A 71,271-nucleotide genomic window follows, 5' to 3' on the forward strand; every position below is an offset into this window, starting at 1 on the left:
AGATGAGATGCGGAGATTCGCCCCGGAGACACGGCGCTCGAAAAATCATACAAAAGAAAACAACAAAAAAAATTCAACCGGCACAAGTTTTTGCAGGAGTTTCTGTCTGTCCTTCAGGTCTGTGTGCTGAAAATATTCAATCTAAAGGCGTAGTGCACGTGTGTGTAGATGGACTTCTTCTTCCGTTCGTCGTGGTCGTTGCTGCCGTCCTCGATCTCTCACACAGCAGTCCAACGAAACGCCTCCGTGTCTCCGGGACGCTCTCTCAAAACTACGAAAACAATTTCATCCGAGTGTAATTCCGTCTCGAAAACTGGGGTTCTGCGTGCGACCGGAAACGAGTCCCGCATACACACAGCTACGGCTCCGCCAGGCCCCGCCTGGTGGCCCCGCCCGGTAGCCCCACCCGGTAGCCCCGCCCGGCCCCGGGGAAATTACCCGTAAAGGAACCAAAACAATTCCACATCGTTTTTCCTTTACGGCTAATTTATTTATTTATTTGTAACTTACGCTCACGAATAATCGGTAACGGATAGCAATCATAAAAATAGTGGTGATGATGAATTTTTTTGGATTTTGTCAGAAACTAGTGGCTTTAATGTAATAAGCGCTTTGTGGTGTTTATTGAAAGGTGTCGCAAATATAAAAAAAAAAAAATGAAAAAAAGAATTTTAAAAAATAAACGGATAAATAAAGAAATAAACGAATAAATAAATAAAAGGTGTCACGTCTCTCTCGAAATCGTCGCGTGTTAGAGGAAGCATAAGTATGTGCCTTCAATGTGATCTTTCTTGGTGAGCTTGTTATTCTCGAGAAGCTGAAGCCAGCCGAATTGTGTTTGCACTAAAAAACCAAAACCGCTTTGTCGTGATGTAGGTGAATTAAAGCGAGCTTTGTCGCGTCACTTTAACCGTGTGCATGAGGGTCGATTTTTTAGGGCTAGAGCTCTCATAACGCTGATCTGTAAAACTAGCGCAGCTTACGGGGGAAAAAGTCCTTTTACAACCCCAACCCCATCCCCCTATTACCCCACTCCCACCCCTACCCCCACTCCCACTCCCACCCCTACCCCCACTCCCACTCCCACTACCTTTGGATTTAAAAAAAACCTGAAGAAATCTCTCTGCTTCGTCGTGTGTCGCGTTCGGTTCAGACCATCACATACACATCGCACTCTGGAACACACCCGCGGTTGGGCGCGTGCCGACCATCAGCTCCGTCACACTGTATCGCTAGCATCATACCCTTATATGGTCATGCCCTTATATGGTCATGCCCTTATATGGTCATATCTTTATATGGTCGTCTCCTTAAATTGTTATAGCAGAACGCAACAGAATCACACTTTTACCATCGATATTAAAGCTCACGCATGATGTAAAAACACACACACACACACACACACACAGGATGTCGGCACACGCCTAACACACATATATACAGCATAAAGAATTTTATTTAATTTTTTTTTTATTTACGAGGTCGCCTCGAGACTGTTGGTCATAACGTTTGTTTTTGTGTTCTTTTGTAAATTCTTCCTATTATTATTATTGTTATTATTATTGACTTTGTTAGTGGGATAATAAAAGGCCTCCATGCTTTGAGTCTTATAAATGCACCTTATCGTGGCCGAGTCGAGTCGAGTCGAGTCGAGTCTAATGCGTCTGATCGAGCACCTTACTACGCAGCATGATTTCATTTACCACCGGTCTCGCTCACAACAACAGCATCCACAACGACATCCACAATAACATCAACACCGATAGAAACCTGATTAATATTCAAGCGGAAAGAAAGAAAAAAATTTAAGGGATGTGCCAAAGTTTGGAGGCGATCTCCCTGTTTTTTTTTCTGTTTGGGTTTTTTTTTGTTGTTTTTTTTTTTGTTTTTCGTTAAGCATACTATTCCTTTCATTCTCTTCTTCTTCAGTTATTGCAGCGCTACGTTCATGTAACCTTTCCTATAAACGTGTTTAAGGAAAAAAAAAAAAAAGTTTAAAAAAAGCAAAAAAAAAAAAAAAAAAAGATTTATTTCAGCAGTCAGTATCATTACCTGCCATTTTACAGTAAGCCCTGTATTTCACGTATAATTACCAGTGATGTGTATTTGTTATTATACAGAAAAATAGCTGTAAAAGCTTCATTATGTTACATAATATTGTGACTTTTTTTTTTTCGAAAAAAACTGTGAAGACTTATCTTGCATATACTTTATACAGAAGTATTAAGCCTTAATACAAAAGACTAAAAAAAGGAGTGGAAGAATAACTGATTGTCGCAAAAGTAAGGATGATTTTTTTGTAAATGTTACCAGCACTTTTTTGTAATTTTCACTCTCTTGAGGTATTGTACAAGTTCACGCTGTTTGTGAAGTTTGAATATGAAGGAATAAAAACTAGTACTTTCCTGTACTTCACACACCAGGCTGATACGTCTCGTTCTTCTTCTTCTTCTTCACTGGTCACGGCTTTACCACGTAACACACACACACACACACACACACACACACACTCACAGATTATATTACTGGTTATAATGCATTTATATCTCTCTATAAACCCTGTAAAGTAGATTTCATTTCACTTAACCTCATCAGCACTTCATCCCCTGCGGTGTCTGAATAGTGGATTGTGATTGGCTGGAAGGAGTTCACGTGTGATTTCAGAGCGTTGAACACACGGCTAGTTTGCGTTCTAAATGCTGCTTATAAACACCTGTAACAATAATAACATCCAGTTCCAGTTCAATCCAGAGTCAGAGAGCGATCATACACGTTACCTACTGACCTCACTGAGCTCCATGGAGGAGTTTTACATGGAGAAGAAAACGTTCAATGATTCGAAGCGGATGAATTGTAGCTGTAACGAGATGCAAGATTCAATCTGCAAACATCAATAACGGCTTGAACTCCTCAATGCTGAAAAGTGACCCTGGTCTTGGGTGATAATCCACGACTTGTGTGTGAGACCTTACAACATTATAAAGTTCACCTCAGGCCGTTCTTCACCTCCACATCGTGCAACAACATCCTGTAACATCTTACACCTGCGTTATCACCTGCAGGTTTGAGGTTCGAACACTGACACTGGTGACTCCTTCCCTAAACGATCTCCTCACAGTGAAATTCTGCACACCCTATCGTTAAGTGAGCGATTAATGTACTGGAACATGTATTAATATACACCAGCAGTGTAACACCTTCTACCCGATCAGAACCCAGAGCTCTCGTGTAAAGAGTTTAGTCTCACAGAGGATGAAAGCTCACTCACGTAAATACCTGCTCAGTCGTGCAACCACGTGCAGTATGATGGACAGGGGGTAAAACAGGGGCCACTAGTATTGTACAAAGCAACAGATGGGCTATAGTGGGTGTGTGTTCGCCTACGATACGGCTGAAGAAACAGCGTCTCAGCGTGTAACTCTTAAGCGATGAATATGATAAATATTAGGAATAAATTCCTGCAGACTTTTTAGCTAATTGGTGGCAGCGGCTCGATCTGCAGCGTCCTGACAGAAGGTTACACTCAGGTGTTTTTTATTATCTTTTATTTTAACACTCATTAATGGTTAATTCAGACCCAAAACACACGGCGGAGGAGAACATTAACTCCGCTGAATTACATTTACATACACACACGTCTCTGATCCGTCATTTCCATCTGCACCTCGCTCTCTGAACAGATGGCTGCAGGAGGACGAGAGGAACGACGAGAACAGGTAAGAAGAACCTCTCAGCCTGTGTGTGTGTGTGTGTGTGTGTGTGTGTGTGTGTGTGTGTGTGCGCCCTGGGTACTTTCTGACGATCGCTCGGTGACTGGATGTTTTGCCAGTCCTTTAAAAAGTACACAAATTAAACATCCACACTTTACCACTTAACCGCAAACACAGATTTGGCACGTGCCACGTGTACAGTTCTAAACGTTTTTTCACACTCTGTAGCTGTAGACTATAGTCTCCAGTTTAGCATGGTGGGCTAGCATGTTTGTGATATATTTAAACATGGACACAAAGTTGCAGTTCCCAAAGTCGAGTTTCTTCTTGGGTCGTAGTTTGGCACCAGATTTAGAGAAAAGGGGCGTGGCCTAAATTAGTGATTTACCATTAAATTTACGGTTACTGTTGGCGCCTCAAACATAATTCTTTTCTCATCAAATCATGAAGTGTTTTATACATTTTAATCTACAGCAATCTGTCTGCATCTAAAACATATAATCTGTTAGACCATTAGACCCGAACGACTACATGTGGAACAACCAAAAATCCATATCGATAGTTTTTCCAGGTTCCGGTCCGCTGTCATTACGAGAGCGGCCTCTAGAGGCGAATCACAGATGCCACTTGCTGTTTGTTTTTACACGTTAGACTGCTGCACGGAGAGCGCTATATTATATTTATTATTTATAATTAGTGCTGTCAATTAATTTATTTATGATTAATCACATGATTGCCATGAGTTAACTCACGATAAATCCCAACTCAATCGCACATTTGTGTCTGTTCTCAAAGTATCTTAATTTAATACTTTTTAAGTTTTTTTTATACTCTAATAAACATGGACATGGACAAATATTGATGCTTTATACGAATGTATGTTTATTATCAGTGAAACCAAACTCAACATAGAGCATGAAGACAGGACATGTTTCAACGGTCATAGATGTTTTTTTAAAGAACTTGTTCATGTTTATTAGACACATAAAGAAAAGAACATTGAAATAACAGGTTCCTGCTCTTTCTTTGCACTGAGCCAGTTGCTCACAAAGACAAACCTGTAATTATGGTGTTTTAAATTACATAAATCATCAGGACACCCCGAACAGAACTTTTGCTATGTTTCCACACGGATGGTTTTAATTGCCGAATGTACATAAAAAAACATAAAAACCTCCTCTGTCTTGAACATGTCAGAAAACCTAATGCTCGCTAGAGACTCCTTTGTTTCCTGAACATCACCTCGTCATATCGATTCCATATTTTTACTTCCAAGTGTGTGCTGTACACACCCCTGTGTGGACTAGTGCGATAAAAATAATCCTTTATAAGTCTGATTGCAGTAATAAAAAATAAAAAAATGTGTTCTTTGATTTATTTATTTTTTTCATATGCATTAAAATGAAATCTTTATAATCAGTTTAAATATGATAGAAATCTTGGGTTTGATCAGGTTGTAATCTGAACCGTTGCTGATGTCACTGTTCTAGTAACAAAAACGCTGTAAAATCTATTAATACACACACGTATTGTAATGTATTGTATTTATACAAAAAATGGAACAATAAGGGGTGTGTGTTTATGAGGATTGAGGAGGAACTTCACATCCCCGTCTGCTTATCACTGCCATATAAATAAACCTATGTATTGCTTGACTTCCTGGTTAGTCAGAGCCATAAACAACATCTATAAGATAAGGTGTGATCTGTAAACAGAGGGCCACCTGCAGGAGAATAGAGGTGAAGGTTCATGATCCTGCACTCTGGGACACGTGAGGTGGTTAAATGCAGAATTGGAACAATGAAGGTCTAAAAGAAACTCCTGAATATGCCAAAATATATTCTAAATATATCATGTGACTAAAATTGGTGCACCGACTTTATGTTTATGTCTACTTTATGCTTAAAAATAGGGGAAATAACCATCTACAAGGAAGAGAACAACATCTGATTAATATTCAATTTAGTTTTGTTTATATAGCGCTTTAACAATGGACATTGTCCCGAAGCAACTTTACAAAGAAAAACAGTTTATAAAATTTTATATATCCTCTGATTTTATCTCTAGTGAGTGAGCTGGTGGTGACGGTGGTAAAAAATAAACTCCCTGAGATGGTATGAGGAAGAAACCTTGAGATGAACCAGACTTTAAAGAGAACCTCATCCTCATCCTCAACTTCATTACTGTTCCATCAATGCTGAGGTGCTCAGTTCAGTAACTGGTGCTTAAATGCAGAACTGTTCATGCAAACTGTAGTTCTGAGCCCAGTGTCTTATGTTAAATACAGTATCTCACATAGAATCAGAAATACACAGAAGTTCCTATAATACAATAACAATCAACCAGATATATCATCATTTAATCGATTCCAATCAATTTAGACTAATTTCAAGCTTGATTTCAACCTTCAATATTATATTAAAAATAGAAATCTAGAAGCCTAGAATGAATCCAATGTCCAAAATTAGTTTCATTAATTGGTATTTGGTTTATTGTATGTATTAATGTTTTGTAATAGAAAATACTGGAAACATCTTTTTATATTCAATACACATTATATGGCCAAAAGTTTGTGGACACCTGCCCCTAAGAGGTGATTTTTGAACATCGCATCCCACATGTAGTCTCCATTTGCGGTTATAAAAGTAATAATAATATTGAGTAAAGTCAGATGCTGATGTGGGTGAAGTGCGGAGGCCTGGGGTGCACTTCCGCATACGTCATCATTCCGCGCCGCCGCGTCACTAGCAGTGGGAGGCGGAGTCGCATTAAATGCGCTGGTGTTTATTGAGAAACCCTGTGTTTAACAACGAAAAGATAATGAAAGTAATCGCTGTTATTTAGTTGACGTGATATTCTGTAGTTTTATTATTTTAAAACAGATTCGGCTTGAGAACTTCGTTGTGCGACTTGGCTGCTGCGCACGTGCTGCGTGGTGGAGAAATCCAGCATGGACTCCAGCAAGAGGTGATTCTTCTCTCGTGTGTGTGTGTGTGTGTGTGTGTGTGTGTGTGTGTGAGTGTGAGACAAAAGTGAGTACACCCCACATTTCAGCAACCATTTTAGTGTTAGTATCTTCTCAAGAGATAAAACTATAGAAATGAAAGGTGGATATATTTTAGAGTATCAGTGTGCAGCTGATTTACTGTCCTCTGAAAATAACTCAACATTCAGCCATTAATGTCTAAATAAATAACTAAAGTGAGTCCACCCTCAGTGATAACAGCTGTACGTGGTGTAAACGTGCACAGCTGCATGTTCTATTCATCATGTTCATGTTTTTGACAGAACCATACAAATGTGTGTATCTTGTATTAAAGCAGTTAAAATCTGGTGCTTTGAGTTCAATTCTCTCAAACTGACCACTGGATGTTCAACATGCACCTCATGGTAAAGAGTCTCTGAGGATTTGAGAATTAGAATTGTTGATCCCAACAAAGAGCTGAGGCTGTAAGAAGATCAGTATCACCCTGAACCTGAGGTACAGTACAGTGTTCAGGTTCATACAGATGTTTTCTGAGACAGGTTCCTCTCAGAACAGGGTCCATCTGATAAGTCAAGTCCTCAGACGCTGCTTTAAAAAAGAGACGAATGAGTGCTTCAGCATTGCTTTAGAGTTTGCAGAAGCAGAAGATTCACGTGTCAGTGATCAGACCGTGTTGCACACCACAACAAATCGGTTTGCAGGCCGTCGTGCCAGAAGGAGCCTCTTCTGAAGCTGCTCACAAGAAAACCTATAACAGTTTGCTGAAGTATGGCCAAGTATGTCTCCAGACCTGAACCTGTGGGCCTCAAACGGAAGGTGAAGAAGCAACAAATTAGTCCAGCAGCTCTGTGATGTCATTATGGAGGAGTGGAAGAGGATCCCAGCAACAACCTGTGCAGCTCTGGTGAATTCCACACCCAGGAGGATTAAAGCAGTGCTGGAGAACGATGGTGCTCACACACAATGTTCACACTTCAGACACAGTTTTGACATGTTCACTGGGGTGGACTCACTTTAGTTCTGAGTTATTTAGACAAAAATGTGTGTATGTTGTTATTTTCAGTGGACAATAAATCAGTACTGAAACACAAACTGAACACTGACACTCTAAAATATATACAAGTGTAATTTCTATGGTTTTGTCCCTTGAGAAGATACTAAAATATTTGAAGTGTGAGGGGTGCACTTACTTTTGTAAGATGTTGTATATACACATACACCAGGCTGAGGGTCTCTCTCTCTCTCTCTCTCTCTCTCTCTCTCTCTCTCTCTCTCTCTCTCTCTCTCTCTGTTTAGATTTTAAGGCATGATTAATAAGTTTTACAAATGTACAAAAGAAAGAAAGTAAAAAAATCAAAGCAAATAAAATCCTGAGGTAAATAAACAATGGGAATAAATAAAGAAGAATATGAATGTGTTCTGAGGAATATTGGAAGATTTGTGTTTCCATTAAATGTGAACTCGTGAATATGAACTTTTTTGGCTTAATTTCTATTAAAACGTAATTCACGTCATTACTTTCACAGGAAACGTGTTAAAATGGCTGAAGTTGTGTTTGATGAAGATGATGAGGAGCTTTCACTTGATGAGGAGAACATAATTAGTGCCAGTGAAGACGAGGTAAAACACACACACACACACACACACACACTCGGTTTGAGAGCCGGGTTTAACACGTTTACCTTTACTTGGTTCTGAATGGATCCAGTGACGATCCTAAGACGTTCGAGTTTCTCTCAAACAATGAATCTCTTCTATCTAATGAACAATAATTACTCAGAAGATGACTTTTTTACTTCTTTCTTAAACAATCTCTTTGTTTAATGATTCTTATGTAAATAAGTTTGAAGGTGCCGGAGTTGTTGCCATGGTGAGGAAATTCCAAACCAGGATCTTAATGAAACGAGTAAAACATGATGTTTTTTCTGTTAAATATTCGAACATGCTGCCAATTATAATGATAACGTTTTAGATTTGTGTGTGTGTGTGTGTGTGTGTGTGTGTGTGTGTGCGCGCCCTCAGGAGGAAGTTGATGATGACCGGAAACACACTAAACTTCTGGAGGCCATCAGCTCTCTGGGAGGAAAGAGAAGGTCTGTGTGAGACCCCCTAAGACACACTCTCTCTCACACACACACACACACACTGATGTCTGTGTGCTAATGTAGCTGTTGGTTGCCATAGTAATGCATGGTCATCCTCTCCTCAGGAGGATGCAGGCGGAGAGATCGGAGGCAAGTCTACAGGTCTCTGAGTTCTCGGTAAACGCAGAGGGAGCAGGAGAGAAGGTCCAGCTCTCTGACCTGCTGGGTACGGTGGAGAAAACACCCGGAGCACCGAACAAGACCAAAAAGCAGCTGAGGAACCTGCAGAACCTGAAGGAGACATTGGAGCTCCCACTGAGCCGCCAGCAGACAGAGAAGGTGTGTTTAACATCTACACATACACACCTGTCTGTCTCTCTCTCTCTCTCTCTCTCTCTCTCTCTCTCTCTCTCTCTCTCACATCCCTACAGTTATAAATGTGGCAGCAGGAGTTCAGGAAAATGTAATACATTTAATTGGCTCCTATTCCAAGCTCCGCCTCCTCTGCATTCTCATTGGTCTCCCTCTTGAAAGTCTTGTTAAAAAGGTTTTAGCTGGAAAAGCTTGTAAATCAATGTTTCTCGTGTGTGTTTGTGTACAGATTCAGAGGGGCGTGGCATACGAGCGCAGCAGTACGGAGGTGTCCCGCTGGGAGAGTGTCATCGCACAAAACCAGAAGGCCGAGCAGATCATCTTCCCTCTGAAACAGGAAACAGCCGGACCCAAGCGTGTGGAGCAGGTGGTGGCCGGCTGGAAGGTGTGTGTGTGTGTGTGTGTGTGTTTTTCATATTTTGAACGATGTTCACCACAAAACTAATTAGTTGCATATTTTATCATTTCTGCTCATAAATTATTGGTCACTTACTAAATAATAAAAGTGCAGCACATCGACTAATAATTCTATATGACTCAATCAATTATCTCACTCTCAGGCTCAGACTCCTCTGGAGCAGCAGATCTTCAGTCTCCTGCACAGTAATCATCAGCCGGTTGTTGACCCCGTCTTGACCCCCGTGGAGGAGGCATCTATTAGGGCCATGAGTCTGGAGGAGGTGAGTGTCAATCATTTCTATCAATGTTACATGTGATCTGAAACGGTGTTCCTTCCTCCTGAACGTGTGAATAGGTAACGGTGTCTATGAATCTCACACCTGATTATAATATTGAGTTGAGTGCTGGATGCTGGACGGCGGGTTTTGGATGGCGGCTGGTTGGTCTCAGGTGTCTGGTGATAATGTTGGTTGTTGGAAAAAGTTTTTTGTCTGATACCTGAGGACGGATGGTGGGTTTTTGAGAACTGATGTCTGAGGACGGGGTTGGGTTCTTGAGGACGGGTGTCTGGTTTTTGAGGACGGATGACTGAAGACGGGTGTCTGAGGATGGGTGTCTGGTTTTTGAGGACGGATGACTGAAGACAGGTGTCCTGGTTTCTGAGGACGGGTGTCTGGTGTCTGAGGACAGGTGACTGGTTTTTGAGGATGGGTGTCTGAGGACGGTGTTGGGTCCTTGAGGACGGATAACTGAAGACAGGTGTCTGATGATGGGTGGTGGGTTTCTGAGGTGTCTTTAGTTAAAGTCTGGATGTTTTGTTGAAGGACAGGTGTCGGGTGTTGGAGGTTTGTTAAACGTTCCTTGTGTTGGTTTGCAGGCGAAGATCCGGCGTGCGGAGCTGCAGAAGGCACGAGCGCTGCAGTCTTACTACGAAGCCAAAGCTCGAAGAGAGAAAAAGATCAAAAGCAAGATGTAAGTGGAGTCACAGTGGAGTGATATTTTATATTACAGTGTGTTACAGTTACAATACTATAAAATCCTTTACTCCCTCAGGTACCATAAGGTACAGAAGAAGGCTAAGCGTAAGGATTTCCTGAAGCAGTTTGATGAGATGATGAAGACTGATCCAAATGCAGCTCTGGAGGAGTTGAAGAAGATGGAGATGTCCAGGATGGAGGAGAGGATGTCTCTCAAACACCAGAACAGCGGCAAATGGGCCAAGACCAAAGCCATCATGGCCAAATACGACGACTCGGTAAGAACCAGCGCGTGGGGGAACTCAGGAATTTTAACACCATTATAGCATCTTTTGTTACTCTTGTTTTCATCAAAAAATAAAATATAGTGTCTGTTTATCGTAACATTTAAAAATTATTCCACACAAACACATGTTTTACACTCTCTCACCTTCTCTTTCTCTCCTTCTCTGTGTGGTGTTTCAGGCCCGTAAGGCCATGCAGCAGCAGCTGGAGGTGAACAAGGAGCTGACGCAGAAACTTGTCGTGCCGTCAGACGATGATGAGGAGAAAGAAGACGAAGAGGCGAGCGCTCTCCCTGACTTTGTGAACGAGCCCGAGTCGCCCGGTGGCTCGTGAACCCGTGGATGAAGGGAAAACTGACCAGCGAAAGTCACGAGGTTACAGAGAAACCTGATGCCACGACTGCAGAGGAACCGGTGAGGAACCAGGCACAGGATGAGGATCAGGAGGAGATGGAGGAGGAGAATGAGGAAGAGAAGCTGCTGAGGCACTTTGAGATGAAACGGAAGCTGAGGAAAGACGGGGATGACAATTTGGTTCCTGTCGCACAGCAGGAGGAGGATGGTACGTTCTCACACGCTCTTTTGGGGGGGGAAGCATTCATCTGCATTTTGATACCAGCGTGAGGGCGTTTACACACACGGTTTACTCACCTGATGCTAATTGTTCAAGAAAAATTGGCGCTACTTAATTGTCTCAATTAAACCTTTGTATTCAACTGCGCTGTTGAATTCTGAAATCTGATTGGCCGGGAGGTGACAATTAATTTCCTCAGAGTTGTGTAGGTTTAAACTTGAACGTTATTGTCGTTGCCATAGTAACAGCTCACTCTTGCACTTCTCACACATTGAGGTGTCTATGTAAAGTTTTAAGGAAGGAGCCGCCAGTGTCGTTTTTTTTTTTTTTTTCTCTCTTCCACCCTCCATTGTACTACCAGGAAAGATTACACACACACACACACACACACACACACACACACACACACACACACACACACAGTGTTTATTATTTATATGAACCGGCTCGATCATGTCTGATTATCTACTGGGTTTTTTGTGTTAATGAGCTCATATGCTGTGTGTACACACACACACACACACACACACACACACACACACACACACACACACACACACACAGGTGGTGGTGTCACTACCTGAAGTGTTGTCGATGAACACTGAACACACACTCTAATAAACCACTTCTCATGTATTATCTATCAGCACGGAGTCACTTTTTTTCTAAAATCTCATCTCACCTTACACTCCATTGCGCCGGTCGCTATGGTGACAAATAACTCCTCCCCCTCCACCTGCCCTCCTCCACGCCTTGTTCTGGAACGTGTCCTGGAAGTCTTTTATTTGAAGTGTGTCGAGCATCTTCTTCTGTGATTTGTGCCTGATCTACACAATGGTATCAAAACAGACGGATCTTCATCTAATAGGAAGAGGGTAAAGTCCGCAGGAGCCAAATCTGGCGAGTAGGGAGGCTGTAAACGTGAGATCATGTTGTTTCACGTGTGAGGAGCTCAGTGACAGCGTGCACACGTGGTCAGAACTGCACCAGTTGCACAGCTCCAGATGTTCAGTCTTTCGGCACACTGACTTATGAAGGTCGGTGCTCCCTGTGACTGTGAGTGCAGCTTTGTGCTGCCGTCTGTTGATGTGATACAAAACTAGTTTCGAAATCATTTTAAATCCACACCAAATATATTTCCAGATGCCCCGCCCCAAATCCTGTAATTGTCTTTTTGGCTCGTAAACAGTTCAGAAATAAATGTTTACTGTGTGATCTTTCAGGAGTTCTGGAGAAACCCGTTGGAGACGTACAGGAGGATGAGAAGGAAGAGGAGGAAGAGGAGGAGAATGATGAAGAAGAAGAGCAAGAAGAAATCGTGTCTGAATTTAACACACTGTTTAACAGGTTGATGAAACGGCCCCAGAAGCGCACCGAGCCGCCATCGCGCAAAGTGACCCAAGTACAAGAGGCGGAGCTAATACACGAAGAGGAGGGGCTTCTAGATGAGGGTCTGGTCCACGCTCGGACCGTGGAGGACCTGGAGGACCTGGGTCACGACGGGATTGTGGAAAAGGAAGCGGTGTCGGGTTCATACGCCGCCAGCGTGGACACGGCGTCTGAGCCGCACGGCAAGAAGAAGAGGAAAGAAATCGACCCGAGCGAAGTGCTCACTAAAAACGCCAACGCGATTAAAGTGCCGCTGGCGCCGACACTGGTGGAGGGAGACGAAGGAGAGGAAGAGGAGGTGAGTCGAGGAACGGACACTTGTCTTCTTTTCCACTAAGATTTCCGATTTCATTTCCTCTTTCTCCAAGCACAAAGATATAAAAATTATCATCATTGGAAAAGAGCATCATTACACCCCTCCTTTCCTCTCTCTCTCTCCCTCTCTCCTTCTTTCTCTCTTTCCCTCTCTCTTTATTATGATGCTTTTCAGAGTCCCATCAATTAATTTGTTCTCATTAAGAGGATGTGCACTGTTTGGTTACACGTATTATTAAACAGCCAATCAGAGTCGAGTCTTATGGTCACATGACTAGTTTCAGCACAGACCATAATAGTACATTTTTTTTTTAAATACATTTAAAAAAAGTTATTTAGAAGGGGGCGGAGTTCAAATGCAATAACTATTTAAATACATAAAAAAGCAATTTTGTTTCACATCTGATCCTTTTTATGGATTTATTTGTCATAAAATCTTTATTTTTAGTCTGAACATTTATTTAGATACATAAAGTAACCATTCTGGTACAAAATGGTGTGATTTTAAATAAAAAGTTTATATATTTTTTTTTCTTGCTTATTTTTATTGGATTTTAACTCCGCCCCTTTTTCCAGGACCTCACACCTTCTGCTCTGCTTTTTCCGAACGGGATTAATTCCAGTGTTGTGTAAACTGGATGATCCTGATATCAGATTAATGTGTGTACACTGTAAACCTCAGAGCTTTTATACCAAAACAGTCCAAATAGAGAGAATGGGATTATGGAGGCTGCTTTGGGATTAATTTTTTTTTAACCCAACCCTCTTCTATAATTCATTCATTTTTGTCTTTTTTTCTATTCGTCATTTTTTCAAACTTTGATTTGTTTGTTTATATTGTTTCTGTATATCCTGTTTTTTTTTTGTTTGATCTCCTACAATCTGTCATCTCTCCATCAGTCTTATCTTCTTCTCACATCTCTCTGTTTAGGGCGTGTCTGCTCAGATGTCCATCATTAAGGAAGCCTTCGCAGGAGACGACGTCATCTCCGACTTCCTAAAGGACAAAAAGAAACAGGAAGAGGCGGGGCAACCCAAAGTGGTGGACCTGACCCTGCCCGGATGGGGGGAGTGGGGCGGAGTCGGGCTCAAGCCTTCCCGATATAAACGCAGGAAGTGAGTGTTACAGGAAGTGGAACGTTACTGTATTCACGATTTTTTGAGAATCCTGGAACTGTACAGATACGGTTACCATGGATACGGAAGATTTTATGTTCCAGAGGAACAAAAATCCGTTACGTCCAATGTTGATAAGGAACAAATCGGATTCAAGGCTTCCTGAGAATTAAGTATTGGCACCCCAGCTGCATTGAATCACTATAGAACTTTATACATTATAGTTATATAATCAATTAATTTTATAAATTTACTTATTTCATAAACACCCTTTATATAAACATCAGTGTGTGACAGATACAGGACCTGAATCAGGTTCTTGACTAGGGTAGGAATGGTTCTGGGTCAGGGTACTGATGGTCCTTGTTGAGGGTACGAGTGTTCTGGATCAGGATGCTGATGGCTCCTGGTCCAGGTACTGAGGGTTCTGGATCAGGGAACGAATGATTGTTATTCAGGGTACTGATGGTTCCGGATCAGGATACGGGAAGTTCTGGATGTTGCATTAGTTACAGTCTGGTTGTGTCTTAGATTCCGGCTGAAGCCTCCTCCTGCTGCCCCAGAGAAGACCAGAAGCTTCCGGCGGTGATCATCTCTGAGAAGAGGAACGTGTCCATCGCATTGCATCAGGTAACCTGCAGCTCAGACAGGAAGTGGAGTTACACAGACGAGGAGCGAGTGAATAAATAAATCACATTAACTACATAATGCTCTCTGTTCCTTTTTAATAAACTCTCTGATCGCTCGAAATATCTTTTTATCAGTCCTTAACTCTCTCACTCTCGCTCTCTCTCTCTCTCGCTCACACACTCTTTTTCTGTCTCTATATGTCTCTCTCTCTCCCTGTCTTTCTATCGGTTCCTTGTGCGTTCTCTCTCTGTGACGTTCCCTCACTTTATTTCTGAACATCTATATTGTGTCATGTTTCTCTCTGTCCCTCTTCATCCCTCTCTCTTTCTCTCCTTCTCTCTCTCTCTGTAGGTGAGCCAGCTGCCGTTCCCTTTCCAGCACAGCTCTCAGTTCGAGACGTGTATCCGTTCTCCCGTGGGTCAGACGTGGAACACGCAGAGCACCGTAAAGAAACTCACCGCGCCCAAAGTGGTGACCAGACTGGGCTCCATCATCGAGCCGATAAGGAAGGAGGACTTCCTGAAGGAGGAGAAGAGCGCAGCAGCGCTGAAGAACAAGCCGCAGATCGTCCTGGAGGAAAAGAACAGGACATCCAGGAGGCCAGGGGGCGGAGCCAGGGGAGAACAGAAGAAGAAAAAGAAGAAGAAATAGAAGAGGAAAAGACGAGTGACTTTATTAACTGGAGCGATGGCATGATCTCTGGTCTGGAATGAAGAGGAGCGAGGGATTAGAAGTTGAAGTGGATGGATGATGGAGATCTTGTGTACATTTGTCCTGTTGTGTAATTAAAATACTTCTCGTTATTTTTTCTCTCTGTACACATTCTTTGGCCTGCAGCTGAAACCTAAACATTTCTCTAAATTCCTTTTTACTGTTTCGGGTAAAGGAACTCAGTTCGATTTCAATAATAAGGAAGCATTTGTTATTTCCGGCTCAAACTAGTTCTGTGCTGCAGGTTGATTTTGCAGTTTTGTAAAGAAAACAAAGAGGTTTGATGTGCTCACAGCAGTCACTTTCCCAACTCTCAGACATCCGAGTCCGATTTCTTTATCAGATTTGTCGCTTTGGTACATTTTCTTTTAACAAAAAAAATGCAACACCATAAAACTCAGAAGACCACAGAGGACATCTACTGACTTCAGCCAGTCGAGAAGAGGTGAACATCATTATCAACATCTACAATCATCATATGGGTTCATGATATATATAAAACACTCATTTCAATCTAAACTTAAACTCAAGTTTAACCCATATCCTAAACATTTTTTCAACCATAAATCGATCTGCTGTTTAAACCTTTAAAGATGGAACTGAATTTAAACCTGTTTAACCCCAAATCTACCTCGAGTTTAACTTTAGCCATGTTTAACCCCAAATCCTTCATCTTAACCTTGACTTAAATCTAAGGTCATCCTCAATTCTAATGTAAATTTAAACCAAAAATTTAACCCAAAGTCAAAAATCCTAATCTCCCTTTAGATTAACTTTAATCCTGTATATAACAATAAACCTCATTTTAGTCCTAATTTAACTGTAACTAGTCTCAGTTACACCCAAGAACTAAAAGTGTTAAAACCGTGTTAGTCTCAGTCTCCCAAACGCAGGGTGTGAATTTGATGACATTTAAATCTTTTTATCCACCAGAAAAAAATCCACGAGTTCAAACCTTTCGAGACAAAAAATGTAGTTTGAGGAGTCGAAGACCTCAAGAGGTGCACTTACTTTTGTCCAGAAACAAACGCCTGTGTACACGGTGCATCAAATTCCACAATTTAACCTTCACTCTGACATTTTTTCATATCATCAACAAAGGAACATTGAAGAACGAGTTCATAAGGAAGGAAATATGAGCAATTAAAGCTCCGTTGTGTTTATTGTAAACACCAGACAGAAATTAGAATCATCATCATCATCATTTTCATGTTTTAGACGAATCCTTTTTTGGCCCAAAAGAAGTTCCTTGTTTGTCTGTTATAGATATATGATCATGTGGGGGCATTTCTGGGAAGTGCAGGTTCACCTGAAGCACCATGAATTGTTCATGAAGGCCAGACTCTGCAGGCCTGATGAAAGAAACGAGGGGAGGTGCTCTGTTCAGAGTTTTGATGCCGCTGTGACTCAGCACAAAGTTTCTTGTAAAAGCTGCTCTTTCTTTCTCAGGACTCAATCGTTCTCTCTCTCTCTCTCTCTCTCTCTCTCTCTCTCTCCGCCCGTCTGCTCTGGTCTGGGACACACATCTTTTTGTTCTGTGGGATCAGTTCTTCGTTGACATGCTCCTCGTGCTCTTTGTTGCGTGTTGGCTCCAGGTGTGGACAGGTGTAGCTGGTTATACAGCCGGAGCTCCAGTCGGCAGGTGTGGGGACATGACCCCTGGACATAACGTCACCTCGCAGACGAGCCCCTCACCTTACACCATCAAAGTCAGCAACACCACCTTCAGCACCAACCAGACGATCAAAGGTAACCTCAAACGCTATGATTCGCATTTCTTTTATTCATTTCAGCACCAAAGAATCCTGAGAGACCTTCTGAGGGAAGTAGGAGGAGATTAGGAAATGTGACAGTTTGTGCTGAAAAGGAACTCGAAAAGGTCGAAAAGTGTTTCAAATAGAAGCTTTTTAAAAAAAGGTACCTTTTACTGGTAGTGGATGGACAGACAGACAGATACATAGAACAACTTTAAAAGAACCCCCTGGATGGATGGATGGATGGATGGATGGATGGATGGAAGAACAGTGCCTGATGGCTGAGTTGCTTGGAGAAATAACGTGCACTTCATCTCTAAACCGGATGAAACTGGTTGAGAATTAATGAATGTGTAGATTATGAGCTGATGGGAGAAGGTTGGATGGAGGGAAGGCTAATTAGTTAAGAGTGGAGAGCAATGGGTGGATGGATAAATGTCGGTTAGATAAATGAAATGAAACGAATGAGAAAGCAGAAATGGATGGATAAAATTCTGGATGCGTGGAGAGAAGGTGAGCTGATAGAGATGATGGATGGATATTGAACTATTTTAAATGGAGGGATGGAGTTTGGAGAAGAGGATGGTAGCTATTTAAAGGGAGGAAGGAAGGAAGGATTTGTAGACTAGACTGAATGGCGGCTCTTTATGAGAGAGGTAAAGGAAGAACAGATGAAGCGGAGGGGAGAAAGTCTTCAGGGAAGAGGAAGAAGACGTGTGAATTGAGAAGGAGAATTTGGAGATGGATGGCGGGGTTTGAAAGGGTGCAGATGTTTAAATTGAAGGTGCGATGTTAAAGGTGTAACATGATGCAGCCTATAGAGGCAGTTAGCATTAGCGTTGACGCCCATGAGGAAGAGGAAGAGCTTATAATGCTTCATGAGTGATTTGTGATAACATTAGAGAGGGTAAAGAACTGGATTAGGAAACCTCCAGTGAGCTCGGAGACGGCAGGAGGGTCGGTGGTTTTTTGGAAGTCTTGCTTTAAATATCTCTCGAGTTACTCATCCTCACTTCGCCTCGATCCGTGTCCGAGAAACATACGCAATATTTATTTAATCATTTTTCATGTACAGAAATGGATTTTTGGTTCCATATTCACTCTAAAGATTTGGGTTTGTTATTTGTTTATTTATTGTTAAAGAAAACATAGTAATTACACTGTAATGTGTGAACAAACATCAGTTACATGTGGCACATATATATAATATAATATATAATATATAATATCTATAACCTTATAAAAATATAAACTAAACACAGAATTGACTGATTTAATTTTTGTTGAATTCTTTTATGAGATTTTTCTTTGCGTTTTATTTTGCATTAATAATTATTTACATATATTCATATTTATATTATATATATATATATATATATATATATATATATATATATATATATATATATATATATATATAAAAGAAACAAATAAATATATGTATAAAACGCATAAAAAACATTAAACCTCACTAACGATTTAAATATATAGATATTTAACCCCCAAAAAAATAATAACAATAAAGAAATAGATAGTTAAATAAATAAATAAATAAATAGATGAACCATTTTGTTTTGTTCTGTTTATAACAGCAGATTTCCGAAGCCAGTCGAAAAAACGAGGTGTGTAACACAATTAGCCTAAATATCACGTTGTGAAAGAATTGTGTCTGAAAAATTCAATTAAACAATTTCTTCTTAGAAAACTGAAAAATAAAAGAAATTACAGCGAAAAGTTACAAAATTTATTTATTTATTGTGGCGCTAAGTAAATCGCCTGCCCCCCCTGCTGGCGTAATGCTGCAATTACACGTACTACACATACTGTACACACGTCCACACACACAGACACAGACACACACACACACACACACACACACACACAGAGGATTATGTAGAAGTTTGTAACGTGTCAAAAATGTGTGTGTGTGTGTGTGTCAGTGATGATCCAGGGCCCGGTGTACATTGGTTTGCTCCTGCAGGCCCGATCAGGATCCAACCCAATCGCTGTGGGGACCTGGGGTACTCCTCCATCTAACACCCAGCACTTAGCGGTAAATACACACACACACACACACACACACACACACACACACACACACACACACACACACACACACACACACTAACTATTAAACACATACTTTACATTTACATGCACCATTTATTGAGTGTAACATAATGAATGTTGGAGGTTCAGATCTCAGCTCAGGAATATGACAAAACTAAGTGCACCCCTGCGTACGTCACGTGATCAATGACTCCACGTTTATTTCAATATGTTTCTACAGAGCATGTAAATGTTTCTGTCAATCAACTGTTACCATGGAAACGATAATCAACAGTGGAAATCACAGCTTTGCACTTTATTTCATTAAACAGTCTGTTTGTAATGTGTGTGTTTGTGTTTGTGTGTGTGTGTGTGTATGTGTGTGTTGTGTTTTAGTGCTCAGGAAACAGCCAAAGTGCCATCACACACTCCAACATAAACATTAAGAACAACGAGACGACCTACACATGGATTCCTCCAGATTCAGTAAACTCCGCCTTCATCACGTAAGCGATCGGAAAAGTCGGGAAACATCATCAATAATCAATCGATAATTAATTGATAAACAAAAACGATAAAGACACAAAAGGCTTCTGTACAGTAGAACCTGAGTGTGTAAAAGTGCAAAAGTAAAGTTTATGATTTATTAAATAGTGTTGATATAAATATTATTTATTAGAAATACCAAAATATTATTATTATTATAACATTTGGGTTAATACATTTTTAATTTAATGTGTGTTTTTGTCCTTCAGGGCCACCGTAGTTACAAATAAAACCACTTTCTGGATAAACCTCAAATCTGAGACACTGAACAGAGGTGAGTGTTTTACCTTAAAACTTTATAAAGTTTATAATCAGTAGGAAATTTTTTAATATTTCAAGAGTGTTGTTTCCATCATTTAACTGAAATCCATCAATAAATGTTTCAGTTCTGCGTAAAATCCTGGACCTTCACTTGAGTGTAATATACTGAATATTGGAGGCTCAGAACTCAGAACTAAGTGCTCGTCTCAGTCTCCTTTACATACAGTGTGAATTTGGTGAAAATCGGAGAACGTCAATTATTCCACGAAGACAAAAACATCAACGTTCTCAGATATTCACCGAATTCACAATGTACATGAAGGAAGTCGAGAATATAACAGGGGTGCACTTAGTTTTGTCTCTTCACACCCCTGAGCTGGGATCTGAGCATGTTCGTATTTCAGAACCTGAACCTCAAAATGTAAAATAACTCCTTTTTATGTTCTTCTGCTCTGTGTGCTTGAACCTCTCACGCTTTTCTCAACCTCAGGTGGAGGAAATAATGCAGCAGCTGATCCTAAGGTGGCTGTGACCCCTGTTCTGTTCCTCATGTTGATGTCCACGGTGTTCCAATCGTTCATCGATGCTCCATCAACGACCTCCCGTTAGCCGCGTCCCAGTTAGCGTGCTAATCAGTGTTTAATTGACCAGTGTTCCTCACGTTTATACGCCGTAGCAGGATTCCTGGATCTCTTTTTATCTGCAGTGAAGTATGAAATGAAGCTTTGGAATAAATAAATGTAAGGTTTGATTTAAAAATGTTCACAACCTGAGTGTGACTTTACTGTGTACAACAAAACACTGAACTTCTGTAACCCTGAAATGAAAACTTAATCCTAGTCTAAACGTAGCTTTGGAGTAAACCTGACTCCTACCCTAGTGTAGACTCCTAATCTAACTTTAAACCCAGGACTTCAGTCTGGTTTTAACTGTGAGATGTTGTATGGATTAGAGACAGTGGCATTGAGTAAAAGACAGGAGGTGGAGCTGGAGGTAGCAGAGCTGAAGATGTTGAGATGTTTGTTGGGAGTGACGACGATGGACAGGATTAGAAATTAGTTTATTAGAGGGACAGCGCATGTAGGAAGTTTTGGAGACAAGGTGAGGGAGGTGAGATTGAGACGGTTTGGACATGTGCAGAGGAGACATGGGGTATATCAGTAGAAGAATGCTGAGGATGGAGTCACCAGGAAGGAGGAAAAGAGGAAGACCAAGGAGGAGGTTTATGGATGTGGTGAGGGAAGACATGCAGGTAGTTGGTGTGAAAGAGGCAGATGTAGAGGACAGGGGGTATGAAGACGGATGATCCACTGTGGAGACCCTTTTTGTGGGAGAAGCCGAAAGAAGAAGAAGAAGTTAAACCTGAATTCTATCTCCACTCGCTCAAACAAGTTTAACTCTTATTTAAACTAAAACTAGCTAAACCCAAATTACAACTGTAGTGTAATTGAAATCCTAACCGTAGTTTAATCCTAAATCTAACAAATTTATGTCTAAATCTAACCTTAGTATAAGTCTAAATTAACCCATAACCCGATTTAGACCGAACCCTAGAGCAACCTTGTGGTGAAAATCCTGAACTTCAACTTGTGTGTAATTTAAATCTTATGCCATCACACTCCTGAGATCTGAGCACTTCAGTGTATCAGTGTATAGCGTAGGAGTGAACACAAGTTATAGCAGCTTAGGTTTAGACTCAGTTTAAACTTGAACTTAATTTTACTGTTCTGGTTAAACCAGGTTTCGAGCTAGATTTAACTGTAGCTTCAGTCAGGGTTAAACTACGAATAGAAATCAAATTAAATTATAGTTATAATTAGGGCTAAACTAAGGTTAGAATAAGCTTAAACCTGGGTTAGACTTAGAGTTTAACTTCGCTTCTAGTTAGGGCTATAGGTGGGTACAATAAGATTTAAACAAGGTTTAGATGTAGGGTTTATAATAATAGAATAAAAAGAGAGGCTGCTGCGGGAACATCGGTTATAATTTTACTCCCCACTGATATACTAAAGTGCTCAGGAGTGCGATGAGACAAAACTAAGTGCACCCCAGTGTTAGTCTCCTTCTCCTTTATGTACAGTGTGAATTTGGTGAAAATTTGAGGATGTCGATTTTTATGTCCAAAAAAACAGTAAGGGGTTAATAAGCCTTTTTTTTTTTTTGGCGGAAAAATTTGTGTTCTCTGATTTTCACCGAATTCACAGCAGGCATTAGGAGGACCGAGACAAACACAGGGGTGCACTTAGTTTTGTTTGGTCATGCTCCTGAGCTGAGATCTGAGCTTCTGATTTTCAGTAAACTACACTTAAATTGTGCAGGTTTGGACGCAGGACTGAAACGTTTTACTGATGGATATCAGTTAAAGTATGTAAACACTAAACTTCACACTAAATATTTGTAAATTGTCCTGATAAAAGTAGTATAAAATATAACACTGATCATCAGGTATAAATTTCACCTGGTCGTGTTTCTGATTTAAGGTTTATTCAGAAAGTGGTTTTATTTGTGAAATAAAAAGTAAAATGAGGTTTGATTTAGAGATAAACTAGACCTTAATTTCAGGTTAAGCTTGGATGAGGATCATGGAGTTATATTTGAGTTAACCCTGTTAATAACCATGTTCTAAACCTGGACCTTTTGTTGAGTGTAATATAGTAAACATTGGAGGTTTAGCTCTCAGCTCAGATACATGAAAACCCTTGTGTTAGTCTCGGTCTCCCTCAAGTACAGTGTGGATTTGATCAATATTTTTGTCCATAAAATTATTTTGGGCAGTAGAATCGACATTCTCAGATACACATTAGGAACACCACAACTAACATAGGGGTGCACTTAGTTTTGTCTCGTCATGTTCCTGATCTGAGTTCTGAATTTCTGATTTTCAGTATACTACACTCAATAAAAGATCCAGGTTTGGGAATTAGGGTTAAACCAAGCTTACATTTTGGTTGAACTTGGGTAAGGGTTAAGTTAAACTATGGTTTGAGTTAGACTTAAATGTAGGTTAGAGGCAGGGTTCATATAAGCTTATAAATAAAATACATTATAGTTATAATTAGGGTTAAACTAGGGTTAGAATTACCTTACACCTAGGTTAGAGCCAAGGCCTAACTTAAAATCTAGTTAGGGATAAATGTGGGTACAAATTTAGGGTTAAAAATTAAACTATCAATTCTAATGCAACTGCGTAACAGTAACATCATTTTAATGTAACGAATGTAAGTGTAACATAACTGATGTAACAGTAATGTAACTGATTCTATAGGACGAATGAATAATGGAATTGTACTACCATAATTCTATTTAAACTTTAATGTAACTAGCATAATTCTAATGTAACTAATGTACCCGTAACACCACTGTTTTGTTACCAGTGTAACTGTAACGTAATTATCATGTAAAACTGGACCCACACATTTCAGCTGCCGTGTAATTTTCGAACTCTCCGCAGCTCATTTCTCCCGGAGACTGGTATAATGCTTATACATTTGTAAGGAGTATTTTTATCCTGTAATTGTGGTATTAAAGCGGTAATAGATGATTATTCACAACTCGAAATCGAAGTCTCTAAATCGCGATAACACGACGCCAGCTTTTTCCTTTTCCTCTAATTATCTCCCTGTCAGAAAGCCAGAGGGAAACATTAACACAGATGCCAAAAAAGTTACTGAAACTACTGCTGCATGTGTGTGTGTGTGTGTATGGTTTGCAGTTGTGAATGTTGTGCAGATCATGTGTCTTTTACACACACACACACACACACACACACACACACACACACACACACACATTAACTGAGAGGAGTGAGGCATTTCTGGCATCTCTCACCATTACAGTCTGGGTAAATATTAGCATAGAGTCAGTGCTACATAAAGTAGCAGCTAAATCCAGTGGCTTCACACACACACACACACACACACACACACACACACACACACACACTCCATAAAGTAATGGGACAAAACTTAAACACCACAATCTCACATTTAATCTGGAAATAATATTTATAGTCATGTGATGCTTTGGAAAGTGTAAATCTGCTTGTGAGACGTTTGCACAGAAACATCTGTTAGAAAATGTGCAGTTTGGTTAGTACTTAAATAAACCTTCATGGTCCTCCCCCAGGAGCTGTGCTGTACAGACCTACAGGTGCAGTGTTAGAAAAAGGAAATAAAAAAAGGACGATGCTTATACTTTACATTTTAGACATTTTGCAGATGCCTTTATCCAGAGCGACTTGGTGGAGCTGGGATTTGACCTCATGACCTTCTGAGCCAAGGGCCAATGCTGTAACCACTGAGCTGCTACCTGCTCATACATGTTGGTCATACACACATATATACACATATATTATATAGATCAGTGGTGGGCGGTGCATTTGGTACCTGGGCCTTCAGTAGGCACTTACCCGACTTAATCCACCACTTAATACCACCACGTCGCAATTATAGAAACCATCAATACTGTACAAAAACGTATGGTATAAAGCCCAGCAGTACTGACTCTGAAGGCTCTGGGCAGATTAGATTGACATGGCAGCACATAGAGGCTGAAATCTAATTGGACAAAAAAATCTAACCTCCACATTCACGTACTAGAAGCAGTGCAGCCAAAAGAAACGCTACGAAATAAAGAGAATAAACTGTTGGGAAAACATTATTACAATTTCATGGAACAAATATTAGAATTTAGGTTGTAAATGAAGTTCAGTGCTTCTGATAGTGTTTATACCAGCAGAGAAGGTTTTACTGACCCAGACCGCCCGCCACTGATAAATATATATCTCCCAGCTTGTAAGGAAGCTGGGGTCAGAGGGCAGGGTCAGTCATGATACAGCACCCCCTGAAGCAGACAGTGGGAGATTTAGATGATTTGAAGCACAATCAAGAAAATCAGAGCCTTAACTGTTGAAAGACACCCAAACCCCCCATGAAGAAAACACTTCAATAAACCCTGCAGTATTTTGTAAGAACAATTTCACTTTCATTTGTAAGAGAGAGGAGATTCTCAAAAAGCATTTTTTTCCAATCAGAAGACTGAAAACTTCAGAAACCTGAAGTCTCCACAAGGGGGTGCTCTAACAAAGATATTTTTAAATTTAAATTTTAGTTAATTTAAATAAGTTCTTCAAGCTCTCCAGAAGAACCGATGACCTTTATTAGTTACTTCAAATCTTTTATTTTTTTTCTTCTATCTACACTGAGACTGCGCAGACCGTCAACGAAAGCGTAGCTTTATGAAAACGATCTCCAAAGTGGACACATTTCCGTGCTTTGCTTTTTCAGATGTTTCAGTGTGGATAAGCAACTTTCTGGAAATAATTGAAAACTAAAGTGTGGACATGAAAAAGGTTTTTTTGAATAATTAATCTGGATTCGTTTACACGTAGCCTACGTCACTTGGTAAGGCATGTTAAATTTGCATAGAAAGAAAAGAATCCAGGTGTGTTCCGTACTGAATTGTTACTCCATGTCCCACAGAGACACAGAAAATAAACAAATCACCTGCTGGTGTGAACAACGTGAAACTGCTGCTTTACCCTCATTTCCATGTAACCCTGGTTGTGGTTACAACACAATGCCAAGTGAGCAGCATGAAGGATGAGCATTTCATTAGAATGACTCAGTTCACCTGGAGCAAAGGCGTGTCTGGTGAGACGCAAAGGAAGGAACGCAGTCGGAGAGTATTGAGAACATACTTTTCCCCCCAGCATTGATTACTGTAAAGCAGGATTCACTCAGGGAAACGAGTCCACACCAGAAAAACCAGAACAAGCGCTTCTGTTTTATTACACCCAATCACACAACCTTTAATCTTCTCCAATGGGTCATAAGGTTTCTCTGATGCACCTCAGCTAGGGAAAACCCTCCACTTCTCTTAGAGCTGTTTCTACACGAGTAACAGCTCAGAGAGAAGTCAGTAAGGGATTAGGAGATAGAGAAGAAGGAATTGGACTTTAGACTGGAGCTCTAGGTCTTTCACACACACAGGATTTACAGCAGGACTCCAGACGGTGGTGAGTGTTTGCGTCATCAGTTCCGAGGAGATAACGAGGGGGTTAAATATAGTAGCTGTGAGCAGAGTGTAAATCTGCTACACGCAACCAGAGACTGTGGCACGAGTCCAGACATCAGCATGAGCGTAATGTGGATGAATGGTTCCTACCATTCCACCATCTCCCAGACGAAGCGTCCGGTTCTTAGTAAATCTGGATGCCGGTGCCACATTCACATCTCATTCAAGAGAAATCAAAGCCCCGTAAATACATATTAAACACTGTGTTCAAATACAACTATACCCACTGAAATCTTTCCTGTGACCAATTCTGTTCCAGGAGGAGCTGGATGGAGATATTAAAGACCCAATAAAGGAAATAAACCACTGCATGTTGTGGGTTTACAGGAGATTAAAACAGGGTGGTGTAATTGAGCAGAACTAAACACCATTATAATATAAATATTAATCAATAAAAACACTATTGTAAAACTAATCTCATACATATATGCAAAAAAACTTGCATTAAAACATTTATGCAAAAGCAACTCTTAAACCTGATTGGTCAGGAGGTTTTAAGTAATTTACAGCAAACTGCTCCCTTTGAAACAATAGTCGCCATAGCAACAACAAATATTGGTAGGGTGAAACCAAGTGTAACTATTACCATGGTGGGGTCAATTTTCAAAGGAGTCTCCAGTTTGACATATCATCCAATCAGGTTAATGGATTTAGAAATCAATTGATAGTTTTTTCTAAAACACATGATGTATAAAAAAAAAAAAATGCTCAGATGTTTTTTTTCAGTAGGTTGAATTTATTCAAGCTGTGATTTAAAAACTGACGGAGTGAAGAACAAATTCAGGACTCTCTCACATGTAGGAATGAGGACGAGTTGGTTAGGACCGGGGAGGGGGGGATAACGATAAACCGACTAAGAGAATGGCTCACACACACTCGCGCGCACACACACAGTTTAAATAAACACCATCTCTGTATTAATCAGAACCAGCAGCAGTACTAATTGGGCAGAAGAGTCAGGGTTGTTTTCTTATCATTCTTCTTCAACGTTACGTGTTTTAACCGTTTAAATTTTTCCTATTTTTCCCTCTTTTTGTCGGCAGACTTTGTTATTATATATAAAAAAGAAAATACGGTGACTGGTGAGAAAGGGGGCATTTAGATGACCTTTTTGAGCTCATCGTACAGGACAAGGACGAAGGCACCACCCATGCCACGGAGAACGTTGGACCATGCGCCCTTGAAAAAGGCCTTTGAGCCTTCATCTCGTGCGATCTTCTTCCAGCAGTCAATGGTGCCGGTGTACATGATGTCGGCTGCAAACACAACAACGTTTATGTGCACAACTTGACAAAAATGGGGCTTTGAATATTCATATAGAACCTAATTTCTGGATGAAATTTTTTTATTGTTGACAGCCAATCAGAGGGGAAAATATATAAATATAAAATTATAATTGACTAAAGGCAGGAAGCAACAATAAATGTAGACGTTCAACTGATGTTCTGTACTATTTACACAAATACACCCATATGACAAATACAGCTGAGGTAAAAATCCCTCCTTTTCTGTTAAGCCTCGTAAATAGACAGTGATTTGATGAGCGATTTTACCTCCTTTGCGACCGGACTGCATCATCATGCGACGCCTGACCGTGTCGAAGGGGTAGGAAGTGAGACCGGCGACAGCGGTTACAGTCTGAGCGATCATCCAGCTCACCACGATGTGGGTGTTCTTCGGGTCGGGCATCATACCTGTGTGAAAAAATAATTTAAGAAATAAAGCTTGGTGTTTATTTTTATTCCTAAAATGTTAGACGGAAACCTGCGACTCACCCTTTGCCGTGTCGTAGATGCCGAAATAAGCTGCTCTGTAGATGATGATCCCTTGCACGGACACATTGAAGCCCTGGTACAGCCCCTTCAGCCCGTCTGACTTGAAGACCTTCACCAGGCAGTTCCCCAGGCCGGAGAACTCTCTCTCGGCGCCGGCTTTCCCACGTCAGCGGCCAGACGCGTTCGGGCGAAGTCGAGAGGGTAGACGAAGCAGAGCGAGGTGGCTCCGGCGGCACCCCCGGACGCCAGGTTACCAGCGAAGTAGCGCCAGAACTGCTTGCGCTTGTCCACACCGTCAAGGAAGACCTTCTTGTACTTGTCCTTGAAGGCGAAGTTGAGGGCCTGCGTAGGGAAGTAGCGGATCACGTTGGCCAGGTTGCCTCTCCAGAACGACACAAAGCCCTGCTCCTTGGGGATTCGCACCACGCAGTCCATGATGCCCTTGTACTGCTTGTCAACTGTGATCTGCTTGCTGGCATGTTGGACCTGCAGATAGAACAAACATCACACTTACTGTCTGGATCACCTTTACAAAATGAAGGGGGTTTACACTTTATTTTCAGCTTAAACTGTAACCCAGAAGATATAAAACCATCCAACACCAAGTAAAGACACAAAATAGTGAACAAACGCTTTAGTAAAAACCAGTCTCCTTGAGGCGACCTTACTTGAAAAATCCATCTACCTGGAATTTGGATTTTATTCCGTGGACAGGAAAATACCTGGAATAATTTATAGTAAAGATTTCGACACTTGGAATAAAAGGAGAACGATTACATAACGCCGGGCGCACTTCCGCTTTAATGGCGGCGTCCATGTTGAAAGTTAAGGCGAAAAAAATGGTAAAAATACGTACAAAAAAGATCGTAAATCAGAACACGGGTTTGTTTAAAGGTTTCCATTGAGGGTAGATGCGGAAAATGTTTATATATATTTATATATAGATATAAAACGCTAAAGGTCTTGTTGAAGCCAGCGCACGAGCGCTACAATGTCATGCCCTCTTGAATGGGAGAAGCTAGCCGGCTAATCTGAGGTACTCGGTAGCATGCTAACAATGCTAAAGGGCATCGAAGCAAAGAAAGGTTAGCTTTATTTGCGGTGTAATGAAATAAAACGTAAAAACACGATGGTTATAGTGTGCGAGAGGTGAGAGTGGTAAAGCCGGGTTTAAAGTGAGGCTGAAGCGGCGGTGATGAAACACTGCTGGAGGATCCGGTTACCGAGCCGACAAGATGCCGGGCATACCTGAAGGAGAAGCTTGACTCTCTCGATGGGAGCGACGGCTGTCTTGGAGATAGCGGCGGCAATTCCTCCGGCCAAGAAATCCTTGGCGAACGAAATGGCGGTCTCACTCATCTTTTTCGTTTATTTAGTTATTCCTTTTGTCTTTCTTTTTTTTTTTTTTATTCCCCTTCTGTCCGTCCTTCTTCCCCACCCTAAGATCTGATCTTCTCGGCCGCTCGGTCGAAATGGCCGATTTTTATACAGGCATCAGGGTTTTTTTTTTCCTCCTCGAGCCCGAATCTCGCGAGAGCGCCTTACATACCATTGTGATTGGTTCCGTGTGCTGACGTCATCAAACCATTCACCTCCCCCATCCGTCCTCGTTCCTCAATGACAATAGGAGGAGAAAAAAAACTCTATGCCTACTATACTTGCGCACTACGCAGGGTAGTACGCGTGTCGCGCTGTCGCCATGGTAACGCCCGGCCGCGTACTACTGAGTACCCAAGTAGGCATTATAGAGGAGCCTGAACATTTTGTTCCATTCACGTTCAGGGTTGTTTCTTTTTATTATACACCTATATGACAATGAAAATACAATCAGGACTATGATTGGCTCTTATCAGGCCCAACCTTTTTTTTTCATTGAATCGACATAATTCCCAAGATTAGATGGAAGTCCTGAGACGCCATGTGTTCTAATTTTTTTTATTCCATCCCAGTTTTCTCGTTATCACGACTTGATTTTTTTCCTGATATTCTGCATAAGATCATGTTTTAGATGCAGCTTCGTTCCCTTTTCATACTACACACTTTACTGCACACTATTCACGTTTTGTATACATTTGCACACTTTTTTGATATATGAAATAACTCAGTGTATAATGATAACAATAGTTTATGTTTAAATTCAGACTGCCAATTAAAAACGAAATGACAGTCTACAGTAGGTAACACCCATGTTTTTTATTTGCTATTAACGTTTACCTCATCCACCAACACTATCATCAAACATTTCTGTGCTTTTTATTTTAATGAAATAACAACAGCAATTACCATCCATCTTCATTTAAAAAAATAAATCTAAAGTAACATGTGATCGGGCCTTGGCCTGTTCCTGACCTTCAAACACCTGGTAAATAGACTAATGCCTTCACACATTAATCGCTTGCATTGGATATACTGTCTATGAAAATAATCCAAAATGTTGACATCACAAATAACTCTGTAGGACCTCTATGACGTTTGAATAAACTTTATTCCAGTAACACGGTGAGGATTTCATGACCTCGTGTCTATCACGTGACCTGCATGTCGGCTTCATGTCCTGCCAAGTTTTATATATATATACAGCGCTGAACAAGGGCCGTGAACCGTATGGACATTCTCAGCTGGCGCTAAAGACTAACGCGGGCCAAGAATAGAGTTGAACTCAAGGTCTGTTGTCCTTCAGGAGAACAGCTCAGGACCGAGGCCTGCTGCAGAGGTCAGACCTGAGCTTCAGCTCCCTCTAACACGGCGCACAGGTAAAACCAGCGTCTTAAAAAAAAACTTGACTACCGTCTAGAAGGTCAGATCCGACTGGGTGTATTTTGTACACATTTAAATCCTGAACCAGCCAGTTTGCTCACTCTGAGAACTGAATCAGGAAAGTTACTTTGATTTTGACGTGTCGCTTCAACCACCCTGACCTTGAGACGTCCACATTCTCACAAGGGGAATGAAGAAAAAACAATGACTGGTGCTAATTTTAATAGGTTTGAACTTTAGTCCTGAATATCTGATGATCTGATACAGCTTCAAGAAAATCCACATTAATAGTTAACTAATAGACCAAAAATGCAGAAATGGCATTTAATTTGTCCTGCACACTGGTGTGTGTACAAGTCACAGTTATAATAGATAATATATATTACATTTTATTAATATTTTTATAATTCCAAATTGCAAGTTTGTAAATTTTTTTTGTCAACTTTTCCCCCTTTGTAAATTTTTCAAAATATTTTACAGAATATTTTATTATTATTAATATTATAAGTATTTCCGATATGAATATCCACAAATAAACCTCTTTGCTCTTGTTACTCTGTGACTGGTTGGTTTTCTTGACTGTTTTAACTGTTTTTTTTCTCAGTTAAAAGCTGAAATGATTCTAAATTATTCGTAAGTTATAAAGTGTTCACAGTAAAATGTACTTAAAACGTTTACAAAAAGAAAAAATTAAGAAATTAAAATAATATTTTGAAAATAATAAATCCCAGCACAGTCTCTCTCTTTCACATACTTCAAATGAAAAGCTAATAAATAAATAAAAATTACTTGGGTGTGGTTATTGTAATTAGGGGGAGGAGTTTACAATGTTGCAATACACTAAACTGCCACTAAGGGGCGAAAAATCATTATTTTTAAAAAAACAAATCGGAGTAAATAAAATTAAATGGTTACGTGTTACAATATTTTGTGATAAATTTAAATGAAATTTTTTTAATTAGATTTTTTTTTTCCGGACAATTTCTCAATTAATCTCAGGCTCAATTAAACAAGAATTTAAGCAAACCAGTTTATTGTAAAATAGAAAGAAAAAAAACAATTCTGATTTCTTATAAAGTGTAAAAACTGTAAATTTCCTCTTGAAATTACATAAATGATTAACAAAAGGTACAAAAAAGGTTTGAAACACAGTGTTGACTGTAAAGAAAACACAGAGGTACAGAACTGATGTATAAATAGAAGTGCTGCTGAAACGTCAGAAGAAACAGACGCTCCGTATCCGATCACCAGGCGCACGACATCTCGGACGCAGCATCGCTGTTTCGCCTCCGACGGATCGGAGACCAGCCGAATTCCGATTGGGCGTCATCAGCCAGGTGGCCACGCCCTGAGTGGGAGGGGTTTCGGAAACTCTGCTGTTTCCCTCTGAAGACTCGAGGTCTGGAGTTCATCTGCAAAAACACATTGAATTAAACACCAGGATGAGATTCCTCAAACTTCATAACCTGAAAACAGAAAAGTAAAATATTCCGAGAAATTTTCAGACCTGGACGAAAACGGATGTGTTCATCTGGAGGGTCTCCACACGCTCTGTTAGATGATTTAGCCAGTCCACGTGATCAGTGATGGACTGACGCAGATCTATGCCGTTCTACACAAGGAATAAAGCTAAATGATAAATAATCACAAATATAATTCGCTAGTTTAGTTTATATATTGTCTTGGCCAGATAGGAATAGTGCTTTTAAAAGCGTCTCACCCCAGACAGATTTTCTTTCAGCTCAGCTGCAGCAAGTCGGACATGTTCCAGTTTATCGATCTGCTCCTTCAGGTGATCTTCCAGCTCCTGAATCATCATCAGACCTTCATCTGTCTTCCTCATCTGCTTACCCACCATCCTGCTGGAATACACACACACACACACACACACACACACTATTAACATCAATCAATCAATCAATTAATCAATCAATTTGTCTCTATCTATCCATCTAATTTATATTGATAGATAGCTCAGATGAGTCGGTTCAGAGTCGACTCTGTAAACGACACATCACACACAATAGACTCCAATTTGAGCATTTTTCTGTCTTTTCTTACCAACATATTCACAAGTTCTTCAACTAAAAAAAAACAAACAGTATTTTAACATAAAGTGCAAAAGGATCAAAACAGCTAAATTGATAAATTCTTAATCTTATATTTAACTGAGAATAAGCAGGTCACTGAACATCCCGACTCTTGATTCATTCAGGTAAAGTTTTACACCATAACAAACACAACAACCATTCCTTTAACTCCATTTTCTTTTAACTCACCAAATGTAATGTTTATTACTTTAATTGTAAAAAAAAGAGTTGAGTTATAATGTAAAGAAAAGTCCAGCTGAACAGCGGTGAGGCTGCAGGAGGGGTTTTTCTTCCAGGTTTGTTCCGAAAAATCTTCGGAATGCAGCCAGGTTGCCAGATTTCCCTACGATCCCGCACTCACTATAGAGTGAAAAATGAAACATCTAAATAAATTAATAAGCAGCAGTTTGTTGTGGTTTTAACCATAAAAATGATCATGTAGGTGAAGGGAACAGAGGTGATGGTAGGTATGGTTTTAAGGAGAGGAATGTGGAAGGGCAGATGGTGGTAGATTTTGCTAAAAGGATGGGAATGGCAGTGGTGAACACTTATTTAAGAAGAAGGAGGATCATAGGGTGACTATAAGAGTGGAGGAAGGTGCACACAGGTGGACTATGTTCTATGTAGGAGATGCAACCTGAAGGAGATGGGAGACTGTAAGGTGTTGACGGGGGACAGTGTAGCTAGACAGCATCGGATGGTTGTCTGTAGGATGGTTTTGGAGGTGAAGAAGAAGAGGAGGAGAGTGAAGACTGAAAGCAGAAGAAGATGGTGGAAACTGAAGGAGGAAGAGTGTGAGGTTCAGGGAAGAGGTCAGACAGGAGCTCGGTGGTGGTAAGAGGTGCTGGATGGTTGGGGAACTACTGCAGGAGTGATGAGGGAGGCAGCTAGAAAGGTACTTGGTGTGTGAGGAGGGTTATGGATGTGGTGATGGAAGACATTCAGGTAGTTGGTTTGAAAGAGGAAGATGTAAAGGACAGTAGTATGGAGACGGATGATCCGCTGTGGCGCCCCCTAATGGGAGCAGCCGAAAGAAGAAGATCCGAAGTGCAATTTTGGGAAACATAACCAATCTGGCAACAGAGTCGAGTCGCGGCGCTACAAGAAGTAACGTCAGCGGACCAATCAGGGAGCAGCTCAGTCACAGGCGCTGAACTCTGTTATTTTTGTTCCCTACACATACGAATGAAACGCTTCCCCCTGCACCCTTTATAGTGCACTTTATATCTAGTGAACATCTTTTGGGATAGAGCCCTAATGCGCTACTTTCAGTTTACAAATTATTAATAATTACAAATATTATTACAATGGATTTAAATAGATAAATTACCAGTTTTAGGGCTGTAAAAAAAAATCTGTAGCGATTTAATGAATAAATATAAAAAAAAAAATAAAAATCTGCTATAAAAAACAAACAAAAAAAATAACCGAAAAAAATAATTTAGTAAAAAAACAAAAACAAACCCTAAATATATAAATACAATATTAAATGTACTTAATTTTAATAAATAAAAACTGAAATGAGTGAACTAATAAAGAAAAAAAAAGTCCAATTAATAATTTTATATATTTATATCAAATATAACACCTTCCTGAATGTTTTAAAAAATAAGGGCCGAGTTTGATTTAATTTAAAAGAATATCCATTAAAAACACAGCATCTAAAAAACCAAATATTTCTAAAGTGATTAAAAAGAAAAATATTTACAAACTATTTTTACATTACTAGGAAAAAAAAATCATTTGTATACATTCTTTATTCCTCAAAGTCTCGCATGGACTTCCCTTTATAATCCTCATTATACAGTTGCTTATCGCTGCTTTAAAATAAAGTGACAAACAGGAAAAGCTTCACGGGAACAAAGTCTTTGGAAAAAGCGTTTTGCTTTATTTTATTTTTTTTTCCCTTCTCAACGAGATCATTATACAAGAGGAAAAAAAAAAAAAAAGGAGAGCAATAATGATTCACATCTCTGAAAGCAGAGGATCAACAACACTAAAGGATCAGGAGGCCACTGGAAAGGAGGAGCCGAGCGACCCCGTGTACAATACAACTTAAATACATAAAAGGAAAAGAAAATGCTGTAAAAAGGAAAGACGTGATCCTGTACAGTTACACGAGGCGAATTAAACACCTCAAATTCACTTCTCAAACAGGAAAAGGAGAGGAACAGGAGAGGAAAAAAAAAAAAAAAAAAAGAACCGTCCTGTTTGTGAAATAGGAAGTCTTTTCAGCGTTCCTCACACGTTCCTCAGCAAGCAGGAGGCGCCTCCCGTCGTTTCGTTTTATTTACACCAGCAAAGTTTTTGTAGGTTTTTGTTTTTGTGACAGCCAAAAGCACCTTCCTGCACAGACCATGGTTGTGAAATTCGATGCTCAGCCAATATCGATACCGTGTGTTTCTCCTCCTGCAAATCTTCAAAACAAAACAGTACGGGTGATAAAAACAGAGCGGTGTTCCTCGTGAAGTCCGTAAAATCCCCCAGGAAAAATAAAGGCATTAAACACGGACACCTTCTAACATTTATCGTGTATCAGAACTGGGACGTACGTTGTGATATCAATATCGTGATACATTTATATATTTATCAGTAACAGATCTGGTAATAAAACGTAACATAAAAACGGAACCTTTGATAATCATTTAATAAACCGATTTTCCCGATTCGGTTCATTTTTTGTATAACTAGACCCACTTTAGCCAAAAAAGCTGGTCGTAGTTCACCAAATGGGCAGCCAGAGGGCGCTAAACGCGAGTCCTGTACACATCACGAACATGGGCGTTTTAAAATAGAAGGAAACTTGTGTTTTCTGATAAAGCCCCTCTGTGAGATCGCTCAATCCTCACACTGATACAGGAACAGATATTAGATTAAAAACAAAAAACAAACAAAAACCCCCACAATGTAATGCTAAAGTGCCCTACGTTCTCTCACACACACACACACACACACACACACACACACACACCCGCCTTAGTGTTCCACACAGCTCCTAAAACATCATGAAGTTCTGCATCTCAGACACACACACACACACACACACACACACACACACACACACACACACACACACACACACACTTATTTCAGGATATAAATTTTTCCGAATTAAATTCCGAGCGAGAGGAGGGGAAAAAAAAAAAAAAAAGAAAGCTCTTACAAAGGAAAAATAGAATTAAAAGTATGTTCTCGTATTTAAAACAAAAATCCTCAAATTATGGGGTTGGACAGAATTTTTGTTTTATTTGAGTAAAATGTGCCCTTTCATAACAGAGCAAAAAAAAAAAAAAGGTGCTGCTTATGATAATGTATTTATTAAAAAAAAAAAAAAAAAAATTAAAATTTCATGGTTTCCAGTAAAAAAAATGACACGCTGCACATGTTCATCAATGTCCCCGATGGCGTCGATCGATAACTACGACACGGCCTCGACGGCACGGGAGCGATTTAGATCGAGGGGGGTGGGGGAGGGGTTAGGATGAAAGAACTCATGAGGCTTTTTATCCTTTCTTTTGTTTCTTCTTGAAATGGAAAATAAATAACGAGGATCTTGAAGAGAGTCTGCGCTTAGAAGAGTCCCAAGCGATCATGTCTATGTATTTCCTTTTTTTTAATATATGTATATAATATAGTATACATTTTATATATAGATATTTATAGATATATCTCTCTATACGGTGCTTTAGGAGGAAAAGTGTCCCGCTCTGGTGCTCCTGTGGTTCAGTCTGTGGTCCAGTGACGTATGAAGGACAAATGACAACCAAACTAATAAGGGGAGAGAGAGAGAGAGAGAGAGAGAGAGAGAGAGAGAGAGAGAGAGAGAGAGTGTCCTTGTTTCGAGCTCACGGCATCTGTATGATGAAGTGAAGGTTGTGTGAGCTCCATGATCAGGCCTTGCTCTCCTCCACTTTGATGCTCTGAGGTTTAATAGCGCCGGGGCGGTTCGGTTCCCCAGGTCTGGCGGCAGCCTCCTGCAGTTTGCCAGTAATCACGGATGAGGACACCTTCATATCGGATACAAGCTGCCGAGCCTCACGAATGACCTTCACCTGAACGGGAACAGACATAAGGGAGCGTCAGTGCCGTGAAAACGTATAGGTGAATGAATTGAAAAATATAATAAGTGAATGAACTGCATTTACCTATATTGTTTTTACAGTGGGTGGCTCACCTTCGTGCCCTCCTCTGCACCCTTGTTAGGGGGCTCTGGGTTGGAAGGTGGAGTGGAGTGGGAAGGATCACGGCCCGGGCTTGAGTAAGGGGTAGAGCGCATAATTACAGTCTTGTTTACCTGCATTACAGGTCTCTGGATGGGGTTTGGGAAAGGCCCGCTGGTTGGGGTGCGCATGTGCATCACCATGTTGCCCTGTGGAGGAGCACGAGCACAAAAAAAAATTATATATATATATAAAAAAGAGGGAATAAAACAAATAGTCAGAAATGAGGAATGGTTTAAGTGCACAGGTGTGTGTTGTAAATGAGTTTTAACACCTGTTGAGTGTAATGTCCTGGGAGCGGGGGAGCACCGGGACCAGACGGCTTCCCACTGGGGCTTGCAGAACCTGGTCTGAATGGATCATGAGGCATTAAACCTAAAAATCTATTTATTTATTTTTTTTAAAAATAAAGACACATTTAACATCTGAATCAACATGATTTAAAATTCCATTTAAAACATGCACTGCATTAAAATCTCTGACATTATTATATTATCAAATAATTGCAGGAAGTTTGTAGCTACTGACACTCATACAAATCAACACCAAATCACGCATTAATTAAAACTGCGATTCTAAAACGGTGACATGTTTATCACTTATAAATCACATTTCTTTTTATAACTCTAAACCTTCAAACTGACAGAGCTACAGATTGTTCTTGTGCAAATCACCAAGAAAACTACAGAACAGAACTCAAGTCCATTAACAGAAACACCTTTTAGCCATGTTTCTGTCGCTCAAAACAAATCTCATACTTCTTTATAATGCATTAATAAACTTACCTGTATGAGCCGCCAGGTATCCCAGGTGAGTGGCTGGCTTTATCAGGGAACTGAAAGCCTTTCATCTCCAGCTGAGACGGCTGAAAACCCGCAATGTTTAACGATAAATAAATGAGAAACACACATGCACGCTCGCACACACACACACACACACACCTTAAAGAATTACAAAATAAATAATGGTGAAACACGAGTCACCTCTCGGCTGGCGGTGATGACCGGCTGGGATGCAGAGGGTATGATACGGCGTGGGGCACCGACAGGGAGGTTTTGCCCCTGCTGGAGCTGGATAGACTGTGGAAGGATCAGGTGCTGTTGGGCTGAACCGTAACGCAGCTGAGAGCCAGGCAGAGGCATCGTCACCTACATACACAATATCGTAATTAAAAAAACCTGGACATGGAAAAAAAAATCCTCCTTGGTCTCCTGAACTAAACTGAAAGCTCTACCTGGATGAGCTGCGAGTCCATGAGCTGAGACGTGCCCATTCCTACTGCCTGGTTGTTGTCGTAAACCAGTGCCTGGCTGCCGTTAATGGTCTGGAAGTGCGAGCCTGACTGCGGCTTCACCATGTCTGAGGGCTGCATGCCGGGAAACGCAGAATAAGGCCCTTTGAGAGGGGCTGCTCCAGAAAGCACCATGGCGCTTGGGTGAGACAGACTGGGTTGCATGTACACCTGCGACCTGCAGGTAAAACAAAAAAGACACAAAAAACCCATAAAAATAATAAAGTGACCAGATATTTGCATTTCAAGTGATTTCTGGAATGTGCAGGATGGAGATGTTTATTAAAACACCTCTCGCTTCAATTCTATTATACTTTTTAATGTACCTGAATGTAGGGATGGAGTTAAACATCTCCTGGGACTGAGAGACGGGCAGACCGCCTCGGAGTCCTAGCTGAGCCTGAGCCTGCAGAGACGTGTGAAGGGAGATGGGGATCTGCTGAGCTGCTGCAGCCTGATAAAACACGTGAGAGATAAATGAACTCCTGATGTGTGAAAGAATGATTTCTGTATTACAGACGACTGATTGGGATCTTACCTGCTGGTAGGTTTGTTGCTGAGTCATCGTAGGTGGCACCAGACGGGGCTGGCTTGGAAACACGTGGCCGTCCAGGTACAGAGAGGCGATGTGATTACCTGCAGAGGTGACGTGATGACACATTATTATATGACGCAGCGTGTATTGAAAAGAACGGTTTAAAAAAAAAGTTGGAAAAAACGTGGGCACCTGAATAAATCTGACCTTGCATGGAGACGGATGGAGCGACAGAGGCCACGGGCATGGGGGGCATGGAGACGCCTCCGAAAGAGCTGTAGCTGACGGCACTGGAGGAGCTGCAGGGGGGCTGTGTGACAGACCCGGGCCGCCCGGAGAACCCTGCTCGGGAAGGGACTGCGAGTTCTCCCAGGCTTTACGTGCAGACTCCATCTACACAAACGGCATGGTGGTGGTGATCATCTCAGTCAATAGCAATGAACAAAACAACAGACTGTAAAGAACTAACACTGAAGCGCTGATGAGGGAATCATCCTGTTATGTTAGCTTAATGTGTTTGCTTTAAAGTAAAATAAACACACGGTTACCTTGAGTGTGAGGTCGGTGGTGGGGAAGGAAATGGGATTGAGGTTGATGCCAGGCTGCAGGTGATCTCTGCGCAGCATAGGAATGCCCTGAGCAAGGCCCGGCTGAAAAAAACAAAAACACACACCAAATCAGACACAAAATTAAAGTAAACAATTACCATTAATTCATCAATATACACAAACAGTAAGTATTACAACCACCATGCAGGGTTCCTACACATTTCCATACTTTAACAAACTGCGTAGGAACCCTGGCCATGGGAACAGTACACTACACAAACACTCAGAACACTGGAACTAAAACCATGGTAAATATGACGACACTGTAACCGACATGATGGCGAAAAAAAAAACTAACGTAAGAAATCCTGAAACCCACGTTGCTGGCAAGAGCGTCCTGCAGCTTGGTGACCGGGTTGGACACGGCCACCGGTGCCGATCCTGGAGGAAGGCTAAAGTCTGAGTCTTTGGCACTGACTCCAAACTCGATGGGTGGGACGGGGAGGACGTTTTCAACGTGAATGTCCACTCCGTTAACAGGTGTAATGGGGCCCTCCAGACGCTCCACTCCCTCTGAACCCTTGCGGTTCTTCAGCGAGCGCTCGTTGCCGATGGGTCCGGGTTTGTGCTCTTTGCTCTGCTCGTGCCCTGCGTCCGAATCCTGCGTAAGACGGAATTACAGTAACAAATAAACGAGAGTTAATAGAGGATCAGTGAGTATTAGAGGTTTTCATTTAATTTTAACTGATTGAAGAAAAAATGATAATATTTAAGCACAACCTCTGAATTTGGTTCGCTCCCAGTATATGACACCTGCTTCGTCCATGAGTCTCCAATAGAGGACTGAACTGTAAGAGCTTCAGCGTGAAGAAAAACGAGACCAAAAAAAAAAAAAAAAAAACAAACACAATGAAACTGTGTAAAAACTACAAGTTGCTAAAAATATTCCTACACTAAACTGAAGTGTGTGTGTGTGTGTGTGTGTGTGTAGTGTTTACCTGTGCTGTTGGTCTCCCAGATTTCAGTGCCGAGGTTATTACTCGAGAGCGTATCCTCGGGCTGTTCCATCGAAATCCCACCCTGCTTTTTCGCGAAACGAGGAGGCATTTTTGAAGCGATTGCCCTGTTTTTTACGGTTACCTGTTCACACGGCGAAACCAAACTATTGGTTTTAGTTTTCAACAATAAAATATTTATGCACAAAATCTGACACCGTAATCGAAACTATCGGCAAATCTAAATTTACTGAAACCCACCGTGGCTCCTTGCTCCTTTCTTCTTCGGTCGTCCTCCTGTGGACGGCGCTGTTTTTTAGCGAGGGCGTCTTGGAATCCATCGGGGCTCGGAATGGAGACTCCTGAATCGCTTTCAACTGTGAGACAGAGTTCAGAGTTTAAACACTAGACTAAATAAATAAACTGACACTATTAATGTATAAAAAAATCTAAATAAAGTAGTTGCGCTTACTCGGGTAGCTGTTGAGATCATACTGTGAAAGAGGCTCGGACATGTCTGCCTTCATGCTTCTTGGATTTAGATCTTTATCCAGCTTCTTCCCTGAAGATTCACTATTGCTGGTGGAAAGGCCGTCTTCTGTCTGCTCCACACCGTACACCGGCCCTGCGTCGTCAGGGCTCCTGGATGAATCAAACCCAGAAATAGTATTCCTTTTATTATGTTTCATGAATAAATAATAAAAAAAAAAAAAACACAATGTTGGATTATCTGAACTTACCGTCTGCAGCTGTTCGTCACTCCGTTCTGCCACCTGTCATTACGGTTAGATGAACCACCAGTGGACGGGGCGTCTGAAGAGCGAGGGATCTTCGAGCTTTCCAGAATGTCGCTCTTACGATTCTGTCGGTCCACTAGAGGGCGCTGGCTGGAGAAGCTTCTTTTGGAGAGCTCTCGTTTCTCTGAGCCAGGTTCTCCATGGCCAAGTTCTACGTGCACTTCGCCGCGCTTCACTCTCCAATCGTTCAAGTCGCTGTTTTCCGATCCGGTTTCCCAGTCCTCGCCCTGAGGTACAAATTCCTGCTGCCTGTTTGCAGAATACTGACCAGGCCAATGGTCGTCTCCGGTTTTGGATCGACCCGGCCAAGGATTATTGAAATCGCCGTTGACGTACTCGTCGCTGTTCCACTGCCCTCCGGTTTCTCGTTCCTGGCGCAAACGTCTAAAGCGCGGCGGTTTGTCTTGACGAGGAGGGCGTCGCCTCCTCAGTGGCCGGTTGTCCGGATTGTCATTGTCCAAATGAAAGTCGCCTTCGCGGTCGTCGACTCCATTCTCGGCGAAGGACGGAACGAATTTCGAAGGGTATTTTAGAGAGTCGCCTTCGACGGATTTTCTCGAGAAAGAGTCACTTGTGAAGTTGTAGCCATTCTCCTGCACGGATCCACTCCCGAACTGGCCCCCTCTTCCCCTCCAAGTGGTAAAATCCTTCGATCCGGACCCACGGTTGTACCCGGTGTTCAGGCGAGGAGGAAGAGAACGACCAAAACCTCTCAGTTTGGGTTTATCCCTTGCTTCTCCGCCGATGTTTTGTTCGTTATTGTAGACCTTATTGGACCTCCAGGAATCCCTATCTGCTCTTTTAGCGTCTCCGGAAGCAGAATAAGCCGCGTCTCCGCCTTCGCCATTTTTCTGGCGGCGCCGTTTGGGAGCTCTTCATATTCCGAGGCTTCGCTCAGAGTCTCGCTCATGTTACGCCTTCGAGGTTTGCCTCTTTGCAAGTCTTCGGGTTTGACGAAATCCCGAGCCCCTCGTCCTCGCCCTGATCTTTGGAGATTTCCGGTGTTATACGATCCTCTCGTGTTGTCAATACGCCCTCCTCGGCTGCTGCCACGTGAGTTGAACTCTCTAAATCCTCTTCCGCGGCCTCGCCCGGCTCCTCGGGTTCCAGCGAACGCCTGCTCTTCATCAATAAAGATCCAGTTGTTGCGGCGAGGCGCTGGAGGCTCTCTGCTTTCAGAGTTCTCTCTCATCTGGGAGGAGTTACTCCCATCCCAGTCATTCTCCTTATTAGGTTCTTCACTGGGGTTGTTCAAGTTCTGCTCCACTTTAGGTCGTGGAGGTTGTTTCTCCTCCTGAGAGGTCACAAGAGAGGTCGAGTGCTTGTTGATCATAGGTCGGTTGTCCTTTTTCAGGTCATAGACATTGGTAAGGACTTCCTTCTCAAGTCTGTACGGAACGGTCTTCTCTTCCGGCTCAGCTCTGGGCTTCTCGTTCTCCTTGTCCTCCACTTTCAGAGCTTTGAGCACAGGTTTCTTGATTTGACCCGTCCTCCTGAAGTTTCTTCCACTCGGGTCGGACGGTTGGCTGACCCCGGCGTTAACGCCAGAACCTGGATCGGACCACTGCGCCGCATCTTTCTCTTTCTTTACGGCGTCATCTTTTCTCCAGAACCCGGAGTCGAAACTCTTCTCCTTGCCCTCACACACTTCGTCGCGGGAATCCAGACCGTGCCGGTTCGAGGAAACCTCCTTCTGGTAGTCAGGTTTTAAAAACTCGTTGTGTCCTGGTGGTTGAGGCGCTTCTTCATCTCGCTGTGAACCGAGGGGAACGCTGGAGCCCCGATTCGGTCGGTAGTTCTGATGGGGGAGATCTTCTGGAGGACTTTCGACACGTTCGATCGCTCTCTCCTCATACGAGTCCTGCTGAGAGCATGACCGATCGCTCCTGCAATATATATATATTTTTTTAAAGACTCAAAATCGAGTTTCTTACTGTTTTATGAGTAACAGAAGAATAAAACATCTCGCCTACCTGTCGTCTGCCTGACTCCTCTCTGTGCTCTCATGCTGTCTCTGGTAAGGTGGGGTGAAACTGCGTGCAGGTGGGTAGCCATCTTGGCTCCAAACAGAGTAAGTGTCTGCAGATAGCGCTCTTCTTTCCTGGTGCATGCTGGGATGGCAGCCCTCATCCGAGGCAGATCCAGGGCTGTTGAGGCGATCCTGCTGCGGCTTTATGACACCTGCTAAAGAAAAGTGCTAATTAATTTCGACTAAAAATTTCATACATTTGATTAATGAAATATATTTGGATTGATCACCATACCAGAGGAGTGGACGTTAGAGTAATAATCGACTGTTGAGCGTCCCTGTGTAACACGTGGGTCCATGTACGGGGGCATCATCATCCAACGGGGGTCAAAACCAAGCACGTGAGGAGCGTAATACCCTCTCTGAGTGGAACCAGACCCAGGCTGCTGCCACTGCTGCATTTTATACGCCTGATCCTAAAAATATAAACATTATACATCTCAAAAGTCTGAAGTAAAAACACCTTAAACCAAACACACGCTTGGTGTGGGGGAGGGGGGGGTTCAAAGCCACACAAACGTTTTTTCGACGACAAACTACAAGAGCACTTCAACCCGAAACGTGTGATCTCCCTTTTGAAGGGCTGAGAAATCGCATCCTGAAGAATTACAGGTTTACAACTTTAAAGCTTGTCGTGCCTGAGAGATTTGAGCTGCTTGTCGCTCACCTGCTGCTGCTGCTGCTTTTGGAAACGGGGTGGAACGGCCTTCTGGTGGCGTTGAGCATAGTCCGGACTGCCCTCCTCGCTCCGGTAACCAAAATCATCTCGGTAATCCTGGCTGTGAGACGAGTCAGATTTCTGCTCTGAAACTTCTGAGAGGGGAAAGAGAACAAAGCTAAAAAATAATTCCTTGCTACAAATAGCATGGGGGAAAAACGAGCACAATCGCTGAGAAAATGTAACAGGAAAACTTGCTTCCTGTCCAGGATGCTTGTTTGTGTCGGTCATTTAATATACACTCTACGGACCACCAAAGATCCTGAAGACTAGAGGGTGACCAAGGTCCATACCGATAGTTTTTCAAGGTTGAGTCAGTTGCTGGAGCACGAGAGTGACCTCTAGAGGCAAATCGCTGACACCACGTGTTTGTCTTTACATGCGGGACTGCACGCTGTTATTAATTATTTATATAATTATGTTTATTAATACATCGTTTCCTTTAGTACAAGAATAAAAAATAAAATGTGCTAAAGTTCAGTAATATTTGTAGCCCTATTTATTACCCACACTGTCTATACTGTCTCACATTGTCTGTATCGTCTTGTCTTGTCATGTATAGGTTTTATTTATGTCTGTACTTTTGAGAGTCACAAACAGCTGGAACCAAATTCCTTGTGTGTGTCAACACACTTGGCCAATAAACTTGATTCTGATTTTAAATGGAGTGTTTTTAAACAAGCATTCATTTTTGAGAACTAACTATTAATTGGTTATCGGCAAGTCAATCCAATCATATTTTTCAAATAAAACATTTGAACCAGTCTATCATTTGTACCTTTATTTCCATGCTGCCAAGCTTCCTGGTGAGGTTTGCCCGTTTCTCTCCCGGGTGACAATAAAAGCTCCTTATTTTCCGCTCCGTGTGCGTCCCCGGAGTGCGCTGGTCTCTCGATCTTGCCGAATTTCTCGTCCAGTTTCTTGAGTTTCTCGGCGCAGGCGGCCAGCCTCTCCTCTCTGGCTCGCCTCTCCTCCTCCTCACGCCTCCGTCGTGCCCTCTCCACAGCCTCGGAGACGTCCGGTGAGACAAATTTCCCTCGAGGAGGTGGTGGAGGAAGAGCACAACGCTGAGTCTCGTCCTGCTCCTCCACCGACTCGCTGGCGCCGCTGCTCCTCTGTTGTGGCTGGCGAGAAAAGAAAAAAATTTTATAATATCCTGGGTAAGAACTATTTTTCTTCATGATTCTCACCCGTATTACCTGCGATTCTGTAGAGCCGTAACGACTGTTACTTTTTCTGGGAGGCAGAAGATCATGCTGGTGATGGTACGCGTCTTCCAGACCGTCCGAGCTTATGGATGATTTGCGGTGGCGACAAGACTCCCACTCTCCCCTACAAACGACACGCCTGTAAATTACTAACGTGATCACGTTAGACTTTTTCAGAACCTATATAAAAAAGGAACGCAAAATAAACTACCAGATCTTTTTCTTCTCAATGCAGGAGTGATCCTCTTCGTCATCACTGAATTTGAGCTTCTCGCTGTAATCCACCTCCTCATGAAGACCTGGAAAGGCGATTACATTTAACAGGGTCTCCCCACACACTCAAACACCAGATTTAAACACTTTTTAAAAGCACTGTTTATTTTATATCAAGCATCGATTCAATTTACACACACCAGCATATATAAAAAAACATACATTTCACTTAACATAAAAAGTTGCAGAGTAATGATGATGCTTTAAAATTCTGGTAATATTCAGATAACAAGCGTAACACGCTGCTTGAGAAAAAAAAATATATACAGAGTGTTTTACAGTGGAACCCGGTTATGTCGATGTCCTAGGGGGTCGCCAAAAAGCATCGAGGTAACCGATGATCGAGATAAACGAAAATCAAAATGGCGGCAGTATATTAACGTGCTTGATATTTCTTTATGTACATGATGTGCGTTAATAAATGAGAATGTGCATGCACGTGTTTTTGAAGGGTTTTTTACACAACAGCGTTGCCGCGATTTGTTTGATGAAGGCATGCTATAAAAATACATACAGTACATGTTTATCTGTCAGGAATCCACCTGCCACGCCCCCTTCGGCCCCCTTCAGCGTGTCAGGTGCTTTCGCCGCATTCTCTGAAGCTCTGCTTCAATCGCACATATGGTGCTCGTTTATCATCATCACCAGCTCCTATTTAAACTTCCACACTCTCACTGTCCGTTATTGTTGGTATATGTTGGTTCACGGCGGTCGTTGTTATCGCTCATGCGTATCCCGGTACGTGTCTTCACACCGGCGCACTCTCAGTGGCTGCTCTTTTCTTCCCAAAACGCATCGCGGATTCCCCCCCGATCCCGCCGGTGTTCATTCTATGCTTTTGCTGCTCATCTCACATTCTCCAGTGTGCTGTTCAGCGCCGCGCTTCTACTTTCGCCTCCCGTTCATCGCATAACATTTAACAACAAAAGGCATATGTGCACTAACTAACAGCAGAGATTCACCAGTATACAATACAACACCTGTAGCAGCTGTAAGACTTGATTTTTCCACCACTTCCGCGAGTTCTTCTGCGGCTGCACGAGATAACCGACGTTAAATGGCAAATTTTTCCCCTTGTGCTCGAGATATCAGGGTTCAGCGACATAAAAGAATCGACATAACCGATAAAATTTGAATTTGGCGGTTCCACTTCAAAAACGTCGACTTAATAGGGTTGTCGAGGTAACCGGGTTCCACTGTATTTCGAAAATGGCTTTTAAAATGTATTTATATGATTACCTGCCCATCCATCCTCGCAGTCGTTGTCCAGGTCGTCCAGGTCTTTTAGATCATCTGGGTTAATGATTGTAGGCCGGGAAGGGCGGTCTCCGGGACGGCGAATCGGCCGGGTAGAGGGACGCGACTGGACGCGGGCGAAACGGTTCTCTCTCCGTGCATCTCCACTATAAAATTTTGAAAGTGTTTTTTTAATAACATTTATAGCATTTGCCAGACGCCCTTTTCATTACATTTTTGTCTCATTTAAACAACTGAGCAGCTACAGGGTTTAAAGGTCTCGCTTAGGGCATCTTGGTGTGGCTGGGATTTTAACTCATGACCTTCGGATCCAAAGTCCAATGCCTTAACCACTAAATCACCACCTCGCCTTAAATCGAATCAGGTGCAGAGTTAAAAACCGGAGCTCTGTATAATATTTACAAATTCAAATTTTACAAACGCATTTTCAATGTACTCACTTGACGGGTTCAGGAGGAGGGTAGGGGGGTCTAAATGTTGGTCGGGAATCAAACCGCATGGGGGCGACAACAGCAGCAGATCCATGTTCGGAAGAACCCGGACAATCACGAGTCTCCTTGGGACACATCTGATGGGAAGATCAGCATATAATTGTACAACCTTCAAATCTAAAAGGTAAATAAATGTTCTATAGTTATAAAAAATGGCATCGTACAAATGCAGGCAGCATGTCATGGTAGGTGGTGGTGGAGGAGTGATGGAGCTGGTACTGCAGACCCGGTGTGGGACGGCGTGTGGGCGGAGCCGGTCTGAGAGAAGGATCCTTCGGGTCAGGAGACGTTGCAGTGGGGGCGACAGCGACGTTGGCAGAGGAGGAAGAAGACGAAGTGGAAGATGAGGAAGGAGGAACTGGAAGAGGAGTTGTTGCCTCAGGAGAGGCACTGGTTTTGCCCTCTGTATCGGAGGAAAGGGCCGAGGACAGAGATGGGGGCTGCAGATACCTCCCTCCACCCTCCCTCCAACTCGTCACATCTGAACAAACACACAAAAATGAGTATGTGAAATGCAACATAGATTTACAGGCCACGTATCATTAAACATTTATATAAACACTCTTTTCGCACGCAGCCTCGGGTTTTCAAAAAAACGACGTATTTGTTTTTTCAAGGACTCTGAGGCTTTCAGTGCTCAATGTCGGACCTTGAATTCACTTCTATTGGCACATGTGGCCGATAAAAGGCGACAAGGCTCTGGTTTCTTTGCGCACGTGTAGCGTAGGTCATCACACGTGGGAAGTTGATGACCTTTGGGTTTGCGTGCGCCAGGTTCGGCGTGAACGAGAGGAAGCTCTGAGACTCACTTTGTGGGCGGAGGCTTGGTCCGGGCCCATACGACGGATCGAAGGCGCTTTTTTCCTTGCCAGCCTTGTCCTGTTCTCCTGCTGCTTTCAGCGTCGGAAATTCCTCGTGAGAGAAGGGCTGCAGTCGGTTTGAGGCCCTTAAACCTGCGGTGAGACAAAGGCAGTAATGTAAGAGCTTGATGCACGTTTGAGTCACAAATCCACACATCAATCTGAATCGACTAGAATATGATCTAGACCGTTTCTCAACGCCTCAGTTAAAAGCTGCTTCAGCAATATTTAGTTCTATTGGCTCACAACACAAGATACAAAAACGACCAGGTCCTGGTTTCTTTACGTGTAGCACAGGTATCGAGTTTTTGACCTTGTGTTTGTGTGCAGTGATGTAGGTATCTAACAGGTTTTTAAAAATAAATAAATAAAGGAAAAGTAGGCGTTACCATCTTGATCTTGACTGAGTGCCTTTCCATTTAGTTGTGCCCATTGCTTTGGTCCACCGGTGCTTGTGCTCTATAAAGGAAGGAGGAGAGTAAAGGTTAATACATCTGTACATCATCTCTACATAAACTCTGTGCTATAAAAGAGGTGCGTGTTCTTCATGCGTTTCTCTCAGTTTCATAACGGCTCTAACGTACGTCGCCGAAACAATTTTTTGAATAACTCGTGTAATCCGAATAAAAAAAAAAAAAACCCAAAATTATTTGCATTGTGTTTCCCCACGGACTGTTATTACCGGTGCACCACCCACTAAAGTTGGTAGTGCTCTGGACACGTAGCACAGAAGATGCTGCAGAAAGAAAAACGGCGACGAGGGGCGAGGAGAAGATTCAGACCAAAGAAAAAGTTTCCAAAGTTTGGGATCATTTCAAACTACAACATTAAGAAAACACCGTACAGCGTTTTTACAGTAATTTCAATAGATTTTTTTTTATTTACGCATTTAAATTTGGATATAATATGGCAATTAAAAGGACTAAATGGTTTCACAGATTTTCTATTATACAATTACAATTTAAGCAAAAAAATTTAGTTTTCTAAAAAAGAAAAATTACTTGTTTAGAGACCCGTTTTTTTTCCCTTGTTGCTCGAAAAATCGGTGGAATAATCAGTTGAATATGCGATCACTAAAATAATCACAAGCCGCAGCCCTGGTGCGAACACAAGCGGAATTCATCCACCGTTCATGTTAACGTTTCTAATAAATCATTTTCTCATCTAAAAAAAACTTGTACTTCAACAACCGTTTAAACAACAGAACCAGTATGAGAAAGAAAAATGTAACCGTATTGTAAACTGGTTTATTTTTTACCTCCTGGCTGGTTGCCGCTGTTGGCTTCTGTAGATTGGAGACGGATTTCTGCAAAGGCAGCGGCTGCTGCGACTCCGGCGGCTGTGCTGTCGACACAACGGAACTGAAACACACACAAAGCGGAAAAAGATGATCGTCCTCGTCGAAGCTCAGAAGCCAAACGTGTCTTTACACGGTTTATCTTATTTATGATGAAAGCTATATTTTATAAAATGACTTTGTAGGTTAAAGTTTAAAAGTAAACGATTTGGTATCAAAAATTTTTGAGACTGGTTTTGTAACATGCCAACAGATGGCAGCACGGAGCTGCCCACACAGTCACAGGGAGCACCGACCTTTATAAGTCAGTGTGCCAAAAGACATCGTCCTGTGAACATCTGGGGCTGTGCGACTGGTGCTGTTCTGACCACGTGCGCAAGTTTCTCGCCTGAGACGACTTTCTCTCACTTCTGCACACACCCTACTTGCCAGATCTGTCTCCTGCAGACTTCACCTCTTCCCGAAGATGAAGATCTGGCTCACTGTTTTGACGGAGAACCAGCAGAATCGCAGAAGATGCTCGACACGCTTTGAATAGAAGACTTTCAGGACACGTTCCAGTAGAACACTAGGAGGCGCTGTGTTGCTGTGCACCGGGACTTTTTTGAAGGTGATTGTGTGGAAACGTAAATAAATAAAAGTACTTTCTTGTAAACAGAGCGAGTCTCTCTTGATACCACCTCGTACTTTGGAACCATAAGGAACAAACGCTGTTCCAGCATTATAAGAGCCCTGTGCACAAAGCGAGCTCCATAAAGACATGGTTATTGATGTAAAGGTTGGGGATGAACAACTTGAGATTGCTGCACGAGGCCCTGATCTCTACAAGCCCACTCAACACCTTTGGGATGAACTGGAGCTTCCTCACCTCCTCTAACATCTAGTGGACAGTTTTCCTAGAAAAGTGGAGACAGCAATCTGGAATGGTATGTTCGAGAACATGAGGTGGTCAAACATTTGTCGGTGTGGTGGGTCACTTTCAGTAAGACACACAATGATCACGACTCAGCAGTCACACGGCATTACCTTCAGCTCACCTATTTATAATCTCCCACATACACACAGTTTCCTGTTTTCTCACTCTCACACACACTGTTTGGTCCTTCAGCATGGGGGAAACGTTCGCTTAATTACGCACCTCTGTTTCCGACCAAGGCCAAGTTAGAAACACACACACACATTTAATCACTATAGACCCATCTCTCTATATATCAGACTTGGTCACAAGCTCATTCTATCGCTCTCTCACTCTTTACATCCTCCACTAGTAAAAAAAAATTAAAAAAAAGAAATCAACAAGTCGATATCATTTCCTTTACTCTACAAGCTGTTACCTTGGCAACAAGTAAAAATAACAAAAAACGAAGGAATTGAGATTTGAAAAGAAATGTACAGAGCATAAAAACACATTAAGATTAGAATAATAAATCTATTTTAAACTCGGCCAGTTAGTTAGTCGTTTATATTATATTAGCTATTAGTAGTTTTTCTCTCGTTTTCTTTGTTCTCTCTCTCTCTGGTAGACTTTTGGAAAACTCAGACAGGTAGTGAGAGAGTTAGGGGTGGGGGTGGGGGTCTGCGCTATCTCACTACCTGTCTGAGGTGTCCAAAAGTCTACCAGAGGGAGAAAAAGAGAACAAAGAAAGAGAGAGAAAAGGAGAGGGGGAAAAGGAGAACGAGAAATAGAGAGAGAAGACAGATAAAAGAGAACGAGTGAGGGGGGGAAAGAGAACAACAGAGAGAAAAAGCGAGAAAAGGAGGGGGAGGAAGAGAAGTAGAGAGAAAAAACCCAAGAGAAACCGGGAGATAAAGGACAGAGAGAGAGAGAGAGAGAGAGAGAGAGAGAGAGAGAGAGAGCCCCCACCCACCTCTTTTGATCGGGTTGTTCCTGCTTGTTCGCCCATCCTGTTCCGTCTTTGGGCACAATAATCACGTTTGGATCGTTTCCTCTGTTCTCGGACTTCAGGCTCGGCAGGTGAGCGGGCGGGGGCATGCGCCTGGCAGCGGCCACTTTACCAAGACTCTGTAAGCCATGTCGAGCAACAACTACAGAGGAGATCATGGGGGGGGGGAATTAATCACATGAACTCGGCTCAGTCAGCAGTTACAGCACACTCACTATAACAACTGCTACATCACAAATCAATCAATAAAACTAATATTTATGACTAATTGCGATTTTTTTTCATAGTTTTTACAGTAGAGGAACAAACACTAAAAAATACAAGATGAAATATAATTAAAATACATGAATTGATAAATATATAATTAATATGCACACAAAGTTCAACAATAAAACAAATCAAATAAGGAAAATCTTTGCATTAAATTTTTTTTTTCATTCATTTTAAAACAAAAACAAATGTAAAAAAAAATAAATAAATAAATAAATAATAAATAAAAAAAACTCAATTTAAAAATATAGTAAATTAATAATAATCCAATGTACCCAAGAGAAGGAAGGATGGACAGACAAATGTTTAACAGATAAAAGATTTGATATATAATTTGTAAAGACTCTCTGCCTCACCTGTGGTTTTCTGAGTTTCTATTGACTTCCCCTTGTACTTGTCAAATAGGTTGAGCGAGGAATACTTGCTTTTCCCATCCTTGGACTTGGTTATTTGCCCCAAACGATCGGACATTGCGATGAAATGTCATCGAGTATGGAAATTTTTCTCTGCGCCTCTTCCTCTGTTCCGTCTGTTTCTGTTGGGACGAACACACAAAATATAAACCCCATTATAACACAACGCTATTAAAATCAGGGGGTGTCGATTATCACAGCAGCTCTCCCAGTTGCGTTATGATAGTAAAACGGACGACTCCGACGTTCATCTTTCGCTTGTTAAAATCTAGCTAGCGTGATGAGCTTCTCACAACAAAATCTGTCTGGAGCGAAATGTATTGATGTGTTTGTAGCTCGCCCTCGAGGTGGCCATTCTGTTTTGAGGTCTTTGCTCGCTTTGCCACTAGCACCTAAACCACGACTTCAGACGTCCGAAAAATAACCTGAACGTGATGCCCCGTGTGTGTTTAGAGCTTAATTAGACACGGGGATCAGTGTTGTGAGTGAGATCGTGGCAACAGAAAGGTTTCTCTGTGCTCTGTTGGAAAATCAGGACTTGTGAAGTCACCGGATGTTTCCTCTCTCTCTCTCTCACACTCACACACACACACACACACACACACGCACACTAACGAAACCCCTGGTGTGTCCAGTCTCTGTGAGGTTGTTTTAAGCAGGTAAGAACACTGCAATTCCATAAGAATGTCTAATTTCACTCACTTGAATGAACCGAATCTGGTAGTTTTTGCTAACTCAAGAATTATTAAAGGTTATTTGCTATTATGTGCTTCAAACAAACAACAATTAAATTAATAAATTAACACACTGTTTAATTTCTTGCAAGAAGTCGATTCAGAGTCAAATCAGTTCCTCACTAAATATCTGACCAAATCAGAACCGCAGAGTGAGAACACATCAGCATTCCGCTGAAAGCAGGAGGCAGCGGTGAAGCAGAAATTTCCCAAGACAGCATGAGGGAAAACTCTGGAGAGGAACCATGCTGTGAAGGATCCATCCTCTTCTGAGTGAGACTCATTCAGACTAAATGAGGTGCTCGGTTATGCTCTGGTCATTTCCTACTTCCTACTGTAAGGTTATTTACCCACGTTGGCCTTGCTGGTGTTTTTTTTCCTCTCCTCATCCTCCTCCGAAGTGAAAGAACTACACATCACACTACTTCAATCTCTCGTCCCGTCATCGATACACGTCTGCTATGTTCTCATGTTGGAATTACAAATTTTCCTCCACGCCAATGTTGTTTTTAGTCTGCCTTGGGATATCACTTTCTATCGAATAACTTCTTGAATTGTGTAAAATCTGGTCTAATGCATGATTTTTGTTTCATCGGAAGAAAAAAAAAAAAGGTTCCAAAGACGTCCTGCTGAAAAACGACTTTTTTAACTCATTAGAGATGAGCGAATTATTAAAATCCCACCAGTTTATATTTTATATATAATACACATTTTTTTATTCTTTTTCGCCGTCTAGTCGTGAAGTTTAGACGTTCAGGTCTCTGCGGGTATCGAGTCTTTTTATGACGCTGGATTTTCGATCGCTCGACCTGTTGCCTGTTTTCTGTGGAAGATTCTGGATCTTGATTGTATTAATAAAAGTTTTTTTCACTGCTCTTTGATCTTTCTGTTTTCTGCGTAGCATAACGGGATCATCTGGACCGTCTGAGAGATTGTTTTCTTTTAGAAAAAGCAGAAGGAGGAAAAACATCAACATTCTATTGCTCCGTCACAGAAACCTCTAGAGAGCAAGGGAACGAAGGAACACTATGTGACGGAGCAAATATAGATTGTGTGACGAATATTTTGTTTGACGAATAACAAAGACGAGTCCAGTCCATTGTACTCTACGCAATTACTTTTTAGGACTTGTGTCGGATTGGAAGGAGAATGAAGGGAATCGCTCATCTCTAATTTGTCATTTGAACATTTAAGAATGATGAATTATAGTCGAGGTCGTCATTATAAACGACTGAATATATAAAGAAAATCTAATCTGAAACGTTTTCATGTGCAGAAATGGCGGATCGCTGATTGCTGCTAATCAGAAGGTTTTTTTTATTATTGTGCATCTGAGATACAAAACAGAAGAACAGACGAGACCCACGTTAATCTTTTCTAGCCAGCTGTTATGAGCTCCACTTGCTGAACTTGGATCTCTAATCAGGATCCGAAACTCCACGTTCAGCTCTGGAACGGATTTAAGATCTAAACCCCTGGTGCAGGAAGAACGAGGAGGAGGAGGGAAATCTAAAGTCCTTTGATCTGATTCGAGATGTCATTGTTTATCAGACCCCCTGCTCACAAATGCGTAGTTTTAAAGAGATTTGGGACACGACCCATTCGAGTGAAACTCAAACCTTTAACTTTTACCCAAAGAGATCTTCAAATGTGTCACATGGATGAAAATAAAACCCTACAAATCATGACTTTACACCTACAGGTTCAGCTGTTTAACTAGATTTCATTTTAATAATAATAAAATAAACATTAAATAAATGAAAAAAATTTAACATGAATTTTTTTCGATAATAAAAAATATAATAATTACTAGTTACCCTGTATAACAAGGTTTAAGTAAAATAAATTAAATAATAATAATAATAATAATAATAATAATAATAATAATAATTAAAGAATATAAACACGTTTACAATCCGGATTTTCTCTACAACGCTTAGGAAAAAAAAAAACCCATTCAACACACATTTTAGATAAACGCACAAATCTAAATGCCAAAAACAAGAGAGAGAAAATTAAATCATAAACAGAAACAATTATTATTTATTATTTTATTTGTATTTATTTCCTATAAACTTTACACCAGTCCTCAAGGCCAAACTGCAGCGCTAATGCTAACAAGCAAAACCAGAACAAATACTACTCATATATAAAGAAGTGTACAAACGTTAAAAAATTATATAATATATATGTTTAACAAAACAAAATCGATTTTATTGTTTATTTAAACAATCTAATAGCGTGATTACGTCGGCACGCGCTCAGTTAGCAATGCTAGCATGCTAATCAGCTCGGGTGGAGAAAAAAAAAGAAAAAAAACGAAAGGAACGGAGAGATATTCATACACGTTTTCTTTCATTAATAAGCACCAAACCATATACATGTGTGTGTGATCTTTATTATTATAATAATATGAAGATTAAATGGTATAAATGTTGGTGATTCATAGCAAGAATTTGAAACGTAGCTCGCGAGATGTTTAATGCTAGCGCTGAATGTAAACACGGCTAATACAGACCGGGGGGGAGGAGGAGGAGGGCGAATAAACCGTAAAATTTCACGTGAAATTCGCTCGTGTTGTTTAGATTTTACGATTTATGAAGTATTTATTTTTCAGGAGAAAAATAAATAAATAAATACCGAGCGCGCGAGAGGAATAACGGGTCATGCTAATCGCTTTATGCTAACATTATTTTAATAGAATATAAAAATGGAGGATCGTGAGGAGAAAAATGTGTAGTTGAAATAAAGACGAGGAAATAATATATAAATAAGAGTTTTTCAAAATATATATCTCTATATATTGTTTTTATATGTAAAATGTATAAATAAATAAGTGTGAAGATTTGAGATGAAGATCCAAGATGGCGCCGCTCCGGGAACAAAAGCAACAATAAAGTCCGGAGCTGAAGGAGAAAAGGGTTCATTTTACACCGAGCTTAAACAGCAAAACTCACCGAATTAACGTGGCGCGGTCAATGAAAGTCACACAGGCTGAAAAATCTCCACCTGAGCTGTAAAAATAGAAGGATGGATGAAGATTCGCCGGGAACCAAAAAATCTGAAATCTGGGATTTTTTTTTCTTTCCCGTTTTTTTTTTCTTTAATGTTGCCCGTAGCTGCGGCTCGGCCTACTGAAATCTACAGGAAATGACGTAGGCGGTGTGAGGGCGGAATGAGCGCGGCGTCAAACAGCGGCATCTGCAGGTCCACTTTGCTCATTACATCTGTGTCCAAAATAACACACAGGTAGTTCCCGAGTCACGATGGTTCGAATACGATTTTTCGATCTTACGATGACGATAATACGGAAGTCCTAAGAGTCCATGCATTGTAATATTTCTCTGACATAACGAGTCGTTTTCTCGTAGACGTGACTTAATTTTCCCGTGATGTTGACATAACAAAAGTTTTCTCATGATCATTATGATTACAATGTTTTGCTCCACATACTCGCACCGCAATAGTTATGGTGATTATCCATTAAGCGGCACGAAAAAAAACATTTGTTATTGTCAAGATCAATTTTTGCTCAACATTTTAATTTTCTTACAATACGCTGGGACTCATCTGCCGCCTTGTGAGATGCCTTCATGAGCCTCATGAGGACAAAACCTTGAGAGGAACTAGACTCAAAAGGGAACCTCATCCTCAACACTTAATGTCCATTCATTACAGTTCCATCATTGTTGTGGATACTATTCAGTGATAAACACTTTAATGCAGAACTGTTTATATAAATTACAGTCCAAATCCATCTTCAAAGTTCTTGAGTTAATCAGTAACTTCACGGCTCTTCAGGCCCAGGCCTCCTCACCTCACCTACACCACTACATGACTTTACTTACACCCTTGTGGCTAAAAGAATATCCACAAAATCTAGTTGAACATCTTCCCAAAAGAGTGGAGTTTATTATAACAGCAAATTGAGACTACATGTGGAATGGGATGTTTAAAAAGAAGCACAGGTCAGATGTCTACAAACCTTTGGTACCTTTTAACGTATTCTCTTTCATGTGTATTTTCTTTCTTTCTTAAAAAGTATTCTAGAGATTTGTTCTTTTGAATTTTAATCAGCATGTAGTCACTAACATGAAAAAAAAAAGACAAGTGTATGTGGAGGTATTGTGCTGAATAATGGAGAATTATGTATTATATTATTATATAATTCTGAATTATATTTCACTTACTTTAGATTTAATTATTTTATTGCACTTATCTGTATTTGCTTGGTGTCAGTTGTGTTAGCGTCACTGATCCATTAGGGGGCGCCACATTCACTGAATGTGTTGGTGGAAATGATGGCGATGTGGAACTCACGCTGGTCTCTGCGCTCACAGAAAACTAATCAGTGTCTGTACGTTTCATTTCTGTGCTGAAAAACACCACCATTCAGTTCAGTGTGCAACCAGAAGAAGCTGGAAGGTTCTTTAAGCAACAGAAAATGGTTCCTTAATGATATTTTGAAGAACCTTCTCTGGAGCTGGTAAAGAAAAAGTCAGACATAGAAACACAGTACACGGTGTGAGCTGTGTGTGTGTGTGTGTGTGTGTGTACACAAAGTGTTCAGGAGAGATTAAGCTTCACGTGTGACACAGAGAGCTGCTCAGCTCTGATATGCTGCAACTGCGTTATCTGTCGTGCGTGTGTGTGTGTGTGTGTGTGTGTGTGTGTGTGTGTGTTGTTGGTAAATGACAATTTTGTGAGGTGACGTTCAGTTCAGTTTTTTTAAACGCATCAGACTGGAAAAAATAATATGAAAATGAAGCATTAATAATAATTATGTTCATATAAAAAATGTAACCTTTAATAATTTTAAAGAAGAAATGTATAAAAACAAAGAAAAAAAGGGATATATTTAAGATTTAGTGTCTTTTTTAATGAGCACAAACAATTTAGAAGAAAAATTGAAAAAGGCCAGTTACATCAGTAAATAGATAAATACTGTGTTCATAACAAAAATTTAATTATATTAAATAAAAAACAAAAATTATCAAATTATAAGATAGATAGATAGATAGATAGATAGATAGATAGATAGATAGATAGATAGATAGATAGATAGATAGATAGATAGATAGAAATCAGCCACCATAAACAACTTCACTGGATTAACGTTGGGTGGCATTTACCAGTATATTCTTATGTAAATTATTAATAAAGAATGATAAATAATAAAAATGTAGCGTGTACAATAATACACCGTCACTCAAGCATGATTTACAAATCATAAAAAAAGCTGATAAGCCTGCTTAAATCTGATTGGTTAGAAGCCATGATTCTAAGAAGCCATGATTTTTTTGAGTAATCAGGTAAAAAAATTGTATGGTTCCTGAACAGCAGTTATCTTAATTAAGCCCCACCCCCTGTTTATGACCACGCCCCCAATGTTTGCACAAGACCCAAGAATCTTGTCCTCTTAGACCACGCCCCTTCAGAATTAATTGACATGTGGTGGCCATGTTATTAGCAAACCTCAATATGTCAAAGTCCTCGAGTTTTTGGCCAATAAAATTAAGGCAAGTTCACAAAAGTATCTTTGGCAAAATGTGCAAATTAGCAACATCAAACAAAAACATCATGGCAGAAATTAGTGGGCGGAGCCCTAGTGGGCGGAGGCCTTAGGACCTTTAGCTCCTAAACTTTGGAATAGTCTTCCGAAAGTGTTCGGGGCTCAGACACACTCTCCCAGTTTTCCAAAGCTTCCTGAGGTTTGGCCAGCTCCAGTCACGTCCCACCTCATGAAGATTATGGACCTTTAAAGAAGTAGATGCCAAACTCACAAACATCCCGAACCATCTAGAGACGTACCAGTACCAATTGGAGCCCACTTACTGTGTGGAGTTTTGACATTGGACCTCCTGGAGTGTTTAAAGGCTCTGGCATGGAGAAGCTGGTGTTGGTTCAGTGATGATCTCAGATGTTGAGCTATTTTATGAGTTGCTCAGTAGCTCCTAGTTTTATAACCATAATGACTGTAAAAGACTGTAGAAAGAACATCACTTATAATCACACACTCCAGTGCTCATGTTAGTTCTCACTCTCCAGTGTTCTGCAGTGTTTAAAGACTATAATCACACTCTTGATGTCACCCAAATGAGGATGAGGTTCTGCTTTTCAGTCTGGTTCCTCTCAAGGTTTCTTCCTCATAACATCTAAAAGAGTTTTTCCTTGTTACAGTCTCCATGGCTGCTCATCAGGGATAAATACACACCATTTACCCTCACTGTTAATTTCTGTAAAGCTGCTTTGAGACAATGTTGTGAAAAGCGCAAAAGAAATAAACTTGACTCGACTCGACTTGGCGGAGCCTAGACATATTCGGCTGAAGCAAAGGAATAAGTTGGGAAAAAAATTTAACGTCTGATGTTTGCTTCTTTAGTTCTTGAGGCTAATATCTATACCTGGTTTTTGGTTGCCAAGACGACCCCATCAATTTTGCCACAAGAAAATTCTCATTATTCAAGCATTAGAAGACATCAGCTTAGCTGAACAGCGCCTCCTGTCTTTGGAAGCTGATCCAGGTTGCTAGGCAACAACAGGTTTTAGCCTTAATATTAGCCTTTGGAACTAAAGATGCAAAAATGAGACAACAAAAACACATAACAAGTAAGATTGTTTTTGTGGAAATCAAACGTGTGTGTGTGTGTGTGTGTGTGTGCGTGTGTGTGTTAGTGGAAGGGACTCCAGCTGAGTGTCCCTATAGACAGTAAAGTCTGGCAGATGCTGGACGGGAGCCACAGTGTCTCCAGCAGGCTGAAATTGAGCGAGCCGATCGCGAAGCCGCAGGCAATGTCGGTCACATGGTGCTGCCCGAGCAGAACCCCAGAGAAACCGACCAGAACGGCCCACAGGACCAGCAGAACCCGCAGAGGCACAGCCAGCACCAGGTGAGACAGCAGGAAGCGGGACACCATCGCCGCCCTGCTGGCGTGAGCCGCCGGGAACGAGTACACGTCCATGACCACACAGTCCAGCAAGCCTGGGCTCATTTCCCATGGTCCTCTGCGTCTCACCAACTTCTGCACTATGGCAACCATAAGGATGTCAAGGACCAGCGCTGAGGAGAAACAGGAAGGAGAGCTTTCACTTACATTTACTATCATTTACCAGGAAGAAAGAAATTATAATAGAGAGTAAGAAAAGAAAACAAAGAATAAGTGAACAAAAAAAAGGAGTTTTCAGAAAAATAAGGAAAATAGTACGAGAATAAAGTAAATCAGATCAAAGCAGGAAAGAAAGAAAGAAAGAAAGAAAGAAAGAAAGAAAGAAAGAAAGAAAGAAAGAAAGAAAGAAAGGGATGGATGGATGAGTAAGATTTAATTTTACCCAGCAGAAGGTTGATCAGTACTTCTTGTCCAGCCTCGGTGCTGCTGCGGATCAGACACGCCAGCGTGCCTCCGATCCACGTGAGCGCGTGTCCTGTGAGCGCGAGCAGGCTGACGACGGAGCGCGCGCCGGCCCAGGCGGAGGAGGCGCGCGCGCACACGCCGAGGCGCTTAGACAGGTGGATGTCGATGGCCAGGAGCGCGCTGACCGCGATCCCCCTCAGGGACGGATTCAGCCGCATGCAGTCCTCCTCCGGCCACCGCGGCGCCTCCACGCGCTCCTCGCGACGTCCCCGGGCGGCTGCGGCGCGTGCTCGTGGTGCTGCGGGTGCCTGTTGGAGGTCGTTCTGCGCGCCCCCGCGCCGCCATTACGCTTCTGCTGATGGTGCTGATGGTGCTGCTGGTGTAGGGAGAGGAACTCCACGCGCCCCAACACGTCCACGCGCTCTCGCGCTCTCATCCGGTTCGGGTTGTTGCACGGCATCTTGTTACCGACGGGATTAAATTTATTATTATATAAAACAGAAAAAAAAATGAACAGTTACTCGGAATTTACTACTAATCCCGCAGACACACGGCGCGCGCGTCCTGCGCTACACCGCAAGTTCCAATGATGCTGCGGGGGCACACCCACCTCCATCATCGTACACACATCTATTTATTATCTCATTTATCTATTCATTAATTCACGTGTTAATCACATGTACCAAAATGTAGTGTCAGGAAACTGGTTCACCTTCCCGTTTGGTCCGAGTAACGCATCCTGCTCCCCCCATCCCAGCTCCAAGTGGAATGATCCGCTTCCATTGAATCTCAGAGGCATTTCCAAGAGACTCGGGAGCGCGCGCCCAAAATCACAATCACTGTGCATTAAATAATAAAACATCACAAACATGATTTTATAAACTTGTGTTTATTCATGTATCAATTAATTTATTCGTATATTTACATATTCTAGCCTTCATTATAGCACTAATAGCAAAGTAGTAGCAGGGATAGTAATTATTGCTCCAATTATTTAATTAATCATTACATTGTCTTGTTATTTAGAAGTAATAAATGCTTTGAATATCCAATTCTATCACTATTACTACTGCTATTACAGTGTCTGGTCAATCAGAATCACTGACTCATATTTTAATACATTTGTGTCCATCATTAAATGTATTAAATGATTCCCAATAGTCATTTTACATTGGAGTTTTTATCTAATCAGATTTCAGACGTCATATCACGTATTGAGTCCTGCAGAACAGCGTGGGCTCTTGGTAACTTCAAATCCACGTTACTCGAAGCTGTTGCTTTAAACAATCAGACTGCGATTTGGTGATTCTAAGGCACGGGGTCCAGTCCAAGTCAACCTGAAGGAGTCCAGTCACGTCCGCATTTTCACTTCGTTTGATTAGACGGTCAGAGAGCTCACATCTGTAGCAAACTGCACGAGCTCAAATATATAATTATGTGGATTTAATATGTGTTTTTAAAATCCACAATGACTGACAGAGGAGAAGAAATGGATATTGAGTCGCATGGTGTCATAAGAGGTGGACTGATTCAGGTAGGACACAGTGAAGGTCTAGTGGTGAAATACAGGACACAACACTGCCTACTACTAATAATCATCATCATAATAAGCAGGAAGTCTAATTACATTAGTTTTAATAGTTTTAATGGTGTAATTACATTAGTTTGCAGGACACTGCTTATTTATATTACCTGTTGTTTAAAAAAACCCAGATCCAGAGTATCTGGATTTTGGTCTTGAGCTCCTGAAGCATTAATCCTGAAGAGTAAATGTCTGTGTTGTGTTTTTGTGTATATTTCCCATTATCTGGGTTTCCTCTGGGTTTTCTGGTTTTCTCCAAGTTCCCAAAAACCTTCCAGTAGGTTGACTTGTGTGTGAGTTTGTGTGTGTGTGTGTGTGTGTGTGTGTGTGTGTGTGTGTGTGTGTGTGTGTGCAGGCATGGTGTCCTGGGTGAGTGTTCCCAGGATAGATTCCAGACTCTCTCTATTGCACTGCAAACTATTTAGGATTCTTCTGAGTACTGAGTTCTGATATGATCTGCAACTACATCACCCACAATGCTCTTCTTTTGAGGACAAGTGACGTTTTTCAAGAGCACTTGACATAAAGAGACCAGATGCTTTTTTCTTCTCTCTCTCTCTCTCTGTGTGTGTGTGTGTGTGTGTGTGTGTGTGTGTGTGTGTGTGTGTGTGTGTGTGTGTTGTGTTGTGTTCACCATAATGACGACTGCAGGATGACACACACCAGCAGTAGCAGCAATAAAACCGGAACGCTGGGGCAGTAACACACTTTCACACGCTTTCACACTTTCACACGCAATAATAGAGATATAAATGTGGGACGTGCTTAATAAAATTATTATACATATATTTAATAAGTATATGTAATTGTATATCAGCTCGTTTATTTTCGGCTCTGTGTCTGGAGGCGGAAGTTCTTTGGAATTCTGAAATAAGCGGAATTTTTGAAATTTTCCCCACAAATTATTTATTTTATTGGACAAAAGAATTTAAACGCATTTTTTCTACAGGCGTGAAAGAGTTCCATAAAAACAGTCAGATTCCAGATTCTTTTCTGCGCGTTTTTCAGCTCATTAAGACGCGTCGCAAATGTTGATGTTTTTTATGGAATTTATTTCCAATAATTTCACGTGTTTGATTGAAGCGGCACCATTAGGGTGCGTGATCGAGCGACTCGAATGCTCCTGAACACCTTCTTGGTCGCTTCATGAACTTCATTACTGATCTCCATTCGCACTTTTGCGCACTTCAGCAGGAGCTTCATCACAACCTTGTATTTTTTTTTTCCAAGGGTGTGTGTGTGTGTGTGTGTGTGTGTGTGTGTGTGTGTGGGGGGGGGGTGACGGAGGCTCGCGCACCCGCAATGCTTCAGTACCGCACTCACAAACTTCTCAGAACTTCTCACGGGTTCACAGGAGGCTCAAGACGCGTCACTGAAAGGATATAACGCTCCAAAGCGCGTTTTTCTTTTTTTCTGCAAGAGAAACAATGATGATGATGGTGATGAGCTTTTTGTAGTGTATTAGCTGAGCTTGGGAGACGAAGCACGCGCGTGCGACCGAGACAGAAGAGGTCGATGTCTGAAGATAGACCTCATGAAGACCTCGCGTGCGCACTCCGACATCCGATAAAAGGAAATAAAGAAGAGGAGGAAAAGAAGTCTTAAGGAGGATATTTTTTTCTCCTCCACGCTTCACCGCTGTGGATTTTCTTTCTTTCCCCAATGCAGTGAGATGACAGGGATGGAGCGCCTGATCTCCCCTGCACGAGGATGAGATCAAGACGCGTGAAATAAAATATAATAAATAAAACACGGATGCAATATCGGGTGCATGCGTCCGGGTCTCGTGCACGCTCCGGGACGTCGCCGGTGGTGGTGGTGGTGGACCTCGTCTTCGCTCGTGCTCCTGCCGCTGCTGATCAACGCTATGGGCTGCATCCAGAGCCTCAGGTGCAAGCCGAAGAGTTTCCGCGAGAGCGTCGCCGTGCTCGAGGTGACCACCTCCATCGACCCGAACCCCACCAGCATCGACGAGTCCTCCAGCGTGGTGCTGCGCTACCGGACGCCGCACTTCCGCGCCGCCGCGCGCCTCCTCGTGCCCCCGGTGGCCGCAAAGGAGACGTGGACGGTGGGCTGGATCCAGGCGTGCAACCACATGGAGTTCTACAACCGATACGGAGTCGAGGGCATGTAAGTGTCTGGGGACCGGGTTGCCATGTTGGGATTCTATACATGGGAATAGATTCTTATTGGATTTTATGACGTCACAACCCTCCCTAGCTGTCTTCACATACACGGAATGATCATAGGTACGTTACGATATTCGATTCGACAATATATCGCGATATTTACACACAATTCTTATCGCCACTAAGTCACGTGCGTTTTTCTTTTTTACATAGATAAGACGTGTTTTTGAGTTTGGGTCACCAAGATAAGTGCAGCGGCAAGGCTGATGACTGGAGTTACCCACAAGAAGGCGTGCGGTTTATCGTCCGCTTGTATTTTGTTACCACTGGGCCACTTTTGTAACCACTTTTGTAACGCGTATTAAGGTACAAATGTTTTCCGCAGAAAGATTGTCAAATTAGGCCAAAGAAATTCCACCAATGCAGCTTAGCCACTGCAGAGCATCAGACACACACGTCCTTCTTTTCATAGGGACATTAAATTTGTCCTGATCAAACCGCTAGCGTTATTTGTCTTAATGTTACTCTGAAAATTTCGAGAAAAAATAAAAATCATACTGATGACGTCCACGTGAACAAACACGACGTGTTCGTACCAAATGTCACACTCGAGTGACACAATGCACGAGCTGGAGGCTGGAGTTCCTGTAAGTCCACTACTTTCCTCCGATGCCACATCGGCTGTTACAATAACACACACGTTAAAAATGTTTAATAGTCATGTACTCCGTAAACCGAGATTCCTGTTCTCACTTATGTTGTAGCAGCTATAAACGTACATTCCCTGATCAGTTTATCACGCATTAACCAGGAACCGGAGACATCGTGAAATCTTCTGTCTGCTAGTCCAGGGTCTCCAGGGTCAGTTGTAGACCACCAACTAGTCTTGTTTTAAAAATAGTGTTTATGGGGACTCGTTGGTTGGTGTGTGTGTGTGTGTGTGTGTGTATATCAGAGAAAATACAGAATGCATTATTATTAATGTGTTTAATGAGTTTGTAGGACCTGTACAGGGTCATGACCTGGTGATTAAAGACGCCTTCTATAAATGTACAAAAACCCAATTATACACGTTCCTGTTACTATAGAAACTCTAAGGTCGAACCCCTAAAACATTTATATGTGAATATAAAGAAACACTACAATCAAAGTTGCTCTTCTGCTTATAGAGCACACGCACTCACTCCAAGCTTCTCTGTGGTTCTGAAGACGACCCAGAAGAAGGTAGAATCGTGTAGTGTATAAAAAAATGAAAGCGGTGTGGTTGAGGATGATTGTATGAACCTCCTGCTGAATTCAGCCGTTAGCTGTATTGAATATGAACTTTGGCTGAAACGTTTTGTAGCCCAGATCCTGCAACGGTTTTTCATGGCCTACTTCCTGTTGTAGAAACCACAGAACGACCTATTTTCTAAAAAAAAAAAAAAAAAAGAAGCCTTTAGTGTGTCATAAGATGTCTTCAGGCGTCGAGTGGCTCTGCGGGCGTTTAAAAGAAGTTTCTAATTGAGCTTTTAATTCTTGGAAAATAAATGGTTGAGTGGAATATTTTATTTATTTGTAACGTACTTGAGTTTGAATTATTCATAATCAGTTTAATCCCTGAAACATCCTGGAGCTGATGAGATCTTACACAGCTTTACTGTTAGTGTCAATTTTGCTACTCTGGATTCTAATTGGTCAGAAGATGTCGATTTACCTTCTATATCATTGGATTTGACTGCAGAGATGCTGCTCGTTTCCATAGCAACTGCTTGGAAGGAGTCTCCAGGGTCAGCGCTTTGAATAGTTGAAGGTAGAGCTGAAATATTTTGACATTTTCGGGAGAGAGGAATTCACGTTCCGCAGCTGCGATGTTTATTAAATGTAAATTATGTAAATGTAATAAATAAAAAAACAGTAACCGGTGCAGTGTCAAACATCTTTCACAATCGGAAAAAAGAAAAAGAAAAGCTATGGTTCTCAGAATGATGTCCCTGACAGCACTGCTTCTCAAAAAATCTGAATATTCAATCAATTGCCTTTAATGCAACAAATTATTATAGAGCTGTAAAAAAAAAATTCAATTCTAGAATCGATTCGTTAGGCTGATACAGTTACTACAGTTTCTAGCTTTTTTTGGCACTCTATGGCACCCCAATGACTCCGCCCTTTCACCACAATGACTCCGCCCTTCCACCACAATGCTCCGCCCTTTCACCACAATGCTCCGCCCTTCTACCACAATGCTTCACCCCGACACTGTACAAATCATTCGCAACCTTCCATAAAAAAGGTTAAACACATTTAATCATCATTGCAAAATTGTCAGAATTTAAATATATATATGGAGTATATTAAACTTCAGCAGTAAAACAGGTAAATAATTAAAATGCGTGAGTGTGTGGGTGGCGGCGGGGGAGGGGGTGCTCACTGGCGCCCCCAACTGGTTGTGCCCCAGGTGACTGGCTAGTATGCCTATGCCTAGAAACATTGCTGAACAATACGCTTTTCACAAACACCTTTCACCTCGACGGATGAAGATGGAAAGCAAACTTCACCGGATGCACCATTAACGTAAACGTAGAAATCACGGCGTGTGAGATATCATGCTAATCGCGTTGCTAGGCGTTACAGTCGCTATCTGCTAGCCGTGTTTACATCATAAAACTCTTCTACTCACTAACTTCTACAACGTTTTATCAATTTTTCTCCTGAATTTCGTCGTCGCACAAACAACAAGCTTTCTACTGTCATGCTTACACCCGCTAACTGGAGTCACGTGAAGGCTAACACGCTTCTCCTCAAATTTTCCGCTGCATCACACGAAGGCTTGACACATTTAGAGGACTTCGCTATCAGCCCTCTCCTGCATACTTTAGATGCATAATTCGCTGCTCCACTCCAGAGCCATAAGTGCAGTTTGGCTACAGATTAAAAGCAGGAAGTGATGTTTTTCTGAAACATTGTAGGGTTTGTGACATTTGATGATTACACACATCATTAGAGGAAGTCTACAATGAATTTCTTTTGGCTTTGCCTTTCTGTGGGTCTCTCTCACTCTCCATACTCTCGTTTTACTCTTTCTGCAGCTGCAAAAGAAGGTCAAACTCTGCGACCTGATTATTAACGTCTCATCCCGTCGCCTCATGTGATCGATCTCGCTCTTCAGCATCAGATCTTCTGTTAGATGCAGAGCAAGCAGCATGAGAGAAAGCGATACTTCCCCCTGTTCTACAGCGCAGCGCTTTCATTTCTCAGTAATACGATAAAGAAAGGCTTAGTGCATGTGACAGCGTCTCACCCCAGCCTGAGACAGGAAGTGGTGGGGGTTTTTTTGCATTCATGAAACTACACACTTTAGTCAGTTCGTAGGTGTAGAGATGCACCTCATCTGTTGCTGCGTGCGAAGCACCAACCGTAAGCACTCACCATGTCTGTGTGCTTAGTGCTCCATATATTCACAGTTGAACTGGAAGTGGTCAAGACCAAAAAAAGATCTGGGCCAGAAGTTCTTTTTTTTTCTTAATTTAACTTTGTTCAGCATCAACAGCATCAACCATCTCATTTTATTGAGCAGTTCCTCTTGTTTTTCTTTGCAGAACCGACTGTTGGCCATGCGATCTGTTACGCTGCAATTCATCAAAAGTTTGTGAGGACACTTGACCCTAAGATTGCTATGTAATAAGCTTCACTTTTCTCCACTAGAATTTCATGAAAATTCAGTCAGCTAAAGTCAGGTAGTGATTTAGTAGGTGAGAAGGTGAGGAGGTTCCTGGGGTGCAGTCAGCATTCACATTCATCCCAAAGTGGTTCAAATAGGGTTTGGAGCTCTATAGCAGGAGATCTTCCACTCCAAATCCAGGCAGATCTTTATGGATGTGACATTGTCATGCTGGAACAGCTTTGGGTCTCCTAGTTTAAGTGAAGGGAAGATTTTATGCTACAGCATCTAATATACAATTGTGTGCCTCAAAGTTTGTAGTAACAGTTTGAGAAACATCAAATGGGTGGAAAAGGCTGGTGTTTTTCAGGACTATTGGGACACCTGACTTTATATATTCATATTTATATAAATAAAGGCGTATATAGATGTGTGTGGTGTGTACTAAAAGTTCAACAAAGAATTTCACAACACCACACAATGACTAACACACACACACACCCACACCCACCCACACACCCACCCACCCACACACACACACACACACACACACACACACACACACACACACAGACTGGTGTGAGTGCAGTGGCCACTCGTAACCACTTACTACTCACTGCTGTGTTTTTTGACTAAAAGATGCAGAAAGGGTGCCAATACTTTGTACCACACAAGACCTAAGCTACACTAAACCAGTATCGTAGCAGGTTTAAAAAAAAAGAAGGCAGGTGTAGGTGTGTGTGACTCAAAAAGTACAGGATAAGCATCAGATGGGCGTCAAATCAACCTCTTTAGTAAAAATAACACACACACACACACACACACACACACACACTTTTGCTGATCCAGGAGATTTGTCAGAAAGGTCACGTCTTCCTGCAGTCAATGGAATCGACTCCGGTGTCGGTCTGGATTTTTATTTATTTTTTTTTATCCCACTGCAGAGACGCTTTCAAATTTTATGTAGGACTTTATTAAAGAGGTTTCTAAGTAGAATTTGTGTAGGAAACCGAGAAAACATCACATCTCTAAATTAAAGGAAGACTCTTTCCTCTGATTCAGGGGTCCCTAAACGTTTTTCTGTGAGGGCCACATAATTTTTCCTTTTTTTAACGGGGGTCTGTAACAGAAAACGCCACTGGCAGTGTTATTGTGGAGATTTTATTATGATTATGATATAAAACATTAGATTATGCACATGCATATGATTGTTGGGTGAATCGAACTAAAAATTAGGCTACGTTTATAATTAGAGGTCGACCGATAATGGATGTTGCCGATACTAATATCTAGTTCGGATCGCACTGATTGGCTCTTCTCCACCTGCTCACTACCCTCACCAAAAATCACAATATCACTCCTGTCTGACCTCATCTGTCAACCTGTCCATTACCACTGCAAACAGGAGAGGGCTCAGAGCCAATCCTTGATGCAGTCCAACCTCCACCTTGAACCAGTCTAATAAATATAATACAGTGCTCTCTGTGCAGCACACAGTCTCCCGTGTAATATCACTGATTCACACCTAAAGGCCGCTCTTTTAATTAAAGCGGAATGCGGAACCCGGAAAACCTAAGGTATGGATTTTTGTCTGGGCTGGTTTGGGGGTGCAGTTACAAGCTTCATATCATGATCGCCTGCACCATTGGCATTAAGAGATGTGTAAAACTAGGAGGCATTGATATTCGGGTGAGAAAATTTGTACTAGATTTTTATGCAGTGCTTTGAGTGAAAGTTCTCACACTGCACACGTGAGCCGATTACTAAAGCCTCGGTCACGTGATCGTCTGGTTCTGTGTATCAATAAAAAAAAGCGTTTCTGTCTCCTTTGGTGATTATAACAATTTGAACGACACTAACCTCGGCATTGCGAAACTTCAAACAGGAAGTAAAGCGTCAACTCAGAATGGTTACGTTTCGCGAAAGTGAAAAAAACGATCAGCTATTAATCGAAATGTCCTGATTTGTTTTTCTCTCTTTAATATTAAGGTGATCTGGTTCACCCCAAATCCAGGTTTTTCCTGGAAGTTCCTGGATAAAACTCTATTGTTACAGGGTTTATAAATCTGAGTTAGAAGATCATGAGCGCTTAGAAGAGATACTCACTGTATCATTCTCTCTCTCTTTCACCTTTAACCCCGAGACAGAAATAAAGACAATGCCTGCCTTTACGTCTCCTTTAACTCGACCCTGAGCAGCTAAATATAAAGACGTGTCTGGTGGCTTTTGAGGAATTCTGCTCTGCTCTGCTGCTCCCTTCAGGGATTAATGTGACTCGGAGAACCTCAGAGTCATTCGTTTTTCTGTTGCCTTGATCTTCAGGGCTTCACAAACAGTCCAGAAAATTCTTCTCTACATGTGGTCACCTACATCATGACCTTGTCTCTGCCCTTCCACCCCCACAGGTCGAGCTGGGAGCTTCCAGATCTCCGCGACGGTAAAATCCAAGCCATCAGCGACTCGGATGGCGTGAACTACCCCTGGTACGGGAACACCACGGAGACTTGTACTGTCATAGGTCCTACTAAGAAAGAGAGCAAATTCACGGTCAGCATGAATGATAACTTCTACCCGAGCGTGACGTGGGGCGTTCCGGTGAGCGAGAGCAATGTGCCCATGCTGAGCAACATCTGGAGGGACCAGAGCTTCACCACGTGGCTGGTGGCCGTCAACCAGGCGTCAGGAGAGACGGTGGTGCTGCAGACGGTGCGCTGGCGCATGCGACTGCACATCGAGGTAGATCCGGACAAACCACTCGGGAAGAGAGCCAAGCTCCTGGAACCCATCGCTCAGGAACCGCCGCAGCTGCTGGGGAAAAACGAACCGATTCCGTCCAACGCCATGGTCAAACCCAACGCCAACGACGCACAGGTCCTAATGTGGAGGCCCAGGACTGGAGATCCAGTAGTGGTCATTCCTCCTAAATACTGACCATACAGAGAGAATGTTTGTAGGAACGTGGAGCAGAGCGACGCTTGTCTTATGAAATGAGTCGGAATCACTGTGCTCAACAAAGTCACCGCACAAAAACAACAACAAAACCATAAACAGCTTTTCAGTGTGTTTTGCACTGGAAGATACCATTTGTATTTATTTATCGGGGTGTGTTCACTACAACGGCGCAGTTTTTTTGTGCTTTCAGACTTTTATACGACATTGAACACATTTAATCCATGCTGCCTTACGTTTACATCGCTTTCTACTTTTGAAAGAAAAAAAAAAACTCCAGCCTTAAACAAAAATGCAACAAAGCCTGATCGCTCCCCGTCTTCTGCCCAACTCTTCCCCCCTGAAGAGCCTCTTCATTTCATTTACTATTTCATTTAAAGTGCGTAAGTCTTTTTTTTTAAAAGCACAGCAGGTTTATACGGATAACTCGGAATCACTTCAGAAGACAGTTTGGGATATTTGTATTTTTTTGTATCTATTCATTTTCTTTAGACTGGAAGGAAATTTCATCACAGCAGCGCAGAGGGACACGGGTACAGAACACAGAACATCATGCAGAACATCATGTTCATCTCAAGGAAGCGAAATGAATGAACATGACATTACATACACACACACACACACACACACACACACACACAGAATGAGTAGCCTTCCTCATAGCCATGTAGGGTTTATATAACCGAGACCTTGATCTGCCAGATATTTGCTGGTGCTGGGATTGAACTCACAACCTTATGATCAGAAGTCCAAAGATTTTACCCACTTTTATGGTGAGTCTTCTTTGGTTTATGAGACTTTAAATGCATGTTCCTATCGTTTCTATGCAACAAACTCAGTCACAGACAAACAGTGAACGAGTGGAAGAATATTCTGTGGAGTCCAAATGGGACATTTTTGTCTCTACCAGAAGAACCAGAAGACT

General features: G+C 41.7%; 6 protein-coding genes and 1 non-coding gene across 10 annotated transcripts in view; 3 read left to right on the forward strand and 4 right to left on the reverse strand.

The window, feature by feature from the left end:
- The first annotated feature begins 6,406 nt into the window (after positions 1-6,406).
- si:dkey-251i10.3 (uncharacterized protein LOC553498 homolog) lies at positions 6,407-15,639 on the forward strand. Its single transcript, XM_046839806.1, is given in 15 exon segments — positions 6,407-6,677; positions 8,223-8,316; positions 8,719-8,789; positions 8,906-9,119; positions 9,382-9,537; positions 9,713-9,832; positions 10,429-10,523; positions 10,605-10,806; positions 10,994-11,141; positions 11,144-11,374; positions 12,610-13,073; positions 14,022-14,206; positions 14,738-14,757; positions 14,760-14,836; positions 15,188-15,639. Coding segments are annotated over 15 exon segments (2,394 nt in total). The 5' UTR covers positions 6,407-6,660; the 3' UTR covers positions 15,488-15,639.
- A 1,271-nt stretch (positions 15,640-16,910) lies between these two features.
- si:dkey-251i10.2 (uncharacterized protein LOC562682 homolog) lies at positions 16,911-20,916 on the forward strand. The gene is made up of 5 exons (XM_046839334.1): positions 16,911-17,296; positions 19,242-19,354; positions 19,747-19,856; positions 20,106-20,170; positions 20,648-20,916. The coding sequence occupies exons 1-5, from the start codon at positions 17,107-17,109 to the stop codon at positions 20,764-20,766; spliced, it is 597 nt and encodes a 198-aa protein (XP_046695290.1). The 5' UTR covers positions 16,911-17,106; the 3' UTR covers positions 20,767-20,916.
- A 6,031-nt stretch (positions 20,917-26,947) lies between these two features.
- On the reverse strand, positions 26,948-29,473 carry si:dkey-251i10.1 (uncharacterized protein LOC100038774 homolog). The gene is given in 5 exon segments (XM_046839728.1): positions 26,948-27,488; positions 27,786-27,926; positions 28,008-28,163; positions 28,166-28,493; positions 29,256-29,473. Coding segments are annotated over 5 exon segments (894 nt in total). The 5' UTR covers positions 29,367-29,473; the 3' UTR covers positions 26,948-27,330.
- Positions 29,474-35,174: 5,701 nt separating this feature from the next.
- On the reverse strand, positions 35,175-55,840 carry prrc2b (proline-rich coiled-coil 2B). The gene is given in 33 exon segments (XM_046839020.1): positions 35,175-36,906; positions 37,029-37,223; positions 37,349-37,457; positions 37,860-37,939; positions 38,058-38,222; positions 38,309-38,543; positions 38,692-38,819; positions 38,904-39,001; positions 39,108-39,227; positions 39,230-39,293; positions 39,449-39,550; positions 39,828-40,109; positions 40,229-40,305; positions 40,447-40,588; positions 40,705-40,820; positions 40,916-41,085; positions 41,184-42,111; positions 42,114-43,126; positions 43,214-43,424; positions 43,505-43,685; positions 43,937-44,082; positions 44,766-45,111; positions 45,187-45,319; positions 45,407-45,494; positions 46,708-46,871; positions 47,166-47,293; positions 47,381-47,697; positions 48,026-48,169; positions 48,466-48,535; positions 49,335-49,437; positions 51,242-51,419; positions 51,904-52,082; positions 55,652-55,840. Coding segments are annotated over 32 exon segments (6,510 nt in total). The 5' UTR covers positions 52,019-52,082; positions 55,652-55,840; the 3' UTR covers positions 35,175-36,744.
- LOC124379554 lies at positions 47,855-47,988 on the reverse strand. The gene has a single exon (XR_006924446.1). It is a non-coding gene; the product is annotated as a small nucleolar RNA SNORA68 (small nucleolar RNA).
- Positions 55,841-58,872: 3,032 nt separating the features above from the next.
- Positions 58,873-60,634, reverse strand: LOC124379175 (inactive phospholipid phosphatase 7). Its single transcript, XM_046839325.1, is given in 3 exon segments — positions 58,873-59,754; positions 60,024-60,305; positions 60,308-60,634. Coding segments are annotated over 3 exon segments (870 nt in total). The 5' UTR covers positions 60,507-60,634; the 3' UTR covers positions 58,873-59,365.
- Positions 60,635-62,218: 1,584 nt separating this feature from the next.
- Positions 62,219-71,271, forward strand: part of fam78ab (family with sequence similarity 78 member Ab) — a 10,260-nt gene continuing 1,207 nt past the window's right edge. Inside the window, exons 1-3 of one of the 4 annotated variants that reach the window (XM_046839322.1) lie at positions 63,765-63,877; positions 67,336-67,414; positions 69,803-71,271. The exon at positions 69,803-71,271 is cut by the window's right edge and continues 1,207 nt beyond it. In XM_046839322.1, the coding sequence (XP_046695278.1) occupies positions 63,868-63,877; positions 67,336-67,414; positions 69,803-70,328 (615 nt within the window). In that variant the 5' untranslated portion in view covers positions 63,765-63,867 and the 3' untranslated portion in view covers positions 70,329-71,271. Of the gene's footprint in view, positions 63,878-64,027; positions 64,124-67,335; positions 67,415-69,802 lie in introns of those variants that run through there. The other 3 variants (XM_046839321.1, XM_046839324.1, XM_046839323.1) reach the window with 3 other exon arrangements.

The sequence above is a fragment of the Silurus meridionalis genome, chromosome 25 (genome assembly GCF_014805685.1).
Source record: "Silurus meridionalis isolate SWU-2019-XX chromosome 25, ASM1480568v1, whole genome shotgun sequence".
Taxonomy (NCBI): domain Eukaryota; kingdom Metazoa; phylum Chordata; class Actinopteri; order Siluriformes; family Siluridae; genus Silurus; species Silurus meridionalis.

Coding starts and splice junctions, on each gene's coding strand:
- si:dkey-251i10.2 (XM_046839334.1), top strand. CDS start 17,107: ATGCTCCTCGTGCTCTTTGTTGCGTGTTGGCTCCAGGTGTGGACAGGT. Junction 17,297..19,241: donor CACCAACCAGACGATCAAAG/GTAACCTCAAAC, acceptor TGTGTGTGTCAG/TGATGATCCAGGGCCCGGTG. Junction 20,171..20,647: donor ATCTGAGACACTGAACAGAG/GTGAGTGTTTTA, acceptor TCTCAACCTCAG/GTGGAGGAAATAATGCAGCA.